At 45.4% G+C, this 72,089-nt stretch overlaps 1 long non-coding RNA gene across 1 annotated transcript; it reads left to right on the forward strand.

Moving 5' to 3' along the window:
• Positions 1 to 9,949: 9,949 nt before the first annotated feature.
• On the forward strand, positions 9,950 to 20,305 carry LOC139186131 (uncharacterized). The gene is made up of 3 exons (XR_011569635.1): positions 9,950 to 10,734; positions 19,079 to 19,278; positions 19,585 to 20,305. It is a non-coding gene; the product is annotated as an uncharacterized lncRNA (long non-coding RNA).
• The last annotated feature ends 51,784 nt before the right edge of the window (positions 20,306 to 72,089 follow it).

The raw sequence follows: 72,089 nt of genomic DNA on the forward strand, positions 1-72,089 counted from the left end.
CCAGGGGATCTTCCTGATCCAGGGATCGAACCTGTGTTTCCTGCCTTGGCAGGTGGATTCTTTACCACTGAGCCACCAGGGAAGACCTGAATCAATTCTGCTGCTGCTGCTGCTGCTGAGTTGCTTCAGTCGTGTCCGATTCTGTGCGACCCCATAAACGGCAGCCCATCAGGCTCCACCGTCCCTAGCCAGTTCTTAAAAACAAGGAGTAGGAAACCCACTTCCCTGGGTTAAACGGGAAGTTGAGTCAGAGACTGTGTCCTGTGCCCCTCCCCCTGGAAATCCAGGCGGGGCCTGAGGCAGACACTGCAGACAGACCCTAGAGAGCCCTGTTGCACTGCGCATCCTCACCATAGAGGTCGCAGCTCAGCGAAGACTCCTGGATGTCTACCAGGATCAGTTTTCCTATCCTGAGCAGAAGGGACCGTGTTGGCCAGCATGACCCTGCCGTTCTTCCTTGTTTCTGCCTTGAACGTGCCGCTTGAAGGTGCAGTCACTTTACTTATAACTGAAGCAGAATTTACACTTGGGTCTCACCCACCTGCAGAGTTGTGCTTCTCACCACCGTGCCCTCCCGCCTCCTTCAGATCACTTTTCTGGCTCATAAATGACAGCCAGCAGAAAGAAGCCAAAATGCTGGGCAGTGAGAGACAGAGAAAAGTCTGCCTGCTCTCTGTACTGGCTGTGTGGCTTTAGTTCAGTCAGTTCACCTCTCTGAGTCTCTGTGATGTTGTGATTCGTAAGATGAAATATATTACTGTGTCCCATTTCTGGCACAGAGTTGCTAAAAGCCCTGAGAATTTCCTAAGGAAAGAGAGCCATTGGAGTTGTCTTTTGTCGTGTTAATGAGGTGACTTTTGGAAAGCCCCTGGGTCACCTAAGGAAGGGAAACTGGTTGCCAGGGGAACCAACCACGTGATTAATAGGTTGGAACTTTCAGCCCCACCCCCAGAGCTCCAGAGAGGAAAGAGGGGCTGACAATTAAATTCAATCCCCAGTGATGAATGTTTTTTATCAATTATGCCTATGTAATGAAGCCTCCATAAAAACTCAAAAGCATGGGGCTCAAAGAGCTCTGAGGCTGGTGAACAGGTAGAGATTTAGAGAGAGTAGGGTGTTCAGAGAGAACGTGAAAGCTTCCACATACCTCATCCCAAGCACTTCTTCCATGTGGTTATTCCTGAATTATATCCTTTTATAATAAACCAGTGATCTATAAGTAAACATTTTTCTGAGTTCTGTGACTTGCTCTAGAACTTCAATCGAACCTAAGAAGGGGGCCATTGGAACCTTCAATATATAGCTGGCTGATCAAAACACTGCTGACAGCCCAGCCTTGTGACTGGCAACTGAGGTGGGGCAGGAGGGAGCAGTTTTGTAAGACTGAGTCCTTCAGCTGTGGAATCTGATGCTTTCTCCTGGTCGATAGTGCCAGGACTGAGTTGAATTGTACAACACCCAGATGGTGTCTGAGAACTGCTTGGCGTGGGGGGAAAAAAAATCCCACTCATTGGAATTGGGTGCAGAATTAGAGTCTCATCAGCAATTTCACTTTCTTTCTTTCTTTTTTTTCTTCATCTGTGAGAAGTAGCCTGGGAAACCTCTAATGTCCCTTCCAGTGTTCAGGCCGTTATGTTTCTAGAATATGGGCATACCCCTGCCCTCCTGATATGCCACACTTAATCCCTAAACCCTGCTGAGTTATGTTTAAATTTGTTAATCACAAAGTCAGGACTCCGACTCTTTGCAACCCTATGGACTGTAGCCTGCCAGGCTCCTCTGTCCATGGGGGTTTCCAGGCAAGAATTACTGGAGTGGGTTGTCATTTCCTACTCCAAGGGATCTTCCTTACCCAGGGACCGAACCTGCATCTCCTGCATTGGCAAGAGGATTCTTTACCACTGAGCCATCTGTGAAGCCTGATGCTCAGAGAGGCCTAAGTGAACAGCTGATTCTATGACTGGCATATCCAAAATTCACACACAATTCATCATATACAGTGCATAGACTCAGATCAAGGCAGGCCCCCACCACTCCTCTATCTAAAATTTCTGGCCCATTATTGTGAGCGCTCATTCTTTACTCAAACAAGCAAACAAAATCCAAAGGGAACGAAACCACAACAAAGGGGCCAGGGGATGTGCAGGGAATGTACCTCTTCCAAGTGTAGTTGTTTAAGCACCTCCACGTTCCCCACCCACCACCCTCCAGCCAACCCCATGAACTCCGGTGCAATCACATTAAAAAAAAAAAATGCTATTTCCTCATCAAATACCTTTCCAGTGTGGTTTGTAGTTCATTTGTTTCTTTAAATGAAGCGTATATCCACCCAGGGCCTGACGTTTGCATCCAGGGGTCGCTTAGGAAAGAAATAGCACCATCCAAGAATTGAATTGAAATTACTTAACCTTAAGACCACCTGCAGAGCAAGGATTCGGTGTCCCATTCAGATCTTTTTTCTCCTTTGTTTTGCCAGGATCTCAGATCAAAAGGTGCTTTAGCTTCTGAGCCCCATAGGGCGCCTCCCCTTTGGATGCTGCAGTCTACATCCACGTCAGTTACAATCAGTCAATGCAAGTAAGCCTTTCAGGAATCAAAGGAAAGGTGGCCATGTTCCCTCATATGACACAGCTCTGTCTTCTTTCCATTAGAAAAGCTGTGCCCAGGGAAAATATCACAATGATTTCATGCTGCTGGGTTCTCATACTGAGCTTGTCACCTGTAAAATAATAATCTTGGCAACCCTATGGACTGTAGCCCGCCAGACTCCTCCGTCCATGGGATTCTCCAGGCAAGAATACTGGAGTGGGTCGCCATTCCCTTCTCCAGGAGATCTTCCCCGCTCAGGGATCAAACCCAGGTCTCCTGCATTGCAGACAGATTCTTTACCATCTGAGCCACCAGGGACCTCACTCTTGAGAGGGTTAGATGAGTTGATTCGTATGACGCACTTGGAATCATTCCAGCTACACAGGAAGCACTCAACAAATGTCAGCCATAATTATTTTTTTAATGTGGAGAAAAAACTATCACTTTCTGAGCACCCCTCTGGGTCAGGCATAGTGCTAAGCACTTTACATCATGCTTTAATCCTCATAGTTACTCAACAAGGTACTAACTATTATGCGTACTTTTACTGAGTGAAGAGGTTAAATAACTCATCCAGGATCAGAAAGCTAGTGAATGGTACCCCTGGGGTAGGATTTGATCCCAGGTCTGTCTAATCTGAAGTCCTACGTGGAGCCCTATGTAAAGAACACAGTATTGTTTCAAGAGGACAATAGTGGAAGAATTCCCACGGTGACCAGCAGCAAAACAAGCGACGGAGAAGGGCTTTCTGCGAGAAACATCTGTTGGGGGTTGCAAGGAGGCAGTTCAGCAACTACTGTTAAGACAAACATGCTTTTTCTCAAATATGCTCAAGGGAAGTGTGGCTGATACCATGAAGCTAGCCCACCCAGTTGCCCCTTCAGTCCCTTTCCTTTTTGTCACAGAATTTCAATTTTAATACAGTAATGATACATTCACCCCCAGGAAACGAATCACGGCCCTCTCATTCTCCTTTGCTGGATACTCACATTTCTGTTCTTCCTTATAGCTAGCCACCCAGTTCAGACCATGGGGATATAAGAACGTTTATCTTGGGGGCTATAGGAAAAACTTTTGTTCCTAGAGACTAATAAAGAAAGGGTCTTTTGCCCTTGCTGCTTCTTTTAAGCTCGGAATGCTCATGTAATATCTGGAACTGCAGCAGCCATCTTAAGACCATGAGGCAGAAGAATAAAACACCATTAACACTGAAGATGGTAAAGAAGGATGGGAAAAGCATGGAAGGATAACCAAGTAACCGAGGAAACACTGAGATTAGCTCCAGACTTCTTACGTAAATAATAAATGTAATTATGAGTTCATTTGCTCACAATATTTAATCAAGCATTTTGTTCCTAACTGAAACAGAAGGTAGCCTTAAGGGAAAGAAGCTGAAGCTTCGCTTGATCAGAATTAAAACCCCTCCATCTGCCCTTTCATGACAGGTGAACTTCTCATTCTGCCTGATGTTCTCAAGGTTAATTGCTTACATAATTTGCCTCTTCCCCTTTTTATAACCACCCCCATCTCCCACTTCCAATATCACCCATGATAAAGTTATTTGAAGGCAAGAGGTTTGAATAACATTATTATCCACCATGCCCTCCCCCACCCTACATCACTCTATCCTGAATTGTCATGTCCATTGCAGGCAGAAAGACCAAAACACACACATGCACCAACATGTGTACATGCACATACGCACACAGAACCATACATGTTTATTGACCTTAAGCAGGAATCAGGGGACTACCAGTGCTGAACCCCTATTCAAGGTCAAAAGACGCCAGAAAGAAGAGGGAGAGATGAACATAAGTAGAAAGAGACTGGAATTAACTACGAAGCAAAAGAAGAGAAAGAGAAAATAAACCCATAGCAGCAGCTCAAGGGCTTGACAACAGTGAGATTTACTGCACTAATATGCCAGGCTGCCTGTGGTAATTAGTTTCTGTAGAACCATATCTCCTAGCTCAGATTCAATTAAATCATACAGTGTCTATTTGAGACGGGAGGGTTGGCAGGGCCCCAAGCTCAGCCAGCCCACCTGTCCCTTGCCTGGCACAATGTGTGTGTCAGTCACATTGTTTTCAGATGGTCAGGCAGTGAGGGGATGAGGGGGTGAGTGTCCGTGCTGACAGAGACATGGAAAGATGCCGCACGAGGCAGCTATGGTACTGAATGACGTCATGCTCTTCTTGACTTGAAAACACATCCCAGAAATAGTTAACCCAGTGTTTGATCCTACCATTGGTTATTTTCAAATCCCTCTGTGTGGAGGAGGCAAAATCGGAGTGATTGTTTCTTAAAAATCATGTGTAAGAACAGGCTCAGTTTGTCAGGGAAGATGTTCTTATTCAGGAAGTTTGTCTATTTCCTGGTCGCTGCACAGAGGTGCTTTTGATGGAATGCACTTAATATGCCCCCTCCATCGCCTTAGAATGAATGGACAGCCCTTCAAAACGCCCTCAGTGTAAGACATGTGCGTGTGAGGAGGTGACTGGGAGGAGCAGAGAGTGTGGTCAGAATGAGAAAACAGAGATTTCTGCACAACAGCATGCATGGCTGCAAGGGCAATTTCTTCCTCCTGAAACTGAAATCAATATTAAATTGAATCTGTGTGCGTCAGCTCCACGGGTAACTTCCCAACCTTCTTTCTTGGCCAATCGCGATCCCTCATCAATCCACTTGCATTGGCTTTTCTTTTTTTTTTTTTTCCTGTGTCTCCTACCAGTAAAGTGCAGGTTTCCCTAGGAGAGAAGCAGCATAACGTGCCAGCTGCTCCCTGTTCCTGAAGAATTAGCAAGAAAATCACCTTTGAAAACTAAGACCTGCAGGGAAGAAGAGTAAACGACATTTTAACTCTAAAACCATCCATCTCCTGCTAACCACTTCTGCTGCCTGGGACAGATCTGTTAAGCAAATCTTGACCTCAAGCAGAATCTGGTCTGAAAAAGTATTCTGAGTTTATGAGGATGCGCCTATCTCCTTTTTCTAGTTCTTATGGCTGATTATTTGCTATGTTGTTTAAAAAAAATAGTTGTTTATTATTTACTAAACCATCAGCACTATTTATTTTGGCTGCGCTGGGTCTCAGCTGCAGCATGCACGTAGGACCCAGCTGCCCGACCACGGAGTGAACACCGGCTCCCCGCATTGGGAACACGAAGTCTTACCCACTGGGCCAACAGGAAAGTCCCTGATTATTTGTTATTGTCTTGATCTTCTAATTCCTTCATTTCACTTGCCTGAATTTTCCTAGGAATCGGTGATTCTTTATTGCGCTTGTATTTGAGAACATGACATAAAATAATAATTTTACAAGCCCTCCCGGGCTTAAAACAGCAGGATGAAATTCAGTGCAATTTTCCACTCGAGGTAACTTTTTCTCTTTTGAAATCATGTTATTTTTTCCACCAATGGGTGTGCCTTTAATTTCCATGACTATCCTGAAACCCCAGCTTTGCTTCTTCCTGGGCTTCTGCTTCTTTACCCAGATGCGTGAACGCATCTCAGTTATAAGGAGACTCATGGTCAAAGGCAAACAAACAACCCACCGAAGAAATATGATATCAATTAAACTCTAGCAGCCGAATTCCGTTATGTAAAAATGCTCAACCTCCAGTACCAGAGGGAGGGAAAAAAAACCTTACATTGTTGAGCCCTGACCAAAAGGCGAACACCTTAAATCAACACAGACAGCAGCCTGCAATGCAGTTACTGTACTTTGCAAGTGAAGTAGCTCAGATTTGGAAAGGTAAAGTCACTTGTCCAAAGTAACCCAGTGACAAGTCAAGATTGAACGCTGGTCAGTCAAATGTGACACTTTGACATCTTGTGGGCCAGCCAGCAGGAAGCAACAGCTAAGAGTCCTGGGAGGGACTGACATCAATCAATGTCCAGATGTAAATTTCAGCAGCACAAGACAAGTCTAAGCTGTGAACACCCAGCGCAATGAACATCCTTGGTGACCCCTGAATGTCACTCCAGAGGAAGAAGGGGAGATTATCACCCGTAAGGGATAGACATCACATTGAAAGGTCTCAGGTGGTTTAATAGTCCTTGCCTAATCCCTTGAGTCTGTGATCGTAGGTCAAGAAACCCCTGACCTACATTCATCTAGAACATAAGAAATGCGACTATGAGTGACTAGAATAAGTCTGTCTATTTCATTATTTGACTTTAGAAGAAGCAGAAAATTCCAGTCTGTGCCTAGTTCAGTTTGGAAAAAAACCCAGATGTCAATTACACTTGGATTTTTTCTCACAATCAGCTTCCCATGTCACTCCAGCGCTGCCCAGGAGATGGTCAATGTATTCCGGCACACTCAGCCCAGGGGAGGGTGACTCTTGCCCATCTCCTGATTGTGGGATTGTCTGTTTCATCCCAAAGGGTGATCCCGATTAAGAGCACAGACTCTGGAGCCAGACAGCCTGGGTTCTACTCCTAGATGTGCTGCCTTCCTGCTGGGTGACTTTGCACGATAATGTGGTGTCTCTGTACTCTGGCTGTGAAATGAAGAGGAGAGAAGAATGCCTTATCCTAGGTTGCTGTGAGGCTTCAATGACATACTTTCTGTGAATTTCTTAGGACAGTTAGTCAAGGCTCTGCATGAGACCTGTTTCTAACATGATCATTAACATCGCACCTATTGAGACTTGGAAAAGGCAGCCTCCAGAAATCCTTCCTTAAACCCACACAGCCCTTAAAAGGGCAGAGGGACTGAGGAAGTGTAGACCCAGGGCAGTTGCTCTGCAAGTCCAGGCTGTGCAGTAGAAGATGAGAAGCCCTGGATGAACAACACCACATGAGAGCAAGTTCCCCATCACAGGACCTCGCTAGAGCCACATTTATGTCCCACCAAAATCCACGCTGCTGTTGCTGTTCAGTCGTGTCCGACTCTTTGTGACCCCATGGACGGTAACATGCAGGCTTTATTGTCCTTCACTATCTCCCAGAGTTTGCTCAAATTCGTGTCCATTGAGTCAGTGATGCTATCTAACAATCTGATCCTCTGCCACCTCCTTCTTCCTTTGCCCTCAATCTTTCCCAGCTTCGGGGTCTTTTCCAATGTCGGCTCTTTGCTTCGGGTGGCCAAAGTATTGGAGCTTCAGCTTTAGCATCTGTCCTTCCAATGAATATTCAGGGTTGATTTCCTTTAGGATTGACTGATTTGATCTCTTTGCTATCCAACAGACTGTCAAGAGTCTTCTCCAGCACCACAGTTTGAAAGCATCAATTCTTCAGCTCTCAGCCTTCGTTATGGTCTGACTCTAACATTCCACAGAAACCCTAAACTGCAAATGCAATGGTATTTGGACATAAGATCTTTGGGAAGTAATCAGGGTTAGATGAGGTCATGAATGTTGGGCACTCATGTTAGGATTAGTGCCCTTATATAAGGAGACACCAGAGATCTCTCTTCCTTCCACGTGGATGGCCAATGTGCTCAGTTGTGTTAGACGTTTTGCAATCCTATGGCTGTACCCCATCAGGCTCCTCTGTCCATGGGACTATCCCTGCAAGAATACTGGAGTGGGTTACCATTTCCTTCTCTGCGGATCTTCCCGACCCAGGGATCAAACCCAAACTCAGAGTCTCCTGCATTGGCAGGAGTATTCTTTACCACTGAGCCATCAGGGAAGTCATTCCATGTGAGAACATAGACAGGAGACAGCCATCCACAAGCGAGTAAGAGAGTCCTCACCAGAAACCAGCCATGCTGGCACCTTGATCTTGGACTTCAAGTCTCCAGCACTGTGAGAAGGTAAGTTTCTGTTGTTTAAGCCCCTGTTTTTGAACTGTGGTGTTGGAGAAGACTCTTTAGAGTTCCTTGGACTGCAAGGAGATCCAACCAGTCCATCCTAAAGGAAATCAGTCTGGAATATTCATTGGAAGGACTGATGCTGAAGCTGAAACTCCAATCCTTTGGCCACCTGATGTGAAGAACTGACTCATTGGAAAAGACCCTGATGCTGGGAAAGATTGAGGGCAGGAGGAGAAGGGGATGACAGAGGATGAGATGGCTGTATGGCATCACTGACTGGGACATGGGTTTGAGCAAGCTCTGGGAGTTCGTGATGGACAGGGAAGTCTGGCGTGCTGCAGTCCATGGGGCTGCAAAGAGTTGGACACGACTGGGTGACTGAGCTGAGCTATAGTGTTTTGTCTTGGCAGCTGAGTTGACTGGGTCGCCACCTGAACCTGAAACCAGCAGTTCTTAGAGCTCAGTTCATCCCCATAGGCTAGTAGAGAGAGGCGTGTCCACGTACAGGTGAGGCTCCTGCATAAGATTCCACTGCAGAAAGGATTCCAAGGCTGACTGTTATTTTAAAGCCACCGTAATAGATGATCGCAAATATCCCTGCCACACTAGCAGTGTTTCTGTGATGTCCACATATAAGCACTGTTAATTCTACTGGTCTTGTAACAGAAAGTAGTTCTTATCACACAGAATACACATAGTAATAGTTCACATACCTTAATTTTCCATAAAACTAATGTTTTTCACTTTCTTATTATATCTATTTGGTGGGAAATCTTCCTGAAATGCACTATATAGTTCACCTCCTTAAAAAACATATGTGCGTACTTGTGAATACGTGAAGTGAAGCGGTAGTCATTCAGTGGTGTCCAACTCTTGGTGGTTCCATGGACTGTAGCCTGCCAGGCTCCTCTGTCCATGGAATTTTCCAGGCAAGGATACTGGAGTGGGTTTCCATTGCCTACTCCATGGGATGTTCTCTATCCAGGGATCGAACCTGGGTCTCCCACATTGCAGGCAGATTCTTTACCATTTGAGCCACCAGATAGGCCCTACATGTGTGTATATACACTCACAAAATTTAGCCCTTCTTGATGTTGTATTGATATCATTCTGAATACCAATAGAACAAGACCTTTGGTGGCTCCTGACATAGGCAAAATTCTTTACCTCCAGTATCAACAATTCTCTCTGGTGTTAAATGACCCCAAGCTATGGGTTGCCATCACAAGCATTTCATGTTTAGAACACGGATGATGAACTACTTCTTACTCACTGTCTGTGGCAACAGTTGTGAAATTTCTAAGTGCCGTGGGCCCTCCGAGCAGGTTCGTCTGCAGTAATGCCCAGAGCCCGCGGTTAAATGGCAAATACCTCAAGTCACGGAGGGCTTCCCTGGTGGCTCAGATGGTAAATAATTTGCCTGCAAATTATTTTTGGAAACCAGGGTTTAATCCCTGGGTTGGGATGATTCCTTGAAGAAGAAAATGGCTACCCACTCCAGTATTCTTGCCTGGAGAATTCCATGGACAGAGGAGCCTGGTAGGCTACAGTCCGTGGGGGGTCACAATGAGTCAGACAAGACTGAGCAACCAATGCTTTGCTTTCAAGTCATGATGGGCAGGAGAGCTCCCCAGTGAAAGAGTAGAGCCAAGGACATGTCTAAAAGCTATGGGAGTCAAACAGCTAGTCCCCCAGGGCCTGTGCATTTCATTCTGTGTAAGAGACATGAAGCCATTCTGAGGGCCCCTCTTCCTGGAAACCACGTGAAATGAAGCAACACACAGGATTCTAGGGCAAAGGATTACATTCAACACAGAGAGTGATATCTAATAGGGTGCTGGAAGAAGCAGAAGCTTCAAGTCTGTGCCGGTGTTCTCATTTGGGAAACACCCATAGTCGGGAATCATCTGACACCAAAGAACATTGGTGCCATTGGGAGTGTGATGACTAAACGTGGGAGCCCAGTACACGAGAGGGTCCTGACATCAGAGCAGTCAGAAGCATCTCTGCCGAAGTCACACATCAAGGGCATGTACATAGGAGCAATAAGCAAATGTATTCTGAGAAGATGGAGAAATAAAGGGATGACCCCAGGAGGCTCTGCGAAGCCTTGTGACAACCCAATGTGGCTGCTACGCCAGCAGTGACACAGGAGCCTGCCTGGGACCCTTCCAGCACCAAAGTGGATAGTGCTGTGGGTCCTTTTCGGTCCACTTAACAACGTCCTGTTCAGATGAATTGTCCAAATGGTGGTCTCCATGACAACAGGCTGACTCACAGAATGCCAGAGTCAGGAGGCAACAACCATGCCAGAAACAGACCTGAAATTAGTTCCTGATGAAGATGAAATGAGGTTCTCCGGGCAGGAGAACAAAGGAGAGGTGAGGGGCAATCCTTCAAAGAAACTCTGTTCCCCTTGCAGCCCTTTCCGGGGAAATCCTGACGCTGTGTTCCTTCACACACCTCCTGGGGTTAATTATGTTTCACAGTTGGCCCTGGTGATGGCTTATACTTAGGGTTCTGACTTGATATTTCTTCCCTGCTGTAAACGTCAGAAAGGCTGCCCTGCTGTGTCTCAACAGAGTGGAACAATAAAATGTCCATTGTTTCACCACCTCCTTCCCAGCCTTCCAGAGAACATCATCAACAGGGAAGCTGCCTTATTTCCTTTTATTTTCATTTTGATACCTACCCTTTCTGTTTGGGGGGAAAATTTTTTTTTTAGTGACTTTTGGTTGGAACAATGAATTCGCTTGGTGAGACCATGTCTCAGTTGCTCTCCTTCTCACTCTAAAATTATTCACTTTGCTTCCCCGGAGACAAGATAAAATTCACAGCTCTCTCACGGCAGCATTTCTTTTCTTTCCCTCTCTTTGGGCAAAATTGCATGGGGTTTTTAAAACTTTAAACATGGAGAAAATGACCATTTCTTAAATCCAATATTTTGTCTTTCATCTCCTGTTTACTCAGCCTAAAGCCTCAAGGTCAGGGTAAAATTAAAATCACACTAAATGGCTCTGGTTTGTTTTCCTAGTTCCAGGAATATCTGCTTAGTCAATCCTTTACCAGGATGTGATTTTGAAAATACATTAAAACCAATCATTTATTTATCCATTCATTTAGGATATTCTGTTGAGAGTTGGTGATTGACAGGGAGGCCTGGCGTGCTGCGATTCATGGGGTCACAAAGAGTCGGACATGACTGAGCGACTGATCTGATCTGATCTGATTGAGAGCCTTCCATTGCAGACCATGTGCTGGGTGCTAAATGCAGAGACGAACAGACATCATCTCTGCCCTTTCAGGGATCAAAATCAGTATTGAGAAAGCAATGTTAGTACCTGAAAAATGGTGTGATAGAGAAATGCCGCAGGTTCTATCGGAGCAGAGGAGGAGCCCCTAATTCAGGGCTGGGAGGAAAGGGAGAAAGATTTCTAGAAGGGAGAGGGAATAATCCGGGTATCTGCCAAGAGATGGGCCAGGTCAGGCCAAGACCTATGGGATAAATGGGACTTAGACCAGTTTGGTACCCAGAGAAGTGCTCACCTAATTCAGTGAATGTTATACTGAGTCAAGGATTATGAGTAGAAAGTAGAACATTTGGTAGAAACCAAGAAATAAAATACATGAAGACACGGAGGCATGACAGAGCACAGAACGTTTGAATCCTTGAGCCATAATGATGAGAGACTTAGGAAGAGCTGCCCACAAGGTCATGGTTAGATCCTTTCCCTAAGATGCCTAGGAGGAGCCACAATGCCAGATAAAGCTTAATTGAAGCAGGTCATGGCCACAAGTCCTGGCCAAAAGATCTCCTTGAGGCAGACTTGTCATCAGACTCCTAGAAAGCCTGTCTTCCAGCTGCCTACGTTTTGAGAGGACGCTGGCATTTGATGCCACTCAAAACCCAAGGAGTGTAAGTGGAGAGCTGCAGGCTGGAGAAGCTTCCATGGTTTGCTGATGTAACCAATGGCAACACCTCGGGGCTGCTGCTTTTGGACGGAGGCCAGACGACCCAAGGGCAGTGGTACAGAGACATGATGGTGGGACGGCTGAGCCCAGCACAGAAGCCACCCACACACACGTGTGGGGCTTCCCAGCTGAGGGGCTTTAAGAGGGCCACAGAGATCAGAAGCCACTGTAAGAAGGAAGGTGTTTTCTCTCTGTCACATGCAAGAGCACCATTCAGGGCAAGGTCAGTGGAAGGTGGGGGCCACTGGAGGTTGGGGCTTATACCCTTGACCCATGCGTCCAAGGATACTTTCAGCTATCACCTGCTGGGTTTTCCCAGTGACTGCTTGTGTCCACCAACACCACAGCTCATCTGCCGTTGAAACTGGATCATGCTATTGAGACAGACAGCCCAGGAAGTGGAGGCGCCAACTGGAGAAAAGAAACCATTGCTTCTGCTGTGAATTTCAAACCATATTTCACTCTGAAGGCAATGAAATTTTGTATGACTGCTTTAAAAAAAAAAAAAAAAAAGGTTTTATCAGGACTCTCAAAGGTTTTTGTTTTGAACACACGAAGAACCAAAAGCCTTGGGGCCTGGCCATCACAGCAAGGCATGAGGGGAAGAAGATGGTGACATGAAGGTTCCCACCCCACCGGAAGAAGAGGAACCTGGAAGGAATATGGTTTCCCTCTCTCGGAACCTCCCCTCCTCTCTCACCAGACCTGTGGGTTCAGAACCCTGTTGGTGGTGCCGGACCGAAACTGCAGCCTGGTCACCCTGGCTTACAGTGCAGTCGTACTACCCATGGAGGGGCCCATGCAGGTGGCCTCCCAGCGCCCTGCACTCCCCTGCAAGCGTGGTGAAGAAAGAGGTCACAGGGAGTCCCCAGGCCTTCCGAGGAAAGCATCGTCATCTGGGGCACCGAGCGAAGCCCATCAGAGAGCACGTAGGTGGTGGGTAAGACCTGAAAGGACGAATGAACGACCAGTTGGATGCGTCAGTGAATACATGGATTGGTGGATGGACAGACCGAGAGAGGGCTTAAAAACAAAACACTTCAGAAGCCCAGGTTCGAAAAGAAAGCTAGATCAGAACTGAAAAGCAGTCACAAGGTGCTAAGGAGAAAAGGGTTGCTAGATGACTTTCATTCAGTGATTGGCTCTTGCTGAGACCTAGTTCTATTGGCTTCCTTGATGGCTCAGCAGATATAGAATTTGCCTTCATTGTAGGAGATGCAGGAGAGGCGCATTCCACGCCTAGGTTGGGAAGATCCCCTGGAGAAGGAAATGGCAACCCACTCCAGTACTCTTGCCTTAAAAATCCCATGGACAGAGGAGCCTCGCCGGTGACAGTCGGAGGATAGCAAGAGTCAGACAGGACTGGGCCACTGAGCACAGCCCAGTGTTACTGAAGGGGCTAGCCCTACGGCAGCCCCCCAGGGGAGGCAGGAATGGGGGTCTCAAGACATCTAACCAAGGAAGTGTCTGGTCACTTAGCTGTTACTCTCTCTTAGGATAACATTAAATCCCACATAGAGTGTAAACGTATCTATTTTTATATGACCCCTCTGCCATATATCCATGGGTTGAGAGAACCATGAGAAACATCATCTTCACATCCAGAAAGTAGTGTTGTGTGGAAAGTACCCAAAAAGAAAGTTCTTTTTTAAAAATACTATTGTTGCTGTAACCTCCAAACCCTCACCTGGTATGAACTTTGGGTATTTACTTAAAAACAAAGTCTGAGCTCTATTTACATCCACCCAGGAATTCCCCAAGGTTGTAATAAGGCTCTCCAAATCCCTGGTCAAATTTCATTTACATAGGATGACCCAGATGAAACCATCCACTCTGTGTTTACCCCACACACTCTGCCAAATTTCAACATTCTTGCCAGAAGGCAAATGCACTGTTTCCGTGATTTCATCCTGAGAGTCTGAAGGCATTCCTCATATTTCCAAAGAAAAGCCCCACATGCCGGGCCAGATTTGGTTGGTTATAGAGCCACACAGGCAAAAACTGGCCTCATCCACTTCAAGATTTCCTCAGTTGCCAAAAGTTATTTACTGAAGCAAAACCCAGATTAACCTAAATTGTGTTCACAAGAGAATTGTTTGGTAATGCTGAAATGAAACAAACAAGAGTCATCCAGAAATTCCTTTTTGTTTCAGTGCTTGTAAAATTTTGTCCTAGAAAAATAAAAATATAAAAGTTAAAATATCCTATCTGTTAATAACCACCAAGAATATGCACATTTGACATTCCCTTGATGAACCCAGAGTCTTGCTTGGACAAGTATGTTGGGCACTGTCCAGTAACACCATCCCATCTAGTCAGTACTGAATCAGGGTTGACTGGCAGAAGAGTGTGGCTGCTGAGGCCATTAGCTCTGAAGCCAGATAGCTTGGTTCATTCCTAGCTTTGCCCCTTACTAGCTGTGTGATGGTGAGCATCTCTCGACGCCAATTTCTTTAACTTCTGTAAGAAAGTTCTATAAGCATACGTGCATGCAGGCATGCTCAGCTGTGTCTGACTCTTTGTGAGCCCCTGGATCGTAGCACACCAGGTTCCTCTGTCCATGGGATTTTCCAGGCAAGAATACTGGAGCAGGTTGCCATTTCCTCCTCCAGGGTACCTTCCCAACCCAGAGATCAAACCCACAGCTCCAGCGGCTCCTGCGTGAAGGTGGAATCTTACCACTGAGCCATCTCAGATGGCCCAATAGCAGATTAAGAGAAGGGTCCCCCTTCCAAGGCTGTTATGAGGATTAAATGAGTCTGTGTTCATAACATGCTTAGCCTAGTGTCTGGTTACCTGGTGTGCCCATTGTCATAACCTCTAGGGGCTTCAGGGGTTCCCTGTAGGAAGAAAGATGAAGGACACTTTCAGCCGTGGCCCAGGTGAACCCCACTCTCCACATCTCGCCACCCTGAAGCTTGGCTGTCAGCTTTCCCTCCTGCTCCACCTCCAGCTCTCCATGCTCCTATGGTCCTAAGGTGTAGATGAAGGAAACTAGACTGGATATCACTTGACCTCATAGCCACCCCTGGAAATTACATTTCTAAAATAAATGCTGCCAACCACACAGCCAAGGGTAAGTCTACAAACAGATTCAGCTTCCTGGGAAAACATCACCTGTGTTTATCTTCCTTCATACCAATTCTGAGCAAAAATTCCAAAATTCAATCTCAGTACCTATTTGGGGCTTCTGATCTACCAGCATCATACAAAGAGCGAACATGTCCTCCAAAAGTCCTAGGGCCTGATACTTGCTTCCCTGTGCTGGGGCAGAGGGAGCCAATTGCTCTTGGGGCCAGGAGCCCCATTTCCTGGACTTTAGCCCTGCTGGAACTCCATACAACCATTTCTGTCCAAGGTCTCAATGCTGATCCAGAATGTGGACAGAGAAGGAGTGAGGCAGTAGACCCAGCAATCTCCACCAGCTCCCCAGGCTCAGGGTGGGTCCCCTTCCCTCTGATACTCACATACCCCACAGATCCTCACCTCTCTCTTCTGCTCCAAGAACTTGCAGTCAAGCAACCCTAAAAGACCTGTCTCCTTCCTCAGAATGAGGAAAAGTGGGATAAAATGAGTAAAACACAAAAATGTCCCAGGTAACCACAATCTTCCACCCCACTACAAACGAAGTAATTCCGGTGAATGGAGGGTCCTGGTTATTAAGGTTCTACTAATCATGCTTCTCAGGCTTCCCTGGTGGCTCAGCAGTAAAGAATCCATCTGCCTGCCAATGCAGGAGATGCAGGTTCGATCTCTGGGTCAGGAAGATGCCCTGAAGAAGGCAGTGGCAGCCCCCAAAGACAGAGGAGCTTGGCGGGCTACAGTCCATGAGGTCGCAGAAGAGTTGGACACAATTTAGCAACTAAGCAACAACAAATCATGCTTTCCAGTGCTTTATTTTCAGCACGCAGGTAGGAGCACCAAGTGCTTTTAATGGTCTGACTGGCAGAAAAACCTGATCTTGTTCATTAAAGGATGACAAACATCATTGTTCAGTTTGGTGATGGATGTACCAGAAATGTACATGTCTATTCATACACGTGGATGTATTTCCCCTAAATGTGCAATGTCGGCAGAGCAGCTTCCGCTGAGCCCTCCCATCCTGTCCTCGAAACAGACTGCCAAAAATCCAGCCCATCTGGGTCACTGCTCAGCAAGAACAGGGGCCCTCTGCCGGCACTTGGAGTCAGAGGGGCTCTTGCCTTGTGCCCTGACAGTACACACACACATCTGTACATATGCCCTGAGCCAGTGGCGGGGAAACAAGCTCAGAGCAGGAGAGCAGGGAGCAGAAGCAGAGACCTCACATCTCATCCCACCTTCTCTAATAACATCAGGGCTCCAGTTCACAGACCTGAATAATCACCTTGTTACAATACACCAGAGTCACATGTTTAGCTCTTTGGATCCTCACAAGGACCCTGGGAAACAGAATCGACAGTTTCGTGACTGACAAGGAATCCGTGACAAGCCCCAGATCACCAAGCTAAGACGTTGAGGGCACTGCTCAGAGTCTTGGCTGTCTCAGGTCCCAGGTCAAGATGTTTCTTTCCACTAATGACAACCCTTCTCCTGCGTAGAACTCATCCCAGTTGGGAAAACACGTCCATGGCTGGTACATCATTCAAACTACTCCCAAAAACCTAGAAGGAAAGCAGTATTATCACTTCCTGGGTAACAAAAGTTCAAATTGATGATTTGCCTGAAGTAATAGAGACAGCTATCAGGGTTTCCTTGCTATTCTTTGGAACTATGCATTCAAATGGGTATATCTTTCCTTTTCTCCTTTGCTTTTTGCTTCTCTTCTTTTCACAGCTATTTGTAAGGCCTCCTCGGACAGCCATTTTGCTTTTTTGCATTTCTTTTTCTTGGGGATGGTCTTGATCCCTGTCTCCTGTACAATGTCATGAACCTCCATCCATAGTTCACGAGGCACTCTGTCTATAAGATCTAGTCCCTTAAATCTATTTCTCACTTCCACTGTATAATTGTAAGGGATTTGATTTAGGTCATACCTGAATGGTCTAGTGGTTTTCCCCACTTTCTTCAATTGCAAGGAGAGATAAGAAAGCCTTCCTCAGCGATCAATGCAAAGAAATAGAGGAAAACAATAGAATGGGAAAGACTAGAGATCTCTTCAAGAAAATGAGAGATATCAAGGAAACATTTCATGCAAAGATGGGCTCAATAAAGGAAAGAAACGGTATGGACCTAAAAGAAGCAGAAGATATTAAGAAGAGGTGGCAAGAATACACAGAAGAACTATATAAAAAAGATCTTCATGACCCAGATAATCACAATGGTGTGATCACTCACCTAGAGCCAGATATCTTGGAATGTGAAGTCAAGTGGCCTTAGGAAGCATCACTACGAACAAAGCTAGTGGAGGTGATGGAATTCCAGTTGAGCTATTTCAAATCCTGAAAGACAATGCTGTGAAAGTGCTGCACTCAATGTGCCAGCAAATTTGGAAAACTCAGCAGTGGCCACAGGACTAGAAAAGGTCAGTTTTCATTCCAATCCCAAAGAAGCAATTCCAAAGAATGCTTGAACTACCGCACAATTGCACTCATCTCACACACTAGTTAAGTAATGCTCAAAATTCTCCAAGCTAGGCTTCAGCAATACGTAAACTGTGAACTTCCAGATGTTCAAGCTGGTTTTAGAAAAGGCAGAGGAACCAGAGATCAAATTGCCAACATCTGCTGCTGTGAGAGTTGGACTATAAAGAAAGCTGAGCGCCGAAGAATTGATGCTTTTGAACTGTGGTGTTGGAGAAGACTCTTGAGAGTCCCTTGGACTGCAAGGAGATCCAACCAGTCCATCCTAAAGGAGATCAGTCCTAGGTGTTCATTGGAAGGACTGATGTTGAAGCTGAAACTCCAATACCTTGGCCACCTGATGCAAACAGCTGACTCATTTGAAAAGACCCTGATGCTGGGAAAGATTGAGGGCAGGAGGAGAAGGAGATGACAGAGGATGAGATGGTTGGATGGCATCACCGACTTGATGGACATGGGTTTGGGTGGACTCTGGGAATTGGTGATGGACAGGGAGGCCTGGCGTGCTGTGATTCATGGGGTCGCAAAGAGTTGGACACAACTGAGCGACTGAACTGAACTGATCAGGGCTTCCTTGATAGCTCAGTTGGTGAAGAATCTGCCTGCAATGTGGGAGACCTGGGTTCAATCCCTGGTTTGGGAAGATCCCCTGGAGAAGGGAAAGTAATTCCATGGACTGTATAGTAAAGTAATTACTGGAGAATTCCATGGACTGTAAAGTCCATGGGGTTGCAACGAGTCAGACACGACTGAGTGACTTTCACTTTCAATGAAAACAGAGAATCAACAAAGGCATCTTTGGCCTTCAAATCCCTTGCTCCTTCCCCTACCTCCTTGCTGTCTTTTTTTAAAAATAATATTTTAAATGCTCTTTTTAAAATTTTTTGGCTGCTCTGGGTCTCGTTGTTGCACCTGGCTTTCTCTAGCTGCGGCAGGCGGAGACTGCTCTGTAGTTGTGGTTCGTGGGCTTCTCATCGCTGTGGCTTCCCCTGTGGCAGAGAACAGGCTCTAGAGCATGTGGGCTCAGTAGCTGCGGTGAGTGGGCTTAGTTGCCCTGTGGCATATGGGATCTTCCTGGACTAGAGATTGAACCCAGGTCCCCTGCGTCGGCAGGCAGCTTCTCAACCAACTGGACCACCAGGGAAGTCCCTTGATGTCTTTTGATGAGCCTTTCGCTCTGTTCTTTTGTCAGCTGGCAGCCGAAAGCATCATCCCTGAGAATCAGGATGACCACTTAGCATCAAACCTGGGCTTACTCTGTGTCAGGCCCCATGCTCACACTGAGAATACAACTGTCAACAAGAGAAGGTCTGCACTGGGGTTCCAGGACCAGCAGGGGAGGTGGACTCATGAACCAGTAATACCCTGTAAGCAACAGGTGCTGTAGTAGAGGTGTGTACGGGTGCTCTGGGTATTCAAGGTGGGGGAGATGTGTGCTACCTGCCCAGGAAGAGGGCAGGGGTGATACTGAAGCTGTCCACAGTATTACTTAAACACGAGACTCAATGTAAACACAACATAAAACCTGAAAGGACAACACAGTTTTACTCCAGCAGTTCATTGACAGTAAAGACAATTATAAGAAAAAAAAGATGGGCGCGATCAGCTAAACTGCTGATGGTTTCTATTCTTGACACTTTAATTTGAATTGTCCTGAGTCATGCTTATAACCCTTGACATTTCTTATTTCCAACACAGGTAAAAACCCTCCAGCACCAAGTTGTTTATCTAAAGCCATCCCGGAATTTGTGCCACAGTTGCCACTGTATCCTGTGCAAGGAAAATGAAAAGGCCAAATTTAGCAGCAGATGACAAGCATCAGGACCAGGCGTTTCCGAGAAGCTTATGAAATCCTCTCCTGTTTACTCTGACTCTTAAATCTCCCTTCCCAGAGCCCGTCTTTCTCATGGGGCTGAGGTGTGGGCTCATCCCACGGCTGCTACTTCCTGTCTCTTTGAATCAGACGTGCCTGCCTCGGGGTGCCCTGGCTGCTTTGCAGCCCAGGGCCATCTGAAAGGCTGGCAGCATCATTTCCCTGAACCGAGTTCCCCAAACAATGCAGTGATGAGAAATGAAAACCGAAATGGCATAGGCATTTCGTGTTTACACAGCACCCTGGCCCTGAGTCTTCTTTAGTAAATGGCCTTCCACATAAAGACCAGACTTACATGCCAACAAAGGCACAGAACAGTTCCTTTCCAAGGCCGGGTTCACTTTCCAAACAAGACATCACGTGCCTAAAGACAGTAACCTAAGGAGAATGACTGACTGCTTCCCAGTTCAGGAAGAAAGATGAGGGGAAAAAATCATAAAACTAAAAAAAAAAGAAAAATTAGAAAGCTGCCTTCAGATTTTTATTTCCCAAATATGTCCGGATTTGAAACATCCTTTTGGTACTCATCTATTAAAAAAAATAATATTTTTCCTATGGCATTCAAAAATCCTTTGCATTTTGAATTTTTTTTAAAGAGATGGCCTTTTTTGGGGTCATATTCTTTTGTAACATTTGGTGAGCTGGGACCCAGGTAGCAACATTTTCTTCCCTACTTTCTAGAAGGGATCCCTCCCTTTTTTCTCACCCTTTTACTTGCCTCCCCAGGGTTACAACCACACAAACCAGCCCTCCAGTATCCATCTGGTCAACCCCCAGGAGCTATTTTGGGTTTGGCCTGCCTTCAATCCACTTTTGCTGCCAGTGCAGGCTCAGCTCCTCAACCCTCCTGGGACTCTTCTCTAAGAAAATTTTGAAAAATACAGGTTTCCCCCAGGGCAGGAGTCCATGCCCATCTCAGCTCAGAGAGCTCCCAGGAGGTACTAAGTACCAACCTACGTGCCCCTGGGGGAGAGACAGGAAAGGCAGAGCTGGCCTCCTCATCCTCACCTCACTGTTCTCCACTCTCTCCCCCTCTCTTCTGCGGCCTCTGGCCCAATCCTGCAAATATCCTGCGTGCATGAAGCTGTACCTGATCTTTAGCTGGAATGCATCTGCATTTGTCCAGCTAGCTCCTGCTGGTCCCTCCAGCCTCTTCCTCATCCCCAACACGGCTCAGATTCTCCTCTTTGATGCTCGGTAGACTCTGCTCCAGCAGGCCCCTCCCTCACCACACAGAGCGGGCCCCTCCACGTGACCGTCTTCCCACCCCTCGGGCCAGACTGTGAACCCCTTGAGGCTAACCACTGTACTTGGCTAAGCCCTGCAGCCTAAGTGGCAGGCACATGGTCGGTGTCCCATTTGCCTTTGCTGAACTGAATTTAATTGAGCTAGGAAACAAACTTGATGGCAAGGCAAGAGAAAAGGAGGAGGATGGAGGGAAAGAAAAGGAAGCATTGATGGAATATAAGAAGGCACCTCCAGACACCCCCTCAACTGTCACGCTTGACTTTGAATGTAGACGAGTGTCAGAGTGATGATGGGTCAGATGGGAGCCATGATGGCATCTCTCACCTTTGCTGCCCAGGGATGGGGTTCCAAGTTCAGTGGCTCCAGGGACCAAAGGAGGCCGCATCAAAATGAGGTGGGCCAGGTGTTAAACAGCAGGGAGCGATGGAACCATGGAAACACTAGGATAAGAGCAGAGGACCACACACTCAAATCCAAACACAGGAAGTCAGACAGAGAAAGACAAATATCATATGGTATCTCTTACGTATGCAATCTTTAAAAAAATACTACAAATGAACTTATGTACAAAACAGAAACAGATCCACAGGCATAGAAGACAAACCTGGGATTACTGAAGAGGAAGGATAAATTAGAAGTTTAGAATTAGCATATACACACTACTATATAAAAAATAAACAACAAGGATTTACTGTATAACACATGGAACTCTACTCAGTGTTTCATAATAACCTATAAGGGAAAAGAATCTGAAAAAGTTCTATATATATATACTTGTGCATATGTGTTTAGTCACTTCAGTGGGTTCTTTACCCGCTGAGCCACTGGGGAAGCCCACAAATATATCGTATCTATAAATATATATATCTATATATATGTACCTGCTGTGGCACTAGTGGTAAAGAACTCACCTGCCAATGTAGGAGAGGTGGGTTCCATCTCTGGGTCGGGAAGATCCCCTGGAGGAGGGCCTGGCAACTCACTCCAGCACTCTTGCCTGGAGAATCCAAAGAGCAGAGGAGCCTGGCGGGTTACAGTGCATAGGGTCTCAAAGAGTCAGACAAGACTGAAGCAAGTTAGCATGCACAGCACACACACACACACACACACACACACATATGAATCACTTCACTGTATACCTGAAACTAACACAGCATTGTCAATCAATTATACTTCAATTTAAAATGAAATTGGGAGGACTTCCCTGCTGGTCCAGTGGCTAAGACTCTGGACTCCCAATGCAGGGGGAGTTCAATCCCTGATTAGGGAACAAGACATGCCACAACTAAGTGTTCACATGCTGCAATGAAAGATCTTGTGTGCTGCAACTGATGCCCAGCTTAGCCAATAAATTAGTAACTTTTAAAAAAGTAATAATAAAATTAGTTCAAAAAAAATCCAAATACACGGGCCAAGCAGAGTCAACCTACAAATCTGATCTGGGTGCAGATGGCCAGAGCAAGAAGCCCAGTGCTCTGCATTGCAAGGGATCCCTAGCCAAGACACAGGACCTATCCTCACTTTTCTCTGTATTTTATTTGTTTAAATTAAAATCTGGGGCTTCCCTAGTGGCTCAGATGGTAAAGCATCTGTCTACAATGCAGGAGACCAGGGTCCAATCCCTGGGTCGGTAAAGTGTTACTTATGACACTATCCTAAGTATATAGAACTATCAGTTAACATGGAAATTGCATTTCAAGTTTTAATTCTGAATGTCAGGAATGCCCTAGCACCCTGCCTTTCATGATGACAGCATGCGTGGTACCAACTTCAGAGGTACAGAGCTTCATTGCAGAGGTGAGGAGCAGACCCCTGGGTGAGGAAGCTTGCATTCTTGCTGTATCTCCATATTGATGTCTCTACTGCCCCTCACACTTACACTCCACATACGCCAAAAGAGCTGTAGGAGTTGCGTTATCCCCATCTTTTTGTCCACTGTGCGTCACTCTCTGCTCTTCGCCTCACCTTCACCTGGTTACCTCCCTTTCATCTCTGGGAACTCTGCTTCCCTTGACCCCGCCCCAGCTAGGTTAACTGAGAAAATACATCAATGAAAGAATTGATTCATGAAACCAAGTGGGTAAGGCAACCTTCCCAGCTAAATCTCTGGTAAGGTATTCTCAATTCAGTCACAGAACACACTGTCCTACCAAGGGACAGAGACAAATCTTAACTCTGAAATTCCCCATGTGTGTAATCTTCAATGCATATTTCTTCTGTGCAATAATCTCCATGGTTATTGATGGAGAAGGAAACGGCAACCCACTCCAGTATTCCTGCCTGGAAAATCCCATGGACAGAGAAGTCTTGTGGGCTACAGTCCACGGGGTTGCAGAGAGTCAAGACTTAGCGACTGAGCACGCACGCACCGTGGTTATTGAGGTGATTATATTTATTTTACAATGAAAGTAGAAGACCAGAGATATTAAACAACTTAACCAACATCACACAGCCAATACATGGCTGAGCCCCAAACTCCATCCCACGTCCACAGACTGTAACACTGGTACGTTCTCAGCACACCTGGCCACTCAGAGGCTGGGGGGCTCATTGATATCTGAGGATAAGTCTGGCAGCCACCGCTCCTGGCTTTGGGGTTCCAGGCTCACATGGCTGACCCTGCTCTTGGGAGACGTCAACTCCCAGATCAGATTCTGGGTCACAGATGTGACAATGAGGTGAGTTGATCTTTAACCTCTGGTAGAAGTTTCATATCACAAGGCTGAGATTCCTGGGAGCATTAGGCGTTCCCTCATTTTATTGTATTTATTGGAGGATAATTGCGTTACAATGTTGTGGTCGTCTCTGCCATATATCAACACAAATCAGTCATAATTACATAAATATTCCCCCCAATCAGACCCCTCTAGGACATCATTGATGAATTTAGTAAAGTCGCAGGATATAAAATTAACGCATAGAAAACACATGCATTCCTGTACACTAATGATGAAAAATCAGAAAAAGAAACAATCCCATTGACCAGCGAAAGAAAAAGAATAAAATGCCTAGGAATAAATCTACCTAAAGAGACAAAAGACTCGCATGCAGAAAGCTATAAGACACTGATACAAGAAATCAAAGATGGAGAGAAATACCATGTTCTCGGACTAAAAGAATCAATATTGCGAAAATGACTATACTACTTATTGAGCACTTTTAAAACCATTCAAGGTCAACCACAAGCCGCATGCCCAAGTCGTCCCAGTGAAAATATTAGGAGAGAGTGGGACAAATGGAGAAAGGAATATCGACAGACACCCATGGCCACGTGTAAACTGGGTAGCTGGAGAGTCGTTGTCGTATAACGTGGGGAGCCCAGCCTGGCGCCCGTGATGACCTAGAGGGGTGGGATGGGGGAAGGGGAGGGAGGCGCAAGAAGGATTATATATATATATATATATATATATATATATATATATATATATATATAATTATGGCTGATTCGTGTTGTTATACAGCAGAAACCAACACGACATTGTAAAGTAACTTTCCTCGAATTAAAAAATAAATTAAAAACAATTAGCTTCTGAAAATAAAATAAATTAGAAAAATAAAATATTAAGGGAATATTTGGAATCGTATTTTGATAAGTATGAATAAGAGAGACAGAGAAAGAAAAAGCAGAGCTATACACAACAGACGCTTAAAATATATTATTTGTTATAATAATGACGCACGTTGCTGAAGATGAGAACAAGAGGGACGGAGCTCTCTGGCGACTATGTACCTTGTAAAACATTCCTTAAAGCTGAGCAGTATTACGTGACAAGCCACTCTAACTACAATAGTGTGAGTCAACTACTGACTATTCTGTTCTATTTTAACGTCAAAAACTAATATGATTCATTCATTTCATATCATTTTCTAAAATGATTTAAAACCAAATCTTCATGGAGGAAAAGAGGGAGAATCTCTAGACTGCAACTCAAAATGGCAACCAGGCTTTATGAGATTCTGTCTCAGGATCTATAAAACCCTGAGTCAGCTGCGTGGAAAGGACACAGGGCTGCCCTCCCTGACTGAGGCGGTCTTTGAGAACATGCCAGCAAGGCTTGCAAAGAAAGAAACCAGACCTTTTATAGAACTCAGCAGTTCTGCACAGCGATACAACGAAATGGACAAGGGCCATCCTGATGAAGTTGCAAAGTGGAATTTACCACATTTGTGGAAACAGTTCCCAGTACAGTGTATGCTCCTCACCAGTTCATCGAGGCTGTTCTGGAGAAGAAGCAATTTTGTGTGGGCCTGATATCAGGCAGAAGGTTCACAATGAAGCAAGTAGCATAGATGCCAAAGTGGGTGGTGTTTTTTCATAGGAGCTGTGGTACCACAGCAGTGAGAAAAAGAGGGATCTCTACTTACCCGTCTACAAAGACATAAACTGCCAGCCATGGGATTCCACACTCTCTAACCATTTTGTAGGAGAAATATTTACACCTGGGGAGCCATGGTCCCAGAAGGAAATGTCTTAAATAAAATTTTATGTTTTTTTAACTTTGCCTTTTCTGAGTCCCCAAATACCCTATCGCTGTTTTTTGGGTTTGGGTTTGGTTTTTTTTTTTTTTTTTTTGGTCTATTTCTTTTTCTCTCCCATGAATGCACCATATTTGCAAGTTTGTCCTCAATTGCTTCAGTCATGCCCAACTCTTTGCAAACCCATGGACTATAGTCAACCAGGCTCCTCTGCACATGGAGATTGCCCAGGCAAGAAGACTGGGATGGGTTGCCATTTCCTCCTCCAGCGGATCTTCCCCACCCAGGGATTGAACCCCTGTCTCCTGCATTGGCAGGCAGGTTCTTTACCACTAGCGCCACTAGGGAAAATCTAACTGCTGCCCATTCTGCAATTGCTAAGGAAAATACCCCATCCTGAATCAAAGGAGCCAGTCACAAAAAGCCACATGCTGTATGATTCCATCTATTCAAAATGCCTGTGAAGTGAAAGTGAAACAGTCGCTCAGTCGTGTCCTACTCTTTGCAACCCCATGGACTATATGTCCGTGGAATTCTCCAGGCCAGAATACTGGAGTGGGTAGCCTTTCCCTTCTCCAGGGGATCTTCCCAACCCAGGGATTGAACCCAGGTCTCCCACATCGCAGGCAGGTTCTTTACCAGCTGAGCCACCTGGGAAGCCCATTTGGAATGCCTAGGATAGACAAACCAATTGAGACAGAAAGAAGATTATTGATTAATTAGGGCTGGGGTGGACAGGATGGGGGTAGGAAGATAACAGCTAAAGGGTCTGGGTTTTCCTTTTGGAATGATTAAAAGTGTGCTAAAATTAATTGTGCTGATGACACAACTCTATGAGCATACTAAAAGCCACTAAGTTGTATGCTTTTAATAGGTGAATTGTATGGTATTTGGATTATAAAGAGATTAAAAAGAAAGAAAAGGGGACTTCCCTGGTGATCCAGTGGCTAAGACTCTGGGCTCCCAAAGTAGAGGGCCTGGGTTTCATCCCTGGTCGAGGAACTAGATCCCACTTGCCGCAACTAATAGCTTGGTGCAGCCAAATAAATAAATAAAAATAAATATTTTAAAACAAAGAAAGAAGGGAGGGAGGGACGGACGGAAGGAGAGAGGAGGAAGGAGGGAGGAAGGGGAAGGGAAGAAGGGAGGGAAAATACAGCAGCCCTAGGCAGGAATGGCGTACACTGTGGACTGGAACAAGGCTCGTTGCACAGTTGCCTCTGCTTGGCCTGGAGTCTAAGCCTCTTCCGAGTCTACACCCTTTACCCTCATTCTCCCACAACTCATATGTACACACACCAAAATGTATGCTCCAGCCTTCCCAAACAATTTGCATTTCTACTTAAACTCCAGGAAGCTTTGAGCTTCTGCACAACCTCATCTCTGCCTTGAACGCCCACCCACCTCTGTTTCCCACCAAAGGAACTCCCCTTCATCCTTCAAGAGGGGTTTCAGGGTCACTGCCTCAGGATGTCTCCCCTGACCTCCCCACCAGTGGTTAGGGGGCTCCTCCTCTTCACCCCTGGAGGGCTAGTGTGTGATATTATATTATGTATATAGTGTACATATAATATGTATTACACATAAAATATGTATTATAAGGTAATGCATTTGTCACAAGGCACGGCAACCTATTTAGATGCATGTGGCATCCCCAACAAGATCACTAGTTCATGAAGGAAAATGCTACTTATTTGTCTTGGCATGGACAAAAACCTGAAACAGTGACTGTCATACAGAAGGTACCTGATAAATATTCACCAAGCGAATGAATGGCATGGAGGCCTTGGTGACACAGGTCATGGAAAGTCAACCATCACACAGCTCTTAACCTCTTTAGACAGCAGAAGCATTCACGGTTTCTCAGAGAAAGTGTCTGGGTGCCCGAGATCTCCTCTAAGTGGGAAATCGTTTCTAACTTGGCTCCCACTCAGTGAGCGACTTCCTGTCCAGAGAACCCCTTGGGCAGGGTCTGCATCTCAAGGGAGAGAGCAAAGGAGGGGCAGCGTCTGGTGAGAGAGAGACGAGAGCTGTGAAAGCAAGCGGGATGCAAAGCACATCGTGGGGGAACCAGCGCAGTAAGAAAGCAACAGTCTGCAGCGTGTGTTCTAAGGAAGCCGAACTGCTTCATGAGAACGGTGTTATAGTCAAATGCATGCATTGATGTGGTGAACAAACATGGACACCAAGAGGGGAAGGATGCGTTGGGAGGTTGGGATTGACGTTTATACACTGTGTGTGTGTTAGTCGCTCAGTTATGTCTGACTCTTTGTGACCCCATGGACTGAAGCCTGCCAGGCTCCTCTGTCCAAGGTATGCTCCAGGCAAGAATACTGGAGTGGATTGCCATTCTCTACTGCAAGGGATCTTCCCGACTCAGGGATTGAACCCGGGTCTCCCGCACTGCAGGCAGATTCTTTACTGTCTGGAGCCACCAGGGAAGCCCCATATATACACTATTATGTATAAAATAGACTAGTGAGAACTGACTGTATAGCACAGGGAACTCTACTCTAAATGCTGAAAGAATTGGGAATACCAGACCACCTGACCCGCCTCTTGAGAAACATGTATACAGATCAGGAAGTAACAGTTAGAACTGGACATGGAACAATACACTGTTTCCAAATAAGAAAAGGAGTATGTCAAGGCTGTATATTGTCACCCTGCTTATTTAACTTATATGCAGAGTACATCATGAGAAACGCTGGACTGGAAGAAGCACAAGCTGGAATCAAGATTGTCCGGAGAAATATCAATAACCTCAGATATGCAGATGACACCACCCTTATGGCAGAAAGTGAAGAGGAACTAAAAAGCCTCTTGATGAAAGTGAAAGAGGAGAGTGAAAAGTTGGCTTAAAGCTCAACATTCAGAAAACGAAGATCATGGCATCCAGTCCCATCACTTCATGGCAAATAGATGGGGAAACAGTGGAAACAGTGGCTGACTTTATTTTTGGGGGCTCCAAAAATCACTGCAGATGGTGACTGCAGCCATAAAATTAAAAGACTTATTCCTTGGAAGGAAAGTTATGACCAACCTAGACAGCATATTAAAAAGCAGAGACATCAGTTTGCCAACAAAGGTCCGTCTAGTCAAGGCTATGATTTTTCCAGTGGTCATGTATGGATGTGAGAGTTGGACTGTAAAGAAAGCTGAGCACCGAAGAATTGATGCTTTTAAACTGTGGTGTTGGAGAAGACTCTTGAGAGTCCCTTGGACTGCAAGGAGATCCAACCAGTCCATTCTAAAGGAGATCAGTCCTGGGTGTTCTTTGGAGGGAATGATGCTAAAGCTGAAACTCCAGTACATTGGCCACCTGATGTGAAGAGTTGACTCACTGGAAAAGATTCTGATGCTGGGAGGGATTGGGGGCAGGAGGAGAAGGGGATGACAGAGGATGAGATGAGTGGCTGGTATCACCCACTCAGTGGCCATGAGTTTGAGGAAGCTCTGGCAGTTGCTGATGGACAGGGAGGCCTGGCATGCTGTGGTTCATGGGGTCACAAAGAGTCAGACACGACTGAGCGACTGAACTGAACTGACTGAACCTAAATGGGAAGGAAATCCAAGGAAGAGGGGATATATGCATACATATAGCTGAATCACTCTGTTGTACAGCAGAAACTAACACAACATGGTAAAGCAACTACACTCCAATAAAAAGAGAAAGATGAAAGCTGTGGTAAGCAACAAGGTCCTAATGTGTAGCATAGGGAACTATATTGGATATCTTGTGATAAATCATAATGGAAAAAATATTTCAGAGAATACACATCTCTGTATAACTAAGTCACTTTGCTGTACAGCAGAGATTGGCACAACATTGTAAATCAGCTCTACTTCAATAAAAAAATATTTTTTTTAATAAAATCTGAGCCTTTGCTGGCCGAAGCTTTGGTACATAAAACAAGCATCCTGAACAAAAGAAGCAGCCAAATTTTAGCTTCCAAAGAGAAAGGACAAGAAAGGGGTGAAACACAGAAGAGGGTCAACTGAGTCTGAAACAATAGGCCAGACACTCAGAGCACTGCTTTCTTCACCAACAGGAACCGGAAGCTATTATTTATATCGTAGGCGTTTATGTATCAGTGTTGGAGACAATGCGTAGAACTCCTAAACACAACTTAGACCATCCTCAATAAGTCACTGGGTTGGCCTCATAAAGTCCTGAGTTCCTTCCTCTAAATCTGATCAAATATAAGTGGAGCCTCTTGACTTTCCATGTCACGGGCTTCTAACAGCAGAAGCTATAGACGCTTCTAAAGAGAAGAAGGCAACTTGGACCCTGAGGGTTAACTTGACCTTATTATAAATTAACCTCTTTATGAAGCTATTTAAAAATACACCAAGATTAGTCTAGACAGAAATGCTTTCTGCTTATAACGCAAATATAACTGAAAAGCAGCAAAAGGCCACAAATTAAATGGAAACCAAACCTCAAAAGTCGATAAAACTAAAAACAATATTACAGTAATGGCACCAGTAATATTTTGCTGAAACTAACTCAGAGCGCAAATACAATGACAGTGTTGAGACATTGGCATTCGTGAGTGCGGCAGGCTCACACCATCCTGTGTGGTGGGTTGACTCCATTCCCCCACCGCTTTCCTCAGGTTGACTTGGGGCTACACCTCCATTCATGCAAAGCTTCAAGATGTCACTTGCCCTTCACTGGAGTGATGACAATCCTAAATGTGGGACCTGGAATTACACCATCATACTAGTGACAAGTTGCTCATCCGGATGCTCCAACTATTCAATTAAATGCATAATTTTAAATTATATTTATATCATAAAAGTTGTTTAGTCACTAAGTCGTGTCTGACTCTTTCACCATCCCACGGACTATAGTCCTCCAGGCTCTTCTGTCCATGGGATTTCCCAGACAAGGATACTGGAGTGGGTTGTCATTCCCTTCTCCAGGGCATCTTCCCGACCAGGGATCGAATCTGCGTCTCCTGCATGGGCAGGCTGATTCTTTACCACTGGGCCACCCGGGAAGCCCCGTGTTTGAGAAACATTATGTTAGATCAGCCACCAACCCAGGCAGCATTTCCCAATCTGTCTGACCAGTCTGGTCATCTGTGTCCAAGGAAACACAAACCTACCCCCATCTCCAGGAATGTTGATGAGATAGCAGGTCCCTGCCCAGGACAGTGTAAAACAGAGATTTAGAGTAAAACACAGAGATCAGAGACAGACACTTTCACGCTGACTTTTCTCCAGAAGTCACGGATGGAAGGGTCAACTCTCAGGAAGGCAAAGGGCACAGAACGTTCCTACTCCCTCCTCCAAAAATGTTCCCCAGGGCAGCTTCCCTCCCCGCTGAGCTCATCACCTCCTTTGACCCCACTCCCTGGCTAGCCACTCCTGGCTTCGTTTCCAGGAAGTTCAAACAACCAGTTAACAAAGCTCTGCTGTTATGCAACTGACTTATCTTGCCTTATTTTTGTTTTGTTGTTGTTGGTTTATCTGTGGTAAAACACACGTAACAAAATTGACCACCTTAAACATTTTTAAATCTGTCATGCAGACGTGTTAAGTTTCTACACATTGTTGTGCAATCAGACTCCAGAAGCTCAGCTTGCAAAACTGAAACTCTCTCCCCATTAAACAGCTTCCCATTTCCCCCTCCTCCCAGCCTCTGGCAACCACTGTGCTACTTTCTGTCTCAATGAATTTGACTAACTAGGTACCTTACATAAGCTGGCTCACACAGCATTTGTTCTTTTGTGACTGGCTTATTTTACAGAGCATAATGTCCTCAAGGTCCATCTGAATTGTAATAGTTTGTGTCAGAAGGTCCTTCCTTTTCATGGTTGAATAATATACATATATGTATGGAATTCCCTGGTAGTTCAGATGCTAAAGAATCTGCCTGCAATGCAGGAGACCTGGGTTTGATCCCTGGGTTGGGAAGATTCCCCTGGAGAAGGAAGTGCAACCCACTCCAATATTCTTGCCTGGAGAATTCCATGGACAGAGGAGCCTGGCGGGCTATAGTCCATGGGGCCACAAAGAGTCAGACGTGACTGAGTGACTAATACTTTCACCTTCATGGAAAAGTGTTGTTCAGTCGCTCAGTCATGTCCAACACTTTGAGACCCCATGGACCGGAGCACATCAGACTTCCCTGTCCTTCACCATCTCCCAGAGCTTGCTCAAACTCAGGTCCAATGAGTCAGTGATGCCATCCAACCATCTCATATGCTGTCGTCTCCTTCTCCTGCCTTTAAATTTTCCCAGCATCAGGGTCTTTTCTAATGAGTCAGCTCTTCGCATCAGGTTGCCAAAGTATTGGAGCTTCTGTTTCAACATCAGTCTTGCCAATGAATATTCAGGATTGATGTCCTTTAGGACTGACTGGTTTGATCTCCTTGCAGCCCAAGGGACTCTTAAGAGTCTTCTCCAACACCACAGTTCAAAGGCATCAATTCTTCGGCACTCAGCTTTCCTTATGGTCTAACTCTCACATCCATACATGACTACTGGAAAAAGCATAGCTATGACTATACGGACCTTTGTTGGCAAAATAATGTCTCTGCTTTTTAATATGCCATCTAGGTTTGTTATAGCTTTTCTTCCAAGAAGCAAGCGTCTTTTAATGTCATGCCTGCAGTCACCATCTGTAGTGATTTTGGAGCCCAAGAAAATAAAATCTGTCACTGTTTCCATTGTTTCCCCATCTATTTGCCATAAAATGATGAGACCGGATGCCATGATCTTAGTTTTTTGAATGTTGAGTTTTAAGCCAGCTTTTTCACTCTCCTCTTTTCACTTTCATCAAGAGGCTCTTTAGTTCCTTTTCACTTTCTGCCATAGGGGTGATGTCATCTGAATATCTGAGGTTATGGATATTTCTCCCATAAATACACACACACACACACATATACATTTTGTTTATCCATTCATCTGTGTCCATGGATGGACATTTGAGCTGCTTCCACCTTTTGGCTGGGGAGGAGGTGTGAATTTGCGGATAGCATTGCTACAATCATGGATGTGTCTGTTTTTCTTTCTTTTTTTTTTAATAACTGCATTGACTGGTTCTTTGGGTTTTACCAAACCAACCTCTAAATTGTTTAGATTTCCCAATCACCTTTGAAACCTGAAGAGAGCTCGCTTCTGAGATTTGATGCATTTTTCTCCTCCAGTGTACAATTTCATGTGCTTTCTGCCTCCAGCTGTGGACACAGGGCTTCAAGGATGATGGATTGTAATGGGCTGGAGTCCAGACATCCCTCAGTAATGTGTGAACATGTGTATAGATGATGATGTTTGAATCAGCTCCCGGAGGAGAACTGGGCGGGGTGGGGTCCTGAAGTGTCATTCTCAACCACCCGCCCCAGGGTTCACCTCATTGTGGAAAGATCCTGGTGTGACTTCAGAAGGACCCCGCCAAGGAGCTCTGCCTCTTTCCTCACCGACCTTCCAGTTCAGGGACTTCACAAAGGCATCAGTGGATGTTACCTCCCTTGTGAGTGACCAAGTCACCCCAAAGTTAGCTGAAATTATAGGAGGAGGTATCATCCCATTGGGACATCTTTCCTGTAAGTGACACGTGAAACGTGTTATAACTATGGATGATCACTTACAGCAGTAACCCCTAACAGCTGCCTGAGTAAATATGCACGTACATACACATATACAGATGCACACATATGTATTCACATATGCACACACACATATACACACATACATACATATATACACATATGCATACATACAAACATACGCATATGCACCATATACACCCACATACACACATGTATTTACCACACAATTGCTCTCATCTCACACACTAGTAAAGTAATGCTCAAAATTTTCCAAGCTAAGCTTCAACAGTACGTGACCCAAGAATTTCCAGATGTTTAAGCTGGATTTAGAAAAGGCAGAGGAACCAGAGATCAAATTGCCAACATCCACTGTATCATAGAAAAGCAAGAGAATTCCAGGAAAACACCTACTTCTGCTTCATTGACTACGCTAAACCCTTTGACTGTGTGGATCACAACAAATTGTGGAAAATTCTTCAAAAAACGGGAATACCAGACCACCTTACCTGTTTCCTAAGAAACCTGCAGGTCAAGAAGCAACAGTTAGAACCAGACATGGACAACAGACTGGCTTCAAACTGGGAAAGAAGTACGTCAAGGCTGTATATTGTCACCCTGCTTATTTAACTTATATGCAGAGTACATCACGCGAAAGGCCAGGCTGGATGAAGCACAAGCTGGAATCAAGATTGCCGGGAGAAATATCAATAACTTCAGATACGCAGATGAGCTTGAGGAAAACAAGTGAAGGGCTGAGGCATTATCTTACCGAATGCCAAAACCATACTCCACTTGTAGAAGAAATATTCCCAATAATTTTATAAGAAAAGAGGGAGAAGCAGTGGGAAAATGTCAATATCATGTCTGCAGAGGTAGGAAATATTGTTTTTGATTGAATTCCAAACGGATAGTGATGACATTGATATTGAGGCAGTTGAACAGAGAAAACTCTGAGGAGTTCAAAATTTTGTTTTCTAATATTCATCTCCTTTACTTCTAGGAAGCAAAACTGATGAACTTCAGAATTCAATTCAAGGGATATAGTACTTAGTATACTGGAAATATTTACTGGCAAATATGTCAGACCCTAAGATAGATGGGTCTGACATATTTCCATGGGAAGACACTGTGTCTTTTTTATTCTTTTCAAGTCAGGCACATGAAATATATTTCATTAACCTGGACACATTAGGGTTCTCAGCTCATATATTTTATTTAGCAAAAAGTGAAAAAAAATATACCTTTCTCTCCTAATGTCTGTTTGCTTGGAGAAATCTTTTTGCCTTTCACGCATACCTAAGAAGACATCTCCAAGGTACATAAATTTCGCAACTATGTTCTCAACCAGGTGAATTGCAAAATGGATGAGCCAATCCTTCCAACCAAGAAAAGAAACTGTCATTGGAAGTTTCCATTCTCAAGGCTAGGATGTGGAGTAGAGGGTGGGGAAGGAGGCTGGGCTTCTGTTGGGACACACGATAGAAGTTTGTGCAGCCTTCCACTCTGTGGTTGATGAAACCCTCTCATCTGAGATAACACTCCTTTGGCCAGGTGTGCTGAATTCCAGGGTTGCATGGGGTGAATGCTAATGAAAGTCAAGTCAAGGAAAGCGGTCAAGGAGAGACAAGAGAGGAGGGAGGGTATTTTCAGATGAGGTTTGAAATGAGATCACGAGTTGATGAGGTGGAGACAGACAGGATGCTTGTTCCAAATGACAGGTGCCGCCAAAGATGTCTCTATGCCTTTGTCTTTAGGAAGAGAGAAAGCTTAAAGGGGGAGGAACACCAAATATTAAAAGTACCACGTGCAGCACAGAACAGTTTTAAAATCTGAAAATGCTGTAAGAACACAGATTTCGTTTGAAATGGATTTGCTGAACATGATCTTCAAAAGAAGTAATTTTACGTGGTATAGTGGTTGTCTCAAAAAAGTTATGTCTACATCCTGATCCCCAGAACACGTGGATGTGAACTTACTTGGAAAAAGCATATTTGCAAATGTTTAATTAAGCTAAAGATCTTTCCATGAGATTATCCTAGATTACCTGGGTGGGTCATAAATCCAGTGACAAGCATCCTCAAAAAGAGAAGACACAAACACTCCAAGGGAAGACGTTCTTGTGAAAACGGAGGCAGAGACCAGGGTGAGGTGGCCACAGCTGATGCACACCTGGAGCCATCAGAAGAGACAGGGAAGGCTTTTCTCTGCAAGATTTCAGAGACAGTCTGCCTGCAAACACCTTGATTTTGGACTTCTGGACCCCAGAACTGTAAGGGGATAAAGGTTTTTGTTGTGAGCTGCCCAGTTTGTGGCAATCTGTTACGGCAGCCCCAGCAAACAGACCTGTGGTTATCGCAGGTCTGAGCATCAGTCAGACCCGGGTTTGAACTGGGATCCCTCCTCTTCCTAATCTTTTGAAAGGTCCTTAGCATCTCTAAATATAGCTTCCTCATGTGTGAAACTGACAAGACAATAGTACCTACCTGATAGGTTGTGGGGAGCAAAGAAATCCATGTGTGGAAAGGTGGGAACGTAGCGAATGTCACCTAGTAGATGCTCGGTAATGGCAGCTGATGTTATTATAGTGATCAGTCGCTTCCTTACCCCCAATCCACTTGCACTGGTGCTGACACACAGCCCGCTTGGGCTGGTTAGGACGTTATTCTCTCTCAACTTCAAGCCCATGCTCCTGTTCTCTGCTCTGTTGGGCTGGGTCCAAGCCTCTGCTGACAACATGTCTCCTTTACTAGTTAGTGACACTACAGGGAGACGGGGTGTTGCAACGAGAGGAGACGGACTTGCCCTCTGTGTTTGCTCCCTTTTTCTGTCAGTCTCAGTATCAGTATCGGGCTTCCCCAGTGGCTCAGACTGTAAAGCGTCTGCCTACAATGCGGGGGACCCAGGTTCGATCCCTGGGTCAGAAAGATCCCGTGGAGAAGGAAATGGCAACCCTCTCCAGTACTCTTGCCTGGAAAATCCCATGGACCGGGGAGCCTGGTAGGCTACAGTCCATGGGGTCGCAAAGAGTCGGACATGACTAAGCGACTTCACTTTCACTTTCCACTTTCTGTCCCTATCACCTCACAGTGACCTTTCAACTCGGAAGCAGTTTCGGTTCTGATTGACTGCTGTTTCCAGCCTTTTCAGCACTTCCGGAAAGAGCCCCAGGAGCTGTGCTCTGAGGTGCCAGCACCAGTGTGGCAGCGTCCCCTCCTCAGGAACCTGAGTCGTAGCTCCCAGAGCCCCTTCTCCAAGCTTCTAGGGTCTGAGGACCCTAGCCTTCTCTCTTAGACATGTTAATGAGCTATTTCCTACATTTACCTTAAGGCTTCCTATTTGCCTCTTTGGTTTCCCTTTATCAGTCTCACCAATTCTCCATATTAAGTTCTGTCTGTTAAAATCACTGGTGAAGTTTCTGTTTCCTGACTATACCTGGGGAATACAGCACTCTGGGTGTGTTGGTTGGCTGAAAGTGAGAAAGGATTGGTACAGTCCATCTAGCACCGAATTGAAACCAGAAAGACTTAGTTTCATTATCTTCGCTCCTTTACTTTCCAGCTCAGAAATCTTGGCCAAAATACTTGGCTTCTTTGAAAGTCCAATTTTCTTATTTGTGAAGTGGGGTAAATCCTGTTTATCTCATAGGTTTATATGTAGTTGAATGAGATAATCTCTCAAAAGTGCCTGGCACCTAACAGATATTTAATGCAGACAATGCTTTAGGGGTATAGAAGAGCAGCACTTAGCCCAATCTGGAACTCCTGGGAATGCTTCAAGAAGTGGTAGAGTGTGGAAAAGTGAGTAAAGAAGTATTGTTGTTTAGTTCCTAAGTCACGTCCAACTCTTTGGACCCCATAGACTGTAGCCCTCCAGGCTCCTCTGTCCATGGGATTTCCCCAGGCAAGAATAATGGAGGGGTTTGCCATTTCCTTCTCCAGGGGATCTTACCAACCCAGGGATCAAAACTGGGTCTCTTACATTGCAGGCGGATTCTTTACCACTGAGCCAAAAGGTAGTTATGTCAAAAAAAAAAAGAAAAAGATGGACCAAACCTTCCAGGCTGAGAAAAGGGTAATAACACAGAAGCTTGAAATAACACCACGCATATTAAAAGCTACAAGTGCTTTAGCACAGTTAGAGCGTAGATTATGAGCACGAAGGGGCAGAAGAGGAGATAGGAGGGTAGAGACTGGTTCGTACATGACCTGGTGGGCCAAGCAAAGTGCTTAACTCTATTCTGTCATGTTGGGAAGCCATAGAATGCTTTCATGTAGGGGGTGATGTGCTTAGATGTCCAGCTGCAGAACAGAAGATGGATCCAGGAGAGAGGTGTCAAGACTGGGAGCAGAGAATCAGTTAGGAGTCTCGTTCAATAGTCTGGATAAGATATGCTGAGCTCCAGAGCTACAAAACGGGTGGTAGAATGGGGTGGGGAGGATGAAATAAATCTAAAGGGTCAGTTAACAAGCAAAAGAAGTAATTGAATTTGGTGATGGACTGGCTAACATAGGGGAGATAAAGGAGGAGGCAGGATGAATTAGGTTGAGGCGTGACTGAATGGGTGCAAGAAGGTTTGATGAACTGAGACTGGGAATACAAGATGGAGAGCAGAATTTAAAGGCAGTGAGGGTAGGCTGAGTTCAGCCTTGGTTTTCTGAATATAAGGGACTTGGAGGGCCTGAAAAAGGGTTTGCTCAGCAGAGTTATGTTTGAGAGTTATGTTTGTTAGACGCCCAGTGGTGTCTGATCCTTTGCAACCTCATGGATTGCAGCCCACCAGGCTCCTCTGTCCACGGAATCCTCTAGGCAAGAATACTGGAATGGGTTGCCATTTTCTTCTCCAGGGGATCTTTTCAACGCAGGGATCAAACCCAGGTCTCCTGCACAGCAGATGGATTCTTAACCATCTCAACCACCAAAAAAGCCCGGTTTGCTGCCATATAATCTGAAGCTCTTAAGAGACCTGGAGTGAGTTGTGAGCATCATCAACATATAGGTGGGAAATGCCACTGTGACCGTGGATGGAATCACCTGTGAAGAGGAAAACAGGAGCTTCAAAAAAGACTAACACATTTTTCTTTCCCCTGAGGGAATCCAGTCTACTGGGAGAGAGAAACTTGTACACAAATAACTAGAGTACAAGGAGCGTGTAATAATTCCTGCTGTTATAACAACTGCATTTTCCAGGTCAAATATGGGACCATGTGTTCTCACCAAGGCATGACCGCAGACACAAATGTTGAAGGAGAATTGTGTCAGAAGTCCAGAGGTCTTAGTTCTGATAGAGGTACAAATAGAAGAGCTTTTAAAGGGCAGAAGAAGCAGCCATAAAAAAAAAATGTTGCCATTTGCAGGAACATAGATAGACTTGAAGGCATTATGCTAAATCAAACACTGCAGGATATCAAAAGACAAATAGCATAGTATCTCTTATATGTGAAATCTAAAAAATATAGCAAATTAGAGAACATAACAAAAAAGAAGCAGACACAGATATGGAGAACAAACTAGTGGTTACCTGTGGGGAGAGGAAGATAGAGTACAGGAAAAAATACCAGTTGGAAATATAGAGGTAGGGAATTAAGAAGTACAAACGGTTAGGCATAAAATAAGCTATGGGGATATATTGTACAACACAGGGGATGTCGCCAATATTTTAGAATAACTTTAAATGGAGAATAATCTTTAAAAATTGTAAAACACTATATTGTACACCTGTAACTAACATAATATTGTACAGGAACTATATTTCAATTGAAAAAATAAGAAAGTGCATGAGGGACTTCCTTGGTGGTCAAGTGGTTAAGAATCCGCCTTGCAATGCAGGGGACACAGGTTCCATCCCTGGTTGAGGAACTAAGCTCCCACGTGCCTCAGAGCAACTAAACCCCCCTGTACCACAGCTAGAGAATCCATGCGCCTCAACAAAAGATCTCACAAGACACAACAGAAATCCCATGGGCCGCAACCTAGACCTGATGAGGCCAAATAAATAAATATTTTACAAAATGGTTGTGAAGCTTTAAGTTGCTTTTATTAATAAAAAATAATGATGAAGTGCAGAATAAGAAGAGCTTTATGTGGAAAGAGGAATTTGAGTTAATCCCTGACAGTGGACTCTGAAAACCTCAGCTCTACCTATATTTAATGTTGTGTTCTATGTTGTGCTGTCCTGGAGCCACCAAGAATAGGGTTGGCCCCGGTGGAAAAATACGCTGTAACCTCAAAAAGCGTGGACAGTCCACAATCTTGAGAGAAGATATATTTTGGGCTCCAGATTCCCTTTTGGACTTCTGGATCCTGGTCATTTGTATGACATCATCTTTTTTCCACCCCGTATCAACCAGTGAAGACACATCTAAATGGAGACAATGAATAAATTCCATTATTTATCAAAGTGGTGGGGTCTTGAAAGTGAAAGTGCTAGTCTCTAAGTCATGTCTGAGTTTTGTGACACTTTGGACCATAGCCTGCCAGGCTCCTCTGTCCATGGGATTCTCCAGGCGAGAATACTAGAGTAGGTTGCCTTGCCCTTCTCCAGGGGATCTAACCTGGGTCTCCCGTATTGCAGGCAGATTCTTAACTGTCTGAGCCACCAGGGATGTCCGGTAGGGTCTCAATTATGTTCAAACTGGAATTCAGAGTTTGTTTATCTGGCTATTGATCAGCTAGCACCCCACCCCCTGTGTCTGTTTTATGAATGGTTTTTTGTGAGGTGTTCTTTTCCCCTTTGAAGGTTAATAGAGGAAGTTTAGTGCCTGGATTTCTTAGAGAAGGATGGGAGAAATATCAATGGTGGAGAAATGTAGCAATGTCTGTCTCCTCTGCTTGGTATTATGAACCTCAATTTGTTATTATGAACAATCTGAAACCCTCAAAAAGTTTCAGGAATGGTGTACCATGTAACTGCCTTCACTTAGATTCACCAATATTAGCATTTTGTTATATTTGCTTCCTCTCTATATATATTTATATATGTGTGTAGTGTGTGTGTGTGTGCGCGTGTGCTCAGTGGCTCAGTTGTGTCTGACTCTTTGCAACTTCATGGACTGTAGCCCACCAGGCTCCTCAAAAATACTGGAGTAGGTTGCCGGGGATCTTCCTGACCCAGGGATCAAACCCATGTCTCCTGCATGTCCTGCATTGGCAGGCGGATTCTTTACCACTGAGCCTCCTGGGAAGCCCATGTATACACAGGTGTTTTATTTCTTGCTAAACCGCTTGAGCATTAGTTGTAAACATCATAAACTTTCACTTCCAAGTACTTCACATTCTATGTAACTACAATGTAACCTTCACACTCAGATTAAAGTTTATACAACACTCTTATATAATATGCAGGTCACATTCAAATTTCCTCAATGTTCCCACTAAGGTCTTTTTTGGCTGTTTTATTCTGTTTAAAAAAAAAAGAAAAATCCTAGGGCCTTATGCAGGACTGCCCAATATCTTTGGTTGTCACATCTCTTTAGTCCTGTTTAGTCTAGCAAACAGTTCCCCCAACCTTTTATGGTTTCCATCTCATGGAGATTTTTGAAAGATCCAGGCTGATTGCTTTATAGATCCTCAGTGTGGATTTTCCTGATTGTCTCCTCATGGTTAGATTCAGGTTAGGTATTTGGGTCAGACTGGGTTTTGAGCTCCAGGGTCACCTGGCCTGGGTAGCAGAGGGGAGCTTTTCCTGACCAAGCACCATCTCAGCCTGGCTCCAACATCCTGAGAAGGAAACAGCCTTGGTGTGACTGTCAGTGCCAGAGTTCTGCAGCTTGGATGTGACCAGGGTTAGCAGCACAGAGCAGACACGGGGACTGTGGCCTGGAACAGCCTGGCAAGAGACTCAGAAGGGGAATGAGGAGGCTGGCCAGGGACCAGGAGCATCCCTGAAGTGCACACATCTGTAAAATGTATGCGGCTCTGCTGGGGTTTCAGAAGTCTGGGACTAGTATTCTTCGGAGTGGAAGTTTGTGTACTGTTGCTACTCTTCCTGATTCAATCATGGGGTAGAACTCCAATTGTCGAGTGACTCTGGCATTTATCTTCTGCAGAGGAGAAGGTACTAGATGGGCCATGAATGAATAATTGGAAGAAGCTACTGAGATCTGGGCTCCCCAGGTGGTGATAGCGGTAAAGAACCCACCTGCCAATGCAGGAGATTAAGAGATGCGGGTTCAATCCCTGAGTCAGAAAGATCCCCTGGAGAAGAGAATAGAAATGCTCTCCAGTATTCTTGTCTGGAGAATCCCATGGACAGAGGAGCCTAGAGGGCTACAGTCCATGGGGTCACAAGGAAGCAGGCACACTGAAGCGACTTAGCACGCATGTACTGAGATTTCCGTTTTCCTCAGAGAAGTAGGGGCCACTGTGATGGGGGAAGGGCTGGAAATGTGTTCTAGTCAGAGATCTCAGGAGAACTTATTTTTAGGAGAATTTCTATCATTAGAGGTTCAGGACAAAACAGGAAAGGCGCACTTTTATTTCCTTCTAAAAGACAGACTTCCTGTTCCTGAGATTTCCATTCATCGTTTTGAGAGACACGCAGGAGGCAAAGAGGAAGCCCTTGTGTGTGTCTACCATGAAGAAGCCAGCTCATCTGTCTGCCCTCCTTCCTCCTGAACTGGCCCAGAGAGTGCTGTGCGCCTTCTTCACTTTCCGGGTTTGGAAGGAAATAAAAATGGAGGCCAAGCTCACTGGGGAAGAAAGAGGAGGGAAGACTTGCTGTTTGGAGGAGCAACTGGTCCTCTCTAGGAGGCCGAGGGTGAGGCAGAGCCAGTTTCTGGGTTTCTGGATTATAGAGTCTTTTGATCTTAAAGCAGCCCTTTGATCCCAGACATAACTCAGGCCGGGGCGGGCTTGGGGAGATGCACCTGGTGGTTCAGGTAATCGGGTGCTCATTCCTAAGACCAAATCCTACCTTGTGGCCATTAAAAATGGTGAACAAAATGTTTCAAAATGGGAAATTATTTTTTGTTCATTAAAAAAAAATAAAGCAGAGATGCCTTCTACTTGTAAAGCATTTTACCGTCTAAAAATATTTTCACAAATCGTGTATGGCTTTCACATCTGCTTCAGAATGCAGGTGAAAGGAGGAAGCTGCCTGTCCTGGGACCCGGGGCTTCTGTTAGGGCTCTCGGTCCAGTGCTCGATGTGCCCTTTGCTGCCTCCTCTCAGCAGTGGGGACAATCTGAGACGTTTGCCAAGAGAGCTGAGTCCTCCATCTTTCACCCTTCAGTCTCCTTTGAGTACTTTCTTCCACTTGCTACCAGGTCTGCATGGAGACATGATCAGTGAGCACCAGGGAAGAGCCCAGGCCTTCTTGAGCAGCTGTTGACCCCAAGAGAGGGAGCAGCCTCTGAGGTTTTCCCCTTCTATTTTATTTTTTAATGGTTGATCAATTAATTAATTAATATGGTTGTGCTAGGTCTTCGTTGCTGGCTTTCTTTAGTTGCAGTGAGTGGGAGTTACTCTCCGTTGCGGTGCGTGGGCTTCTCGTTGCAGTGCGTGGGCTTCTCATCGCGGTGGCTTCTCTTGTTGCAAAGCGCAGGCTTCAGCTGCAGCTCGCAGGCTCAGGAGTTGTGGCTCGAGAGCTCTACAGTGTGGGCTCAGTAGTTGTCGCACTCGAGTTTATTTGCAGCCCAGCATGGGGAATCTTCCCAGACCAGAGATTGAACACGTGTCCCCTGCATTGGCAGGTGGACCCCTGTCCACCGGACCACCAGGGAAGTCCTGGTTTTCCTCTTTTATGAAAACACAAGTCCTTATGTGATGTGAGAGAACTGCACCCTGTCTTCTTATTCGACTGCTCCAGAGAAATAAATGTGCCATGTAAATGTGACCAATCAAACATAGATTTCTGTTCAGATGAGCGTCTGCTGGGCCCCCGAGTCCGGGATGATGGATTTCAAAAGGTCAGCAGGCTGTCAACACACCTGCCAGATTTTGGTGGTGTGTGTATATGTGTGCTTGTGTGTGTGTGTGTATGTATATGTATATGCATATGTGTATGTGTGTATATGTGTTCAGTTCAGTGCCACAACCTGGTACTTCTGTAGCTGAGGACACGGCGTATGAGTGTGTCGTGTGTGGATTCTGTGGCTGACGGTACAAGGAAGGCAACAAGGACAAATGAGAAAGAGAGGAAACATGCCCTTTTGTACGTCACCGGGACAAAACTTATATTCCTTATGGTTTTGCCACCTGAAATGCCTGTCTGTCTTCTCCACCCAGGGAAGAGCTCCAACAAATACCTATCGACAGAATTAATGATGGGAAGATGTGCCAGCCTTCGGTTTTTAGAAAACACTGAAGGTTTGTGAGAGGCAGGAGGATGCGGGCATGTATTTGTGGGCGGGAAAGCAGGACAGGTGGTGCAAAAATAAGTCTTCTTTGAGCTTTTGCTACGTTTGAAGGATTCCAAAGCTTCATACAGGCATCTCTGATCAGACATATAGAGATAGAAAAGGTCATATGAAAGGACTTCCCTGGTGGTCCAGTGGTTAAGAATTTGCCTTGCAATGCAGGGGACACGAGTTTGATCCCTGGATGGGGAACCAAGATCCCACATGCTGCAGAGCAGCTAAGCCCAAGCACAGCAACTACTGAGTCCATGCCACAACTAGAGAGGGTCCATGTGCTGCCATGAAAGATTCAGGTGACACAACAAAGATCCTGAGAGCTGCAACTAAGACCCGACACAACCAAATAAATTAATTAATTAAAAAAAAAAGTTTACCCAAAGATGGAGACAGAGATTACAGTGATGCAATTTACAAATCAAGGACCACCAAGGAGCTGCCAGAAGCTAGAGAGGGGCGTGGAACAGTTTCCAGGAGGAACCTCCAGAACTGCAAAGCAGTAAGTTTCCGTTATTTTAAGCCACCAAGTTGGTGGCTATTTGTTATGGTAGCCCTTGAAAACAAATACAGACTTTTGCCTAGAGGGTAAAGGAATGTCTGGTGTAATGAGTTTCAAGGAATATGGATTTATCATGACCTCGAATGGATTTAATAAACATTTTTGGCAAAAATTTATTGAACACCATAATTATATGCCAGTCCCTCTTCTCTTGCTGTATTTAAGTCCATGGAAGCCATAAACCAGTGATGTGTGCTAAGTCGCTTCAGTTGTGTCCAGCTCTTTGCGACCCCATGGACTGTAGCCCTCCAGGCTCTTCTGTCCATGGGATTCCCCAGGCAAGAATACCAGAGTGGGTTGCCATGCCCTCCTCCAAGGGATCTGCCCAATGCAGGGATCTGCCCAACACAGGGATCGAACCCCTGTCTCTTAGGTCTGCTGCACTGGCCAGCGAGTTCTTTACCACCAGTGCCACCTGGGAAGCCAAAACCGATGCTGCTGCTGCTGCTGCTAAGTTGCTTCAGTCGTGTCCAACTCTGTGCGACCGCATAGACGGCAGCCCACCAGGCACCCCCCGTCCCTGGGATTCTCCAGGCAAGAACACCGGAGTGGGTTGCCATTTCCTTCTCCAAAGCATGAAAGTGAAAAGTGAAAATGAAGTCGCTCAGTCGTGTCCGACTCTTAGCAATCTCATGGACTGCAGCCTACCAGGCTCCTCCATCCATGGGATTTTCCAGGCAAGAGTACTGGAGTTGGGTGCCATTGCCTTCTCCAAAACCGATGCTAGTGAATGCCTAATTACAAAAGAGATGAGTGCTCTGAAGGAAGGAGCAGGTTCTGTGAGAGTACACAATGAAGGAGACAACTTGTGGTGCAGAGCCAGCAAGGATTCTCTGAGCAAGTGAGGGAGGAGAATCCTACAGTCCTTTGCTTCCTGCTAAACATCACATACGGCAATGGGAGCTTTTCTGATCAAAGTGAATGCACGTCTCCATGCTTCAAATAATGTTTGGTGGGCTTCCTGATACTTCGCATGTGTGCATGCTCAATCATTATGTCATGTCCGATTCTTTGTGACCCCATGGACTGTAGCCTGCAAGGCTCCTCTGTCCATGGGATTCTCTAGGCAAAAATACTGGAGTGGGTTCCCATTTCCTTCTCCAGGGGATCTTCCTGACCCAGGGACGAACCCATGTCTCCTTCACTGGCAGGTGGATTCTTTACCATCTGAGCCACCAGGGAAGGCCCCTGATACCTTGGTGGTTTACTAAATAGAGTTTCGAATTTACTAATTTGAGGAGACCATGGAAAGAGGGCTCACACTTTCTTTTAGGCAGTAGATTGCATCTTGTTCTCCATCTTCATCTTCCTTCAATGCTGTTTTCCTGAGGTATTAAGAGATGTGGGGAGCACAGGGGGAGGAGAGATGAGGTTCCCCATTCTAGTAAACTTTAGAAGAACTACACTTAACTACCATTAAGTGAAAAAAACTGAATTTCATTTCTGTAGGGTATTTGGTAAGCTTTAATATGCCTATTTGCATTGTGAAGCTCCACATGGATGATATAATATGCACCATCCTTGTAATCTTTGGATCAGAATCCTTTTATCAGAAAAGCTCATGGAACTAGTGTCTCATGTAACTCATTATGAAGAACACTGTCTCAGGCAACTATCAATTGCTCTGGTTGATTTCCACTTTCTTTTTCTTCTCTTCCCTCCAGGGTGCCTTCCAACAACTCCCGGAATGGGGCATCCCATCTCCAGCAGACTTGGCCCAGAACCACTGACCCCCCGGGTCAATCCTCACTGAAACATGAGGAAATATGGCTACATCCACAAACAGAAGACATCACCTAGGTGGTAAAAGGAAAAGGAAAAGTCCAGGGAGGACCTTGGTTGAAAGCATCCGCCTGCCTCTTTCTGACCACTCCCGCATTCACACGCCCTGGACCATGTAGACTTGTAAGGAGAGCATCCACAAAGGTGTTAGTAGAAACATGAGTAACACATAGGGTCTGGTAACCAGATACCCCGTTTGCATCAGACAAACAGCCTCCAAGCAGAATGGCCTGTGGTTGACACCTGTGTTCTGTGTGATCCACAATGACCTGACATTAGTTTTCATTGTGTACTAGACTATACAGTTATAAGCATTGAAGCTGAAGAAGCAAAAAGCATTAAACAATTCTACAAATTAGCAGTAGATACAAACAATGACATGTCATAGATCCATCTCACTTCTCCAAATATCACCAAATATCCTTATTTCCCTATATACTCCATCCATGACTTACTGTCTTATGCTCTTGAACAAGTTATGTAATTTGTAGTGCTGCGGGTTCTCCATTTTCAACTGAGAGAGACACTTCTCTGGTGGCTCAGTTGGTAAAGAATCTGCCTGCAATACAGGAGACCGGGGTTTGATCCCTGGGTCAGGAAGATCCCCCGGAGAAGGAAATGGCAATCCATTCCAGTGTTCTTGGCCTGGAAATCACATGGACAGAGGACAGAGGAGCCTGGCAGGCTGTGGGGTCACAAGAGTTGGGCACAACTTAGCAACTACACTGCCAGTCTCCTGAATGTCCTCATTTCCCTAGAGACTCCAACAGTGACCCACTGTCTTATGCTGGTGAACAAACCCTATAACTTCCTACTGTTACAGGTTCTCCATTTTCAACTGAGAGATACAACTTCACCACTCTGTATGATCAAGGCAGGGATGGTAAAGTGCTGTGAAATCATTGTATAAATGGTATGGACAGGTACAAGTTCATCTACCAACCAAGCCAACCCAAAGAGAGCGCCAGCCAAGTCAGAAATCCACCTGGGGACTTCACTGGCGGTCCAGTGGTTGGGAATCCGCCTGCCAACACAGGCAGGGTTCAATCCTTGGTCCAAGAAGATCGCACATGCTGTGGAGTAACTAGACCCATGCAGCAGAACTACTGAACCCGAACTTCACAAAAAGAGAAGCCACCTCCATGAGAAGCTGATATATTAGAGAGTAGCCCCTGTTCACTGCAACAAAAGAGAGCCTGCACACAGCAATGAAAACCCAGAACAGCCAAAAATAAGTAAACAAAAATTTAAAAAAATTTTTTAAAAAGGAAGTCCACCTGAAGAGTAGAGATTCTTGCAACTTCTTGCATTAAAGTTCAGGCAGCATAGGCCTCCTCAGAGAGAACATGCTACCTGCTAAGAGTAATTTGACATCACAGGAAAGATGCGGACTTTAGGTCTGAATCTCAGATCTGTAACTGGATACTTGCACAAAGCCAGGTGACTCTGGGCAACTCACTCCTGTGTAAAATGGGAATAAAGACATGTACCTTGCAGTGTATTCAGAAGGAGTAGAGATAACCATGCAGACCCTTGGAACATAGCTGGCCAGTAAATACAGGGTATTACATGCACCCCCCACCCTGTATTTACTGCATTCTTTTTTGCAAACTAATCTCACCCTCTATTATTCCCCCTCCTCCACCAACTTAAGGCTTTATACCAATGGGGAAGCCATCACAGAAGCCAGGGTTACCAGAAGCTGCCTGTTGGCCTGTAACCTCTATGTAGCTCATTCATTCATTCATTTAGCAAGTATTTCTTTTTTACTTATTTTTTATTTGAGTAGAGTTGATTTTGGCTTTTCCTGGTTGTTCAGCAGCAAAGAATCCACCTGCAATGCAGGAGACAAAGGTTCAAACCCTGGGTCAGGAAGATTCCCTGCAGAAGGAAATGGCAACCCATTCCAGTATTATTGCCTGGGAAATCCCATGGACAGAGAAACTTGGTGGGCTACAGTCCATGGGGTCCCAAAGAGTAACAACAACAACATAGCTGGTCTACAATGTTGTGTTAATTTCTAGCAACATTTCAACTATTCATCTCAAGTATTTTTTGAGCTCCTGCCACATGCCAAGCACTACTCTAGTCTCCATTGCTTTCCAGCATTATCAGATCAGATCAGATCAGTCGCTCAGTCGTGTCCAACTCTTTGCGACCCCATGAATCGCAGCACGCCAGGCCTCCCTGTTCCTCACCAACTCCCAGAGTTCACTCAGACTCACGTCCATCGAGTCAGTGATGCCATCCAGCCATCTCATCCTCTGTCGTCCCCTTCTCCTCCTGCCCCCAATCCCTCCCAGCATCAGAGTCTTTTCCAATGAGTCAACTCTTCGCATGAGGTGGCCAAAGTACTGGAGTTTCAGCTTTAGCATCATTCCTTCCAAAGAAATCCCAGGGCTGTCCACAGTTAACCAGACCTGCCTGACCCCTCAGGTTCTCCTTGGTTCACTGTTTCCAGGTGCGTGCTCAACCCTGAGCCTCTCTCAGGCCACCTGGGACAGTCGTGCTCTACACAACTCTTGTGGCACCATCCACATCCTAGTTCTTTCTTCCTGCTTATCTTCCCTGCCTATGTGCACATAGGGAATCTTTCTGAGTTTATTATGCTAACAAGCAAAACTAATTCAGTGAAATCCTAGAACCAGACTGGGGAGGAGAAAAGGTTCTTCCTGAGTATAAGACTCAGCTCTGCCCTCCATCTGGAGAAAGAAATGGCAACTCACTCCAGTACTCTTGCCTAGAAAATTCCATGGATGGAGGAGCCTGGTGGGCTACAGTCCATGGGGTCGCAGAGTCGGGCACGACTGAGCGACTTCACTTTCACTTTCTGCCCCACATAGAGGACGGCTTTCTGGCTGGGGGTGGGAGGTGGAATAACGTTATTAATAACTATAGTGTCAATGTGTTTGTCCTTCCTTTAATGCTCAAGGGAATTTTGTGGAAAATGTTATCATTTCCATCTTATCAGTGAAGAAACAGATCCAGAGGAATTAAAGAATTTGCCCAAGGTCACAGAGCCAATGAATGGCTGTGTTAGGGCCAAAACTCAGTTCTCCTGATACCCAAACCTGTTTCCTTGTGAGGTTGGTGGTCCAGCATCATTGTCTGATAGAACTTTCTGTGACGATGGAAATGTTCCATACCTGCAGTGTCTAACACGGTAGCCTCCAGCTACTGTGGCTATTGAGCATACGAAATGTGGCTAGTGCAACTGAGGACTTAGATTTCTTATTTTTTAATTAATTTAAGTTTAAATAGCCATGTGTGACTAGTGGCTACCATACTGGACAATGCAATAGCCTTGGTGTTAAACCTAAACTGCACAAAGAGGGGTTTTGGGTAGTCGCCCTTATCTTCCATAGGTACCATGCCCTAGAGCCATCTTCTCCATTCCAAGCCCCAGACCCAAATGAAACCATTCATAAAGAATCTTTGAACCCTGGAAGAGGGAGCTGACCCTGTACGTGGTCAGAGCCCACAGGCTGTCCAAATGGTTTGAGACATAAAGGGCATACCCACCTAGTGACCACTTGTACCTCCCATGAAGGCTCAATTCTCCCTGTTAGTTTCAGTATCTTGAGGTCATGCTTTTGAAGACAAAAGTAAGTTGATTGCTGTTAAGCCATTATCACCTTGGAAATTAATTAGTCGAGCAGTCACTTCCTAGGATTGAGAGACAGGCTTAGAGAGAGAAAGAAAAAAAATAGAGAGTGGCATTACCTAGGATAGAAGCAGAGATGAGAGAGGCCTCCAGTGGAATCCAGTCCAAACTCATTTTATTTTGGCCAATATCAATTGCAATAAAAAATATTTGAATTAACTGAATTTCCAATATTTAAACTTAAGGTTTTGGATGAAAACTACTTTTCCCACATTCCAGGAACCATGGGCTACCTCATGATGCCCTCATTTTATTAATATCGTCAATCACCCAGAGCAGCAGCAGCTGTCCTGTTGAGATGGACAAGAAGCAGTCCTGTTCTCTGCAACCCCTAACACTAGTTCCCTGCAATATCCTTCTTTTGTCACTAGGCTGACCTGGCTGGTATCTGTAGGCATTTGTGGTTTAATCCCAAAGTAGGCGTGCAGCCCTAAGCAAGGTGCCTCTGCAAAGGACTGGGCTAACACGACAGTGCTAGCTCGGTCTCTGGAGGCCCGGGGGGAGGGTTGGCAGTGGGGCAGGGTTGTAGGTGGGGAGAGGATATGGAAAAAGGGCCCCCGGAGGGAGCTGGAGCACACAAATGAAATGCCACCACCTCCGCACTCCGCCTCCTCCCTCACCTGCATTGATACGTGCCAGACGTTTCTTGGAACGTCTTGATCTCCAGCCTCCAGAGCTTTTTACTTCTACTTTCTTCCAGTACCTAGAACAATGCCAACCACGCAGAAAGAACTCAAGAAATGTGAGTCATTCACAATAAAATGCATTCAATTCAGTTGCCTCCGTCAAGACTCCCCCGTTATTGCTGCAATCTGTCATTCTCCCCACTGAGTGCTTCTGTATACTCTCTCCTTTTTAAGCTCACACTAAATCTCTATAGTTAATCCTCGCTGAGAAGGATTTCTTCATTCCAGACCTCTACCCCCGTGACTGGCCCAGCCAAGAAATGCCATAACAGAAGATGCAATTCCCTTGGGTCTCTCAGCATGGTTCTGGAGGCTAGGTCAAAAATGAGGATTTCCCTGGTGGTCCAGTGGTTAAGAATCCACCTTGCAATGCAGGGGACACGGGTTCCATCCCTGGGCAGGGAACTAGAATCCCACATGTGTGAGAGCTCACACACCCCGGAGAAAGATCCCAGGTGCTTCAGTTAAATAAATAATAAACATTAAAAAAAAAAAAGTATCCAGGTTGTGACCCATTATATGACTTTAACACTTTTTCTCTTTTTTCTTTTGTACTTCAGTCTGTTCACTTGAGATTTTCTCCAGGTAGAGTGGAAGGAATCTGGAAAGCTCCGTGGAAACAAGAACTATGAATTTTAATTGTTGTACCCCTAACACTAGAGGAGTCTATAGTACAGAATAGGGGTTCTCCAAATAAAGTTCTGCGTTCACATAAGTGTGAACAGAAAAATAAGGAACCCCTAGATTAGGAAGGGATCAAGGACACAGGCTCAAAACACTGCTGTACCTTTTCCAACCTATGTTAGCTAATTTACATAATCAATCTGAGCTTCTCTTGCCTGATCTGTGAAAATTAAGGGACTTCTGTAAGCAAAAAAGAAAAGGCTGCAACCAGAAACTGAAAATTATGAAAGGAAATAGCTCATTGGCAAAGGTAAATATACAGTAAAGTCAATCAGCCATGTTTAAAGCTCATAGGAAGGTTTAAAGACAGAAGTCGTAAAATCATCTACATTCACAAGAAGTAGTTAAGGGATATACAAGACAAAAGGCTGGAAAATATAATGTCAGAAACAGTAAATGTGGAATGGAGATGAGGGAGTAAAAATGCAGCGTTATCAAAGTGTGTTTGTATGTAAGAGACCAGCAACTTGAAATAATCATATATGTGTCCTGTGCACACGTACTTAGCTGTATCCAACTCTTTGTGACCCCGTGGACTGTAGCCTACCAGGTTCTTCTGTCCATGGAATTTTCTAGGCAAGAATACCACAGTGGGTTGTCATTTCCTACTCCAGGATATCTTCCCCACCCAGGGATCAAACCCTTGTCTCTTGCATCATCTGCACTGGCAGGCAGACTCTTTCCCACCGACAACACCTAGGAAGTCACAATCACATATATATGGTTATATATAAACCTTACAGAAACCAAAAAACCAAAAATCTATAATAGATATACAAATAGAATAGAAATACAAAAAAGGAAGGAATCCAGACAGAATACTAAAAGTAGTCTTCAAATCACAAGGGAAGAGACAAGAGAAAACAATCCCAAAACAAGTAACAAAATGACATAAGTACATGCCTTTCAATAATTTCTTTAAATGAGGACTTCCTTCATGGTCCCAATGACTCTGAGGTCTTAATGCAGGGGACCCAGGTTTGAGCCCTGGGAGAAGGCAATGGCATCCCACTCCAGTACTCCTGCCTGGAAAATCCCATGGATGGAGGAGCCTGGTAGGCTGCAGTCCATGGGGTCGCTAAGAGTCAGACACGACTGAGCGACTTCACTTTCACTTTCCACTTGTCATGCATTGGAGAAGGAAATGGCAACCCATTCCAGTGTTCTTGCCTGGAGAATCCCAGGGATGGAGAAGCCTGGTGGGCTGCAGTCCATGAGGTCGCACAGAGTCAGACGTGACTGAAGCGACTTAGCAGCAGCAGCAGCAGCAGCAGCAAGGGAACTAGATCTTACACGCAGTGACTAAGCGTTTGGATGGTGCAACTAAAGATCCTGTGTGCCACAACTAAGATTGAAGATCCAGCATCGGCAACGAAGACCCAGTACAGCCAAGTAAATAAATATTTTAAAAAATAATAATTACTTTAAATGTACGTGGACCATATGTGTCAATCAAAAGACATAGAGTGGCTGAATGGATATAAAACAAGACTCAAGTATATGTTGCCTATAAGAGACTCATATCAGATCCAAAGACACAGCCTGAAAGTGAGAGGACAGGAAAAGGTATCCCATGCAAATGGAAATCAAAAGAAAGCCAGGGTAATAATACTTATGTCAGACAACATAGGCTTTAAAACAAAGACTATAACAAGAGACAAAGAAAGACATTACCTAATGATTAAGGGATCAGTCCCAAAAGAAGCATAACAATTGTAAATATTCATGCAACAAACATGGTAGTGGTGATTTAGTAGCTAAGTCTTGTCCAACTCTTGCAACTGCATGGCCTGTAGCCCATCAGGCTCCTCCGTCCATGGTATTTCTCAGGTAAGAATATTGGAGTGGGTTGCCATTTCCTTCTCCAAGGGATCTTCCTTCTCCAGGAATCAAACTCAGGTCTCCTCCATTGCAGGCAGATTCTTTAACCACTGAGCCTGGTATCAGTATCTAAACCCATGATACAAATGCTAGCAGACATAAAGGGAGAAATTGACAGTAACACACAGAAATTGACTTTAATACCCCACTTACATCAATGGACATGTCATCCAGACAGAAAGCCGATAAAGAAACACAGGCTTAAAATGACACATTAAAACAAAATGGCTTAATATTAATAGAACATTCTACCGAAAAGCAGCAGAGTATACAATCTTTTAAAATACACATGGAACATTCTCCAGGATAGATCACATACTAGGCCAAGTGCCCATCAATAGATGAATGGATAAAGAAGATGCATAAATGGATAAAGTACATGCCTAATGGAATATTGTTATTTAGTCACTAAGTTTCGTCCTACTCTTTTTGTGACCCCATGGACTGTAGCCTGCAAGGCACCATTGTCCACAGGATTTTGATGGCAAGAATACTGAAGTGGGTTGCAATTTCCTTCTCCAGGGGATCTTCCCAACCCAGGGATCAAACCTGTATCTCCTGCATTGTCAGGCAGATCCTTTAACGCTGAGCCACCAGGGAAACCCAACGGCTTTTCAGCCGTTAAAAAGAATGAAATCTTGCCATTTGTGACAATATGGATGGACCTAGAAAGTATTACTCTAAGTAAAATAAGTCAGACAAATACAGTATGATTTCACTTATATGTGGAGCCTAAATAACAAAACAAATGAACAAACAACAAAACAGAATCAGTTATGTTTACAGAATACAAACACATAGTCACCAGAGGGAAGGGGGAGAGGGTTGGGGAGAGGAAATTAATAGGTGAGGGAGATTAGGAGGTACAAACCTCAAGTTGCAAAATAAGTGAGTCACAGCTATGAAATGTACAGTGTGGGGAATACAGTCAATAAAGCAATGTAATATCTTTTTACGGTAACATATTATAGCTAGACTTATTGTGCTGATCATTTTGAAAAGTGTAGAAATACCAAATCACTGTACCAGGTAACAGGAACTACCATAGTTGTTGTAGGTCAATTATGCTTCAGAAACAAACAAACGTACAAACAAACTCCTTGAAAAAGAGATCAGATTTATGGTTATCAGAGTTGAGGATGATGGGAGGGGGAATGAAGGCAGTCAAAAGGAACCAACTTCCAGCTGTAAGATATATAAGTACCAGGGATATAATGTATAATATGATAAATATAACAGTACTATTTGTGAAAGTTGTTAAGAGAATAAATCCTAAGGATTTCACCAAAGAGGAAGTATTTTTAAATTTCTATTTCTTTAATTCTGTAACTAAATGAAATGATGGATGTTCATTACATTTATTATGATAATCATATTATGATGTATGTAAGTCAAACCATTATGCTATATACCTTAAACTTTTACAGTACTGTATGTAAATTATATCTCATTAAAATGCAAGAAAAAAATAAAATGGATGTATTTTATTGTATTTTAAATATACCTTAATAAATTTGATTTAAAAAGAAGAAAGCATTCAATTGTTCCTCTTTACTTCTGAGTAAAGGAAAAAAAATATTAGTGTTACATACAAGGTGCTTGATGATATGGCCCCTTTGTATTTCTCCAGCCTTATTTCCAGCTAGAATCCCACCCACTTTGCCCTAGTCATTCTGAAATACTTGCTGCTTCCTCGTCACCGTATTTTTTCATTCTTTCATCTTTATAAATGTTATTCCAACTTCCTGGATTCCAAACCCCACTCTTTGCCATCTTGTCATTTGACTAACTCCTATTCATCCTTCAAGATCAACTCAAGCCCGCCTGAATTCTCAAGGCTGAATCCAGTACCTCTCTGATGTGTTCTCACAGTGTTCTTTGCGTACCTATGAGTGAAAGTAGCTCAGTCACGTCTGACTCTTTGTGACTCCATGGACTGTAGAGCCTGTCAGGCTCCCCTGTCCATGGAATTCTCCAGGCAACACTACTAGAGTGGGTAGCCATTCCCTTCTCCAGGGGATGTTCCCAACCCAGGGATCGACCCGGGTCTCCTGCATTGCAGGCAGATTCTTTACCATCTGAGCCACAGGGAAGCCCAAGAATACTGGAGTAAGTAGCCTATCCCTTCTCCAGGGGATCTTCCCAACCCAGGAATTGAACCAGGGTCTCCTGCATTGCAGGCAGATTCGTTACCAGCTGAGCCACCAGGGGAGCCCATGCTGTGCATACCTGTAGTCTGATGTTTTCACACTGTGGTTTCATGGCTAACATTCTTGACTGTCTCCCTTACTATGGTCTGAGCATCTTGTAGCCAGAGTCTGCCTTATCACATTTGTAGCCCAGGATCAGGCTGACACACCTTCTAAGACAGTGTGAGCACCTGGGCTCCACAAGAAGCAGTCAAAAGAAACTTCATTCCACTGACTGTTGGTTGACAGGTGGTTGGCAGCCGCACCCTATCTGTGAGGTAGCGTGCCTTCAAACCACAGCTATTCACTCGTACATCTTTCTCTGTTCCACATAATACTCATTAATCGATTCACGTAACTTAATTGGATGTACACTTCTAAGAACATCTGTTTTAGTTCAACGTACACTCACTCATTCCTGAAGAGTCTGACAAGCAGCTGTCACGAATAGCTGCCCAGGCAGAAACGAGGCAGCACTGCCCTCATGCTCAGAGATTCCGCTTGATGACACGGTTGGAGCAGCTTCTTTCCACGACTGTGATTTATTTTCTTCACCTTTGCTGGAGCTCTAACAACAATCGCCTCCCCCGCTTTCACCACCTGGCTGTCCCCCCATCGTCTCCCCAGCACCCAATCTGTTCTGCCAACACCGCTTCCAGCACACAAACCTGACTGATGAAGAGTGACAGCCGACCTGACGTCACTTTCTCCAATGAAGGCGTTTTACATGCTACCATCACTCCTTGATCCTTTCCTCCTACTTTTGTTTTGGTTGGAATTCATTACAGAGTCATTCTCTGGTCCTGTGCAACGGTCACTAATGGTCTTTTTTTTAATTGGAGTATAATTGCTTTACGACATTGTGTTAGTTTCGGCTGCACAACATTGCGAATCAGCTATAAGTGTGTATATACATATATATATATAAGGCTCTATCTTGAGCCTCTCTCCCACCCACCCCCATCCCACCCCTCTAGGTCATCAATAGAGCACAGAGCTGAGCTCCCTGTGCTATCACTGATGGTCTTTTTTACTGTCTGACACTGAATGTCTACCCAGCAAAGGAAAGATTGGTGAGTGACTTCACCAAGTCAGTGCTCAAAAGCAAGGGGATGAACCTGTAGAGAGGAGAGTAGGAGAAGATAGATGAGAGGGGAAAATACCATTAAATATAAAGTTGGGTTTTCAAATCCTGTTTTCAAAGGACTGAGTTGATCAACTGAACTGCTCTTTTCAAATCTTCCTTTTACGAGGAAGATTCCTTTGTTTGTTCATTCTTTCAGTCTGGCTAGAGCTCCCAAGCAGAGAAGGCACTGGCACCCCACTCCAGGACTCTTGCCTGGAAAATCCCATGGACGGAGGAACCTGGTAGGCTGCAGTCCATGTGGTCGCTAGGAGTCGGATACAACTGAGCGACTTCACTTTCACTTTTCACTTTCATGCACTGGAGAAGGAAATGGCAACCCACGACAGTGTTCTTGCCTGGAGAATCCCAGGGATGGGGGAGCCTGGTGGGCTGCCATCTATGGAGTCACACAGAGTCGGACACGACCGAAGCGACTTAGCAGCATCAGCAGTAGCAGAGCTCCCAGGAAAAGGTTCAAGGTGGCCTCATCTCCAGTGCAGTCCCAGGGGTCTGGATCTAACAGCGACTCCATGTCCCCTGAAACCACCCCCAGACTTACCCTGGAGAGTGATGTTTTGTGGACATTCAAATCCACCGAGAGCTTAAACATGGTTCTTCTGGGAGAGGGCCAGGAGACGGAAAGGCCTTTATCAGCAATCTGTTCTCTGAAAAATCTCAGCCATGTGCACAAACAACCTAAATCTCACAGAGTGTCAGGCGGGGGATTCAGGGATTGGAATGTTTGCTCATATTTTCCTAAAATATCCAACGAACCATGAACCTAAACTCTACACCTGAGGCAAACTGGGAACTGCTATTTTAACAAAGCGCAGCTTAGAAAACAAACAGCACACAGTTTGCTGTTGGGGCCAGCCCCAGAGAGACTTCTGGCAGCACTTTATGGGTGACTAACACTCAAGTTAAAATCAACACGGGTTTCCCAAACACAGCCTCTCTGAGGGTGATGAGTAGAACTTTCACCTGTCTGCCATGGCTCGCTTCAGCGATGCTTTACCACGTGAGTTCTGGGAGGAAGCTTTTTCCGAGCACACAGTAGAATTTTTGAAATGCTAGTGAGTACTAGCATTGTCTGATCTAGGCTCTCTCCTCTTGGTCTCCTGTCATACCTCTGGCAGAGAAGGACAAGAGAGAATGTGTAACATGAGACAGGAAACACACTGGTTAATTTCACAAACATATGCAGAGCTCCTCCCTTCTGTGGGGCCATTAGGGAATATCATGATGACTAAGCTGCCCTCAAATGAGGGCTGATAAGAAAACAAATAATTAAAATAATGCTGCCGAGTGCTGAATAAGGTTTATATGAAGGGCCGTGAGAACACGAAGAGGAATAATTAATTTTGTCGGAGGCAGTCAAGGAAGGTTGTGTGGTGTTGTTCAATTGCTAAGTGATGTCTGACACTTTTCGACCCCATGGACAGCAGCACACCAGGCTTGCCTGTCCTTCACTATCTGCTGGACTTCGCTCAAACTAATATCCACTGAGTCAGTGATACCATCCAACCATCTCATCCTCTGTCGTCCCCTTCTCCTCCCACCTTCAATCTTTCCCAGCATCAGGGTCTTTTCCTATGAGTTGGCTCTTCACATCAGATGGCTTCAGCTGCAGCATCAGTCCTTCCAATGAATATTCAGGGTTGATTTCCTAGAGGGTGACTTTTAAGCTGACACCTTGAGAGATGTGTCCAAGTGATACAAGAGAAGAAAGACATTCCAGGAAGAGGGGATGTCTTCCAAACACCCCCAGAGGCCTGGAAACCCCCCCGAAGTGTGGTGTGTTTGCAGATTAAGTGGGAGGAGACTGGGGAGGTACAAGACTGATTGGGGATTTGGGGTCAGACATGAAGGTTATATCTGCATCTAACGAAAAGATTTGGACTTAATTCTTTGAGTGAAATGACAGAGGATTTTAAGCGTGGGTATATAAAGAAAGCTTAGGGCCAAAGAATTGATGCTTTTGAACTGTGGTGTTGGAGAAGACTCTTGAGAGTCCCATGGACTGCAAGGAGATCCAACCAGTCCATCCTAAAGGAGAATGGTCCTGGGTATTCATTGGTAGGACTGATGTTGAAGCTGAAACTCCAATACTTTGGCTACCTGATTCGAAGAGCTGACCCATTTGAAAAGATGCTGATGCTGAGAAAGATTGAGGGCAAGAGGAGAAGGGGACAACAGAGGATGAGATGGTTGGATGGCATCACTGACTCAATGGACATGGGTTTGGGTGGACTCCAGGAGTTGGTGATGGACAGGGAGGCCTGGTGTGGTGTGGTTCATGGGGTCGCAAAGAGTCGGACACGACTGAGCAACTGAACTGAACCAAACTGACGACTGATTCAATTTTAGAAAGACATACGAGGCAGCAAGGAAAACAGGACATGAGACGGAAGGTCAGAGGCTCCCACCATAGATCAACTAAGGAGAAATGAAAGCCTGGAATAAGTTCATGGTGGTGGGAATGGAGAGAGCAGCTGGGTGTGTGGCCTTTAGAGAGTGGAGTCTATAGAATTTGGTGGTTGACCAGGTGAAGTTAACTGTATGCTGCCCACAAGCACATAGACCCCACCCCCAAGACAGGTTGGAACCCGAAGGTTGAGGATGTGGACTCCCACCTACCTCACCACCAACCAATCCGAAGAATGTCCATGAGCTGATCACACCCTCCTCTTTGAATCTTTACTATAAAACTCTTCACTACCGCCTCCAGATTGGGACACATAACTTTGAGAGCATTAGCACACTGTGGGCCCTTTTCCCTGGCAAAGCAATGAAGTTGTTCTTTTCTACTTAAAAAAAAAAAAAAAAGAATTTGGTGGTTGATTATCCTGGGGTGAGGGGTGGGGAAATGGGGATGCAAGGTGAGGCAGGAAGAAAGTCAAAGGGGATCATGAAGTTTCCCTACCCTAGCCAACTGAGTCGATGGTGATGGTGTTAACCTGGCTGGGAACTCAGATACAAGAGGCTGAAACACAAGAGAGAAGAAACTAGGTCCCGCCCATCCTGAATGTTTACTATCTAGTAACGGAATTTGGAAAAGCCCAGGTGAAGGTAGCTGCTTTTGTTTCGACACAATTTTTCTTTAAAAAAAAAAAAATTTCTTTATTTGGCTGCGTGGGACCTTGGTTGCAGCGCAAGGGGTCTCTGATGTGTCATGCAAAGTCTTTCACCGGCACGTGGGCACAACAGTTACGGCACACAGGCTTAGTTGCGTGCCCTGCAGCCGGTGGGATCTTACTACCATGACCAGGGATCAAATCCAAGTCTCCTGCAATGCAAGGTGGATTCCTGACCACTGGACCACCAGGGAAGTCCTTAGACAGAGCTTTTCAATCAATTGCTATAAAAGGAACATCTGTTATATTTTGGTGGTCCTAGACACACGTTCAGTTGACTCATTGGAAAAGACTCTGATGCTGGGAGGGATTGGGGGCAAGAGGAGAAGGGGACGACAGAGGATGAGATGGCTGGATGGCATCACTGACTCGATGGACGTGAGTCTGGGTGAACTCCGGGAGTTGGTGATGGACAGGGGGGCCTGGCGTGCTGCGATTCGTGGGGTCGCAAAGAGTCGGACACGACTGAGCGACTGATCTGATGTGATCTGATCTGAGACACACGTTCCTTAGGGAGATAAACGGACATAGTGTTGATGTGAGGTCTTCCCTTGCCTACACGGTGCCCCAGGGGTCACAGTAATGAAGACAACGTGCTAGGCAGGAAGGACCTTGTCTTCCTCACTGTTTCCATGCTGTTGGGAGCCTGGGCATGCAAGACCCTGGGCAGAGCTGCCAAGACAGGAGTTCAGGCCCTGCACCATCACCCTGAACACCCAGGAGGACCTGACGTGTCATTAAGGGCAGTGTTGGCACTGGGCGAATGGGAAGGCAAAACAGGGGAAGAGGTGCTACAAAGGTGACCCTGGGACCTCAGAATTACTCAGCCACTTCCTTCTCGGGCCAATCTGAGCAGCTTCAGAAAACAACAGCTCTGAGCTATAAGGCCGATTGTCACCCTGCATAATCAGTTACCATCGCTGACCACAGCCCGGGAGAGCCTTGGCCATGGGTGCAGAGATACCTCTGTCATCCTGGAGGCTTCAGCCTGAGGATATGAAATGTCAATGTCTAAATTCCATGAGGAGGGAATTCCCTGGTGGTCCAGTGGTTAGGACGTCCTGTTCTCACTGCTAAGGGCATGGGTTTAATCCCTGGTCAGAGAAGCAACAACCCACAAGCCTCCCAGCAAGGCCATAACTAACTAACTAACTAAATAGATAAATTCACTGAGGGAAGCACAAAATGTTCAAATCGGCCATGAGGACTTCCTTGGTGGTAGAGCGGATAAGAATCCACCTGCCAGTGCAGGGGACACAGGCTCAATACCAGTCTGGAAGGATTCCACGTGCCAGGGAGCAACTAAGCCCATTCGCCACAACTACAAAGCCCACGCACTCTGAAGCCTGCCCTCCGGAATAGGAGAAGCCGCTAGTGAGAAGCCCACACACCGCATCGAAGAGTAGCCCCTGCTCCATACAACTAGACAATCCTGTGTGCAGCCACAAAAGCCCAGGGCAACCAAAAATAAAGTTAATGAATTAATTTTTTAAAGAAAAACTGTGATGAGGTGGACAAGGACTAAAGGAGTCTGGAAGGGGAGACAGCCGTCAGAGTCTTCTTGAAAAGATGGGCTTCCTGAAAGCTGTGAACAGGTTACTGGGTGAGGAGGCAGGAGGGCAGCCCATGAGTGAAAGCACAGGTGGATTCGCAGAGCTGGAAGAGATGGTCCACCTTCCTGGTAGAAGGCAAGGCTGGAAAGGTCAAGGGAGGTGAGATCCTTGAGGGCCTTGAGGAGGGGGCAGAGTAGCAAATGGGAAGTTCATTCAAGATTTGTGAACAAGCGCTTGACATTGGGGAACGATTGCTTTAGCAGAAGTGTCTGAGCTCCATAGGCTGGGGAGGCAGGGGAGTCAAGATCAATTAGGGGATCACTGAGACACAGAGGAGGAATCTGACTTAACTCATTAAGTCAAGCATTGAGCTTGAAACATTTTTACATAACTACCTAAGATCAGAGTTCCTATCCCCGCTCTACAGTTTGGCAAAGTGAAGCTCAGAGACTGCTGAAACACACTCTTGTAGGTGGCAAAGCCAAGGTTCACACTCGAGTCTGTCGGATTCCAAGCCCACATTTCCTTTGTGCTGTGTTAGGGGAGGTACTGATGAGAATGGAAATCTAATGCTCCCTAGCTGAGCATTAGATTCCCCTGTGGAGCTTTTCAAACTCTTGATGCTGGGGCTGCCCCCCAGACCAATTAAATCAGGACCTTTAAGAGTGGAATCCAGACATCAATCTTTGTGTAAAGCTTCCCAGGTGAGCCCCTGTGCGACTGAGTTATAGAGTATCACTTACAAGAGATGCGGCACAGGAAGAAGAACTGATAACAGTTGACTAGCAAATGAGAGAACGAGAAGGGGGAAGAAGGTGACCTTAAGATCTTTAACTTGGATAAATTCAGAAAGGGATGCCACGGTGGAAATGAGGAATTTATTTTCAGAGTCCTTTACCGTTAAGGTGTGACATCCGGGTGGAAACACCCAACAGATGCTTGACAAAGTGAGCCAGAGACTCCAAGATCTCAAGAGTCGAGACCATACCAAGCTCAGCACTTCAGTACCCAGTGGGTGGCAGGGCCAGCTCATCGCAGCGTGGGAGAGGCAATGGATAAATTTCCTGAAATTTTGCAAACCGCTGGTGAATGCAGCCATCATTAAAAATCGAGTCATAAACACTTATAAATAAATGATCTTAAAAAGAGCTGTAATAAATTCTCAAAGCTCTCAACTCTCTAGTTACTTTACTACAGTTTCTTATTATCTGTGGTTTTCAGATGATTTACATCTATTTTTATCTGCATCGTGGGACAATCATATAAAGGCATCCTGGGTGCATCTCTCCCCAACCCTTATCAACGGCAGCCATGTCAATGGTTTGGCATCAGTTATGGAGAGGATTATTTGCATCATGAAAATTTACATTGCAGAAACTGCAAATTAGAACTACCCTCTCCCCAGAGAGTCAGCACACCACCACCCTAAACCATATAATGATCCCGACAGAAAAATCTGTGTGTGAGTGTGGGTCCAGAGCCTCATTAAAGTAAAACAAAGGGAATAATGTAGAAACTAAGACTCTACGGACACGGGGAAGAAATTAATGCTAAAAACAGTTTCTAATATTGATTGATATTTCCCCAAACACAAGCTTTTTGCGCTACTCAGGTCCTCTGAGATTGCTGCTATTCCAAATAAACCTGTTTCATTTAGCTCCATGAATAAGAAACTCCTAGCCAGAGTAGACATATTTTATATGCACACATAAAAATCCTCTGTGTGTATATAGCACTTTCCTTTTAAGGAACTCACAGCAATTACACATGTGCTCATTAGTCCTAGGAACAGCCCTGGGGAGGTAGTTAGGTGCCAGAGGAAGTAGGAAGAAATGAGAAAACAAGACCTGTTAAATTAGAAAACAGGGCATTACCGAGCCTCAGTGCTGTAAACAATCTTTCTTCTCCCAGTGCAGGAAACCCTGGGATGTTAACGTGTCCTGATTAAGAAGGTTCTAGAATTGGACTCCCTTCCCTGGCATTTCTCCATGAGCATGACCACTCTTTCACTCCTTGTGTTCTCCTTCTCTTGCTAATCTGTTCCTAACTCCTACCTGGGCCAGGGCTGGAGTTTGTAGTCCAAGCTTCCCTGGCTCCAGAGCCCCAGAGAGTTCACCAAAGGGCCACAGGGCGGGAGATGGGCCAAGAGCTGGAGCAGCAGCCAATGGTCTCAGGCGTTGTTCTCACGAGACTTGCTGTCTCCGTGATGACCATTCCCAGACTCGGAACCAGTAACGCCATCCTCCCCTCTGCACCAGCAGCTTCATCCCACTGGGGATCCCAATGACTCTTCTGACTTCCTTTGTTGCCTTCCTGTGAAGTTCTGGAAAGTTCTGAATCCATCCTTCGGGGTACATGTCAGCATAACGTTAATGCTGGTTTCGTCTTCACACACCCAGGATTTATCTGTCCATCCAGCAGAGTGCACATGGCTCCTGATGATGACGATTGGAGGAAAGATGAACTAAAGTGCGTAAATGTGTGTGTGTGTGTGTGTGTGTGTGTGAGAAACAGACAAACTGACAAAGGCGAAGAGATAAACTGACAAAGAAGCGAGACAGCCTCCCACAGAGGCTGTGGGAATTCCTGAACAGAGGAATTATTTTCTTTGGAGGTGTTTTGTTTCTGACTCAGAATTTTATTGTTTGTTGGTAACTCGTTGGAGGGCACCTTTGAAGATAAATCTTCCTGAAGGGGAACCCGGGGCTCCACCCAAGCCAGACCACAGCGTCACAGTGTCCCCCTTAACAACTTCCTCTAGAGGCAACCCTGCGGGGGTGGGGGAAGGAGCGCTTTGGCTGGAGAGCACTGTCTCTGAGAGCATCTGTCTCTGGCCAAATATCTCTGGATATTCGGTGGTTGAGACCAGTCAAGTCTGAAAGGGACTCTGGCTGATTCCCAACCAGGACTTCCTAATGACCTCAAAGGTGGCGGTGGGTCTCCTACTAGCGCACTCCTGGGCTCTCATTCTCCCCAGGGTGTGGGCTTCTGAGGCGCTTCCTGAGACAGGAGGGTCCTCGAACCCAGCCTGAGTGGCCACACCAGGCACACGACACAAACAACTCAGTTAAGTGAAGTAACTCGAGCGTGGAAAGCAGGGGACAGGGTTTCGTCTTCCTGGTTCCATCACAGCCTCTGTGGAGCGAGTCTGCTCCTCTGAGAGGTCAGGGTGTGAGCAGTTGCAGTCACTGATTCAACAGTCACATTGAGCATGCCCCCCACCCAGCTCCAGATGTCAAGGTCAGCCTTGGGTTAGAGAAGCAAATAGCAAAACAGTCCTTGTGAACCCAGGCATCAACTAGCGGATAGGACCGACTCTCCAAGGGCTTTTCTCTGTCCATGGGATTCTCCAGGCAAGAATACTGGAGTAGATTGACAATTCTCTTCTCTGGGGGATCTTCCCAACCCAGAGATCGAACCCGGGTTGCCTGCACTGCAGGCAGATTCTTCACCGTCTGAACCACCAGGGAAGCCCCTTTCTCATCCAACAGTCTCTAAATATTTTCTTAGTGGCCAGAGAGCTTCCTTAGATCTCCTGAGCTAATGAAATTCAGTTCCTACTAAGTAAAAGGAATCATGTTTTGCTTGTTTGTTTGTTTGTTTTCTTTTGGGTTCCTGGACTTAACCACTTGGCACTGGCAATGTGGGTGTCTGAGCTGGTCATAGAGCCTCGCCACAGCCCCCGGGGAGAGGTGAGTGTGGCAACATCCGCCACGCTCATAAACACTCATTAGGCTCCTGTCTGCTCCGGGGACCTGAGCTCTAAGTCAGAGGCACAGCCCAGTTGTTCAGAAGCTTCTAGAAACCCTGCAGCCTGCACATGGAAAGGAGAAACAACAGAGCAAACTGATAAAACGGGAGCTGTCAGAGCAACAAAGGGGATGTGAGTACAGAACTGGGGAAGAGGTTCCCATCGGGGGAATTCTCTGGTGACCTAGTGGTTAGGATTCCAGGCTTTCACTGCTATGGCCTGGGTTCAATTTCTGATTAGGGAACTGAGACCCCCACAGCCATGGGGGAGCCCCTCCCAATTAAAAAAAAAGAAAGAGTTTCCATTTGGGAGGGTGGAGGAAAGAGGAGCATACGGACCATACGACAGTCACCAGCTGTGTCCTGTTGGTCCATGGCAGGGAAAGGAGGGTAGAGAGGACTGGGATGGGGACCCAGGACCCTGAAAGCTTCAGGACATCAGGGAAAAGTCATAAAGCTGCGGTAAAACCTCTCTAGCTCTTCACTCTGACAGTGACAGCCTCCTTGCACACTAACCCCCCACACCGCCAGCCCCTCTCTACACACCCACCCCCCAACATCTTACATAAGCGCCTCCTATTGTGTTAATATTAGAGGAAAAACGTGACTAAGGGTGAGTGTGTGCCCAAAGAAAAATAAAGCTAGGAAAGGAGTCTCAAATGGTCGCCCCCACCCCAGGTTATCTTGGCTCGGTCCCTGAATCTGTCAGTTCACAGGCTCTGACATAAAAGGCAGGAAGTTACATACACTAAACAAAGCTCCTTAGATGTCAGGAAATTAACCTGGGAAATCGGAGCCAAGAGCGATTAAAGGCGTTGCGCTTAGAGTTCAAAAACCACGATGGCATTAGATCAAAAGCTGTTTTCTGGGCACCCCGGGCTTGGTTCTGCCAAACTGCACATCCCCATCCAGGGAAACCCGGCCACAGGGCCCACACACTTGTGTGTTGTGTGTGTGTGTGTGTGTGTTTTCCTGCCGTGTGAGTTAATCATCACTCAGATCTATAGCTTTTGACTCTTAATGCCTTCAGACCTTGGATGCCCGCCCTTGGCAAGGCTGCCCACAGAAGAGCAGCCGGCCTGCACAGGCTTCCTGATTAGGGAAGAAGATCACACACCTAACCTCAGAGGGGGTCCAACCAGTGGCCCCAGAGGAAACAAAGAAAGCCCTTAAAGGGGGAGGAGGGAAGGCAGCCTGGGGATCCTCAACCTCCCAGCTAGGAAAACAAATGCCTTGTGGAGGGTGGAAAGGTCGGACCAGAACAAGCAACAGAATTGTAAGGATCATTATTTATGTTCACAGTGATAATAACATATCTTTGAGCCTGAGTTTCATACTCTTTACAATTAAAGGGTTGGACTAAGTGTCCTTTATAACACCTTCTAGCTTGGATGCCCTGGAATTCTTAAATAACTTTAACATTACACATTATAATGCAATTGTCAAAGCGTTGTGCACAACAGCACCTCTTTGTATATCCAGCTATGGGTGTTAACCCCATTGTACAGAGGAGTAAACTGAGGCCCTGTGAGGGGAAGTAGCTTGCCTAAAGCCACATATCTGGTAGATAGCAGAGCCTGTAACAAACCTTCAGCAGCTCCTCCTGGTCCAGTGCTCTGGAAGGGCAATCGTGGGCAATAGCTTGGTCCTCCAAGTGACGAAAGTACATTTGCAATCACAAGCTCAAGCTCAAAGAGTCACTATGTCTTCTTTTTATACTGGGAAATGAGAGGGTAAGGGGGGACCATTCAGCATTCCGGGGTTTGGGGAAGTGGAACACTCAGAGATGCCACCCACATGATGACCTCATAACAGTGCAAAACCCTCTTGACTCTACAGAGATGAAGTTAGTTGCATTTGCAGGAGAGGAAAACGGTGAGAGAAATGTTATTCATTCAACAACAGCAGCAAGGACTTCCCTGGTGGTCCAGTGGTAAAGATTTTGCCTTCCAATGCAGGGGTGTGGATTCGATTCCTGATCTGGGAGCTAAGATTCTACATGCTTTACCCCCTCCTTTACCCAATGGACTTGAGTGGGTTTCTCTTTCTGACAACCAAACCACCCCCGATTATAACAAACGCACTGTGGATTTTGCTGAGATGCCCATTCTCTAAGCCATTTACCAAGGGATAAACATACTGGATATCAAATTCTGCCGTGTTGCATACCACGTATACTTGGTCCTTAAATGATTTATTTTTACAATTTTGACTACATACAAGCAGCCACATGTAGCTGAAATAAAATATCTTCATGAGATCCAGTACTTTGATCTATAGGGCTTAGATGCAAAAAAAATGAGGAATTCAACTAGTGAGCGTCTCCCACACCTGCCCCGTATCCATATCATGATGCAGCGTTGCTGCCCTCAACGCTCTGTTCTGCAAGCATTTTCTGAGGAAAATGATCTGTTAAGAGGTTTTCTTCAAAACTCCAGATATGTTTCCAATGAGCAGCCATGTTTAAAAACAACCGGACTATATGACGATCTTTTACTTTTATCTAGTTTGTCTCACTTTCTCTGTCTCATATCCAGTGTTCCCATTTCACTTAGTTTATGTTTTCTGATTTCTTTCTCTCTTCTTTTCTTGATATTCTCTCTCAAGCTTTTATCAAGCATAGTAGAAAAGCTCTTGTATACATATAAATAGCATGTATAACATATATTTTAGAAAATTAAGAATTTTGCCCAACTAAAAAGTTTATGACATTTTGATTCCACTTGTTTGACTTAGTATGAATAGAATGCTAGGTTTCTAATTTAAAAAATTGATATGCAACAAGCAACAGAGATTTACTATACATCATGGGGAACTATAGTCAATATCTTACAATAACCTATATGGAAAATAATCTGAAAAATAATGTATGTGTATATGTATAATTGAATCACCTTGCTGTGCACCTGAGACATTGTAAGTCAACTATACTTGAATAAAATGTAACTATTAAGGGGAAAAAAGAGGTTTTCTTGGATTGGGGAATTTGTGACAGCACAAGCTGAGTCCCTTACAAAGTCCGTAGGTCTATTACACATAGTTATTAATATATTTTTTAGAAACCTCTGTCTCTTCTACTATTAGCTCTTTGGAAGATGAGCTCCAAGCACCTTCTATAAGCAGGTATGTATTCAGTTCAGTTCAGTCCCTCAGTCGTGTCCGACTCTTTGCGACCCCATGAATCGCAGCACACCAGGCCTCCCTGTCCATCACCAACTCCCGGAGTTCACTCAGACTCACGTCCATCGAGTCAATGATGCCATCCAGCCATCTCATCCTCTGTCATGCCCTTCTCCTCTTGCCCCCAATCCCTCCCAGCATCAGAGTCTTTTCCAATGAGTCAACTCTTCATATCAGGTGGCCAAAGTACTGGAGTTTCAGCTTTAGCATCATTCTTTCCAAAGAACACCCAGGACTGATCTCCTTTAGAATGGACTGGTTGGATCTTCTTGCAGTCCAAGGGACTCTCAAGAGTCTTCTCCAACACCACAGTTCAAAAGCATCAATTCTTCGGGCACTCAGCCTTCTTCACAGTCCAACTCTCACATCCATACATGACCATTGGAAAAACCATAGCCTTGACTAGATGGACCTTTGTTGGCAAAGTAATGTCTCTGCTTTTGAATATGCTATCTAGGTTGGTCATAACTTTCCTTCCAAGGAGTAAGCATCTTTTAATTTCATGGCTGCAATCACCATCTGCAGTGATTAACACACATATATTTCTGAGTTAATTCTCTCATCAGATTCTCCCGCCAAATGTTCATCCAATAGCTCGTATTATCTCAGTTGTATTAATCAGCTTAAGCCAAGTTATGCTGCGGTAACATACAACCTACAAACCTCAGCGTTTACTGCAACACAGGTTTGATGCTCACCCATGTCACTGTGGGTCAGTTACAGCCCATCTTCACATATTCTTCATTCCAGGCCCCAGTGACAGAGAGAAAGAGAGGTGGCACACCACACGGTGGCCCTTAGGGCATCTATACAACAGTGACACAATTATTCGTACTCACTCTTGCAAGCCAGTGCAAACCCCACGGGCACGCCTGACGTCAGTAGGGCAGGGAGGACGACTCTTCCACAGGGTGGATGGGTGCCAAAAATCACACAGCCATGCCTGGCACCGTGGGGCTAAATGCAAAATCCTCCACCAAAGAGCGACACAACAAATCGCAAATACAGATGCTATGTATCACATCATTTCACAAAGAAAGTGAGGTGAAGCAATTGCCTGACCAGTGTCATGTTAGTGTTCAACTCGTTATTTGAAGAAAGTCTTCAGCCCTCTCGGTGTTTGAAGAAAGTCTTTGGAACCCAGGGCTTCCCAGCTGGAGCAGTGGTAAAGAATCTGCCTGCCAATTCAGGAGACCCAGGAGACACGTTTGATCCCTGGATCAGGAAGATCCCCTGGAGAAGGAAACAACAACCCACTCCAGTATTCTTGCCTAGAGAATTCAGTGGACAGAGGAGCCTGGTGGGCTACAGTTCACGGGGTCACACAGAGTTGGACGCGATTGAGCTTGTGCACACGCTTTCTTCTTTCGGACTCTGGGTGGAAGATGCACTCCACTACAGCAGAGCTGTTTCCAGGTCTTCCTCTGAAAGAGATGCCTCTCCGGGACCCAATCTGTACATTATGCCACACTCCAGAAACGTTGACGTCAAGTTGTCACACTACAACATTTGGCCCTTGAATGTTTTATTCATTAGGATCATATGGGAATCCGAGTGAGCCAAGGTAGACGAAATTAACAAGTGCCAATCAAGAAACAGACTCGGAGCCAACACTTTGTCTCAATAAATGAAGCCATTTTAAAATGCTCTTGGTTTAACCAGACTGAAAGAAGTGGTGGCTCTGGAGAAGGACAAGAAACTCTCACCCTCTAGGGTGGTGTCAGATGGTTCCCTCTGGCCACTGGTTGATTGCATCCTGCAGAAGCTGGCATGAGGGGTCTGGGAAACCCAGGGACTGATGCTTCGGAAGAGTCTGGCACCAGTAATTTACAAAAGGCCTTCACTATGATCTGGTCAACATCTCCAAGGTTAATTATTCCCATGACCACCAACAGCACCCATCCCAATTGGGTACCCTGGTCATCTATGGTTAATGATTTCTCTGGTCAGTGAGTAGTTTTGCTCAAGGTAAGAATCTGACTGCACACAGGTCCTCAAGTCTAGAAAACAAGTCGGAATTCACTGTTGTTGTTTTCTGGACTATTTAATTTCCTTTAAGTTGCATAGATAACACATTTGGTTTTCGAACGATGCAAGTTACAAACAGTTCAGTGCTATCATGCTTAGCAACAGAGTCCCTGTGGAATACCTGTTCCCCATCTCTGCCAATAACATTTTTAAGGAGATTGGGCTTGATTAAAAAATACACTGTCAGCCATGAATCCAACCTGCCCAGGATATATCAGGTTGCATCGTGTTATGAAACACACACCATCCTGGATGTTCTTCCAAAAGAATGTGTACAGAAAAGGCTGCCCTGCAAGAATAAGAGCTCCTTCCCGGGCCACACCACTCTCCACCTCCGTCCAAACACCCAGCAAGCTGAAGCATGTAGGCGTCCCTGGCTGAGCCCTGTACGGCCTCAGGACACCCTACACCACCTCTCCTGTGTTCTCCTGTGTGAGAGAGAGCAGTGCCAAGGCCAGCGGGCTAGGAAGGACAGAGGTGAGAAGGCACCGTGGAGCAATTTCCGCAGCATCTCACTACTCTGTTCTGCTGATTGCTTATCAATCAGCAGAACTCCCTATAGAGACTTCAAGAAGCTCAAGAGACAGGCTGGGAATTGCAGGCCTCAGTGTGGCAGATGCTATGCATTCATGAACATGTCAAAAACAGCACTTCTACACTCCATTCATAGGCCTGATTTGTGTCTATGGAATCAGACACTGGGTAGCTCAAAGCCAAGTCTCTGAAAACATCCTGCAGAAACCCCAAGATTGCCATCTCAAAGTCACTATAATTTCGCTATTATGCTGGTAATAGGCTAATGGCCCACAGGCAAAAGGATATTAAAAAGATTATATTAATGTTGGGGGTGGGGATGGGATTATGAAGGGCTTTGCCAAGCTAAATAAACCAAGAGCATCTAGCAGCCAATTCAGAAAAAAATGGATTTGCAGCCAAAGTTCTTCCCCAGTTTGGGCAGCAACAGCAGCATTCTCAGGACACTTGTTTTGCACATGTTTATTTTGAACCCCACGTGTTAGACACAGAGCTGGGGTCAACACAATACAGAGCTGGACGTGTTGTGATTCCTGTCGTGGGAGGCCTGACAGGCTAGTAGGCGAGATAGGACCACGCACCAGTGAGCGAGATGCCACCACTAAGAGGAAAGTGCCACAAAAGAGGTGTAGATGAAGCACTTTAGGAAGTGCAAAGGGAGAGATTACTCTCCCACACAGAACAGACCATGACTTTATGGAAGACAGGCATTCAGCCAAGTCTTCTGAAGGAGAAACGATGCAGGCAGTGCAGTTGGGGAGGAAGAGAATTCATTAGCTGCCTCCACGGGCGCAATGGAGGCATGGGGTACCGACCCGACGCCCTCTGTGTGGGGCGGCTGGGGCTTTGGTTGCTCGTGGCTCCAGGCTGCTCCCCATCTCTGAGGTTTGCCTTTGGCTGACCAGAACACCCCACCAGAGAGATACCCACGCCCTGCCTCTTGGGGACTGGCAGATACAGGGGCACAAAAGGGCAGTCCCCCCCACCTCAGCATGGGGACAATTCTGCACCCCATGTCCCATAGGGTCAGGCTGAGGCTTGTCTCTGCTGGGTTCTCTGCCCTCTCCTACCTTCCTTCCTTGCTCTCAGTAAATCACAGGCATCTGAATCTCTATCTCAGGCCTCACTTCTAGGGAATCCAGCCTAAGCCTCTGAGTTTGCCTCTTGCGTCTGCGCAGATGCACCAAGGAATTCTCGGGAAAGCCTTCCACGTCCCCATAAGTCATCCATTATACCCCCTGTTCCTTAGCTTCCTCTGTTCCATCCAGAACAGCACCCTATTTCCACATTGCATGTCTTACTTCTGTTTTCTGTCTTGCTAAGAGGGGTTCCCCACCACTTATTCCTTTCTTTCAAAGTCTACCTCAGTTTTACTTATTCCAAGGCTTGCCAACTAGACTCCATGCCTACCCCTTATGTGTGTTTTCTTTAGCACTGAAGTCATATGCCAGAACACGTACCTATTTTTATTTTTTAGACAATTAGATCCGAACTTAACCATCCCAATAGATGTTGTCACTTTCAAAGTACTCATCTTGGGAGATTAATCACTTCCTCCAATACATCCACTGGCCATTCTAATTTGGGGATTCGTCTCTGGGTTTGACTTCAGCATATGTATTTCTCATACACCATTAAACATGATAAATAGACTACAGCAATTCTCTGTCCTTTGAGGCTTTAACAAATCATTCAGAACCATGACTGGTGATTGATTGCAGGTTAGTGAGAGTATATATGTATTTTGTAATTCCACACTTTACACACCCAGAACAGTTCCTTGGAAGATGAAACCCTTTCTCCCGCAAGGCTGCCCTAAATCCAGCCAATCCCAGTGATGGCAAATATTTGTCCTGTGAAAGTGACTTCCTTTCCTCTTTGAGACATTTGAACCCACACCTGATGAGTAATGTAGGTATTGATTCATTCATTCAACAAATAT

Source organism: Bos indicus, chromosome 12 (assembly GCF_029378745.1).
Source record: "Bos indicus isolate NIAB-ARS_2022 breed Sahiwal x Tharparkar chromosome 12, NIAB-ARS_B.indTharparkar_mat_pri_1.0, whole genome shotgun sequence".
NCBI lineage: Eukaryota > Metazoa > Chordata > Mammalia > Artiodactyla > Bovidae > Bos > Bos indicus.